The sequence below is a fragment of the Spinacia oleracea genome, chromosome 5 (genome assembly GCF_020520425.1).
Source record: "Spinacia oleracea cultivar Varoflay chromosome 5, BTI_SOV_V1, whole genome shotgun sequence".
NCBI lineage: Eukaryota > Viridiplantae > Streptophyta > Magnoliopsida > Caryophyllales > Amaranthaceae > Spinacia > Spinacia oleracea.
In genome coordinates this window covers 82379321-82451409 of record NC_079491.1, presented here as the reverse complement: position 1 = coordinate 82451409, position 72089 = coordinate 82379321, and the positions used below count along the sequence as shown (strand labels likewise).

At 36.8% G+C, this 72089-nt stretch overlaps 1 protein-coding gene and 1 long non-coding RNA gene across 4 annotated transcripts; one reads left to right on the top strand and one right to left on the bottom strand.

Moving 5' to 3' along the window:
• Positions 1-20913: 20913 nt before the first annotated feature.
• Positions 20914-45289, bottom strand: LOC130460932 (uncharacterized). 3 transcript variants are annotated; one of them, XR_008921158.1, is made up of 7 exons: positions 45152-45289; positions 39136-40539; positions 29821-29855; positions 29668-29715; positions 29104-29264; positions 28586-28644; positions 20914-21309 (listed from the first exon to the last, which is right to left on the bottom strand). It is a non-coding gene; the product is annotated as an uncharacterized lncRNA (long non-coding RNA). The 3 variants fall into 3 exon arrangements; XR_008921160.1 differs by lacking the exons at positions 39136-40539; positions 45152-45289 and adding an exon at positions 29934-39071 and having other exon boundaries at positions 20918-21309; positions 29104-29201; XR_008921159.1 differs by lacking the exons at positions 39136-40539; positions 45152-45289 and adding an exon at positions 29934-39071 and having other exon boundaries at positions 20921-21309.
• On the top strand, positions 42804-47023 carry LOC110787105 (heavy metal-associated isoprenylated plant protein 7). Its single transcript, XM_021991676.2, has 5 exons — positions 42804-42963; positions 43093-43246; positions 43404-43618; positions 45735-45825; positions 46500-47023. The coding sequence occupies exons 1-5, from the start codon at positions 42955-42957 to the stop codon at positions 46931-46933; spliced, it is 903 nt and encodes a 300-aa protein (XP_021847368.1). The 5' UTR covers positions 42804-42954; the 3' UTR covers positions 46934-47023.
• Positions 47024-72089: the final 25066 nt, after the last annotated feature.

The following is a 72089-nucleotide window of genomic DNA, read 5'->3' as shown; positions in this document are numbered from 1 at the left end:
ATATTCTAAATTTTTTTTCAAGATTCATATGATTAATTATATGTTTGTGAAACTCATTTCAAGTTCGTTATGCACGCCTATTGGTTATTTGGGTCGATATAGGTCATTTATGGCCAAAAATGGCATTTTCGATCCCAACTACCAACAAACGAACCTATTTCCATATTCTAAACGTTTTTCATGATTCATATGATTAGTTATATGATTATAAGACTCATTTCATGTTCGTTATGAACGCCTATGGGTCACCTGGGTCGATATAGGTCATTTATGGCCAAAAATGGCATTTTCGATCCCAACTACCAACAAACGAACCTATTTCCATATTCTAAACATTTTTCATGATTCATATGATTAGTTATATGCTTATGAAACTCATTTCAAGTTCGTTACGCACGCCTATGGGTCATTCGGGTCAATATAGGTCATTTATGGCCAAAAATGGCATTTTCGATCCCAACTATTAACAAACGAACTTATATCCACATTCTAAACCTTTTTCATGATTTATATGATTAGTTATATAATTTTAAGACTCATTTCAAATTTGTTATGCACGCCTATGGTTCATTTGGGTCGATATAGGTCATTTATGGCCAAAAATGGCATTTTCGATCCCAACTACCAACAAACGAACCTATGTTCAAATTCTAAAACTTTTTAATGATTCATATGATTAGTTATATGTTTATGAAACTCGTTTCAAGTTTGTTATGCACGCCTATGGGTCATTTGGGTCGATATAGGTCATTTTTAGCCAAAAATGGCATTTTCGATCCCAACTACCAACAAACGAACCTATTTCCATATTCTAAACATTTTTTCATGATTCATATGATTAATTTTGTGTTTGTGAAACTCATTTCAAGTTCGTTATGCACGCCTATGAGTCATTTGGGTCGATATAGGTTATTTATGGCCAAAATTGGCATTTTCGGTCCTAACTACCAACAAACGAACCTATTTCCATATTCTATACGGTTTTCATGATTTATATGATTAGTTATATGTTTATAAGACTCATTTTAAGTTAGTTATGTACGCATATGGGTCATTTGGGTCGATATAGGTCATTTATGGCCAAAAATGGCATTTTCGAACCCGACTACCAACAAACGAACCTATTTCCATATTCTAAACGTTTTTCATGATTCATATGATTAATTATATGATTATAAGACTCATTTCATGTTCGTTATGAACGCCTATGGGTCATTTGGGTCTATATAAGGCCAAAAATGGCATTTTCGATCCCAACTACCAACAAACGAACCTATTTCCATATTCTAAACATTTTTCATGATTCATATGATTAGTTATATGATTATAAGACTCATTTCATGTTCGTTATGAACGCCTATGGGTCATTTGGGTCGATATAAGGCCAAAAATGGCATTTTCGATTCCAACTACCAACAAACGAACCTATTTCCATATTCTAAACATTTTTCATGATTCATATGATTAGTTATATGCTTATGAAACTCATTTCAAGTTCGTTACGCACGCCTATGGGTCATTCGGGTCAATATAGGTCATTTATGGCCAAAAATGGCATTTTTGATCCCAACTATCAACAAACGAACTTATATCCACATTCTAAACCTTTTTCATGATTTATATGATTAGTTATATAATTTTAAGACTCATTTCAAATTCGTTATGCACGCCTATGGTTCATTTGGGTCGATATAGGTCACTTATGGCCAAAAATGGCATTTTCAATCCCAACTACCCACAAAAAACCTACTTCCATATTCTGAACAGTTTTTCATGATTTATATTATTAATTATATGTTTTTGAAACTGATTTCAAGTTCGTTATGCACGCATATGGGTCATTATGGTCGATATAGGTTATTTATGGCCAAAAATGGCATTTTCGATCCCAGCTACAAACAAACGAACTTATATCCACAATCTAAACCTTTTTCATGATTCATATGATTAGTTATATGATTATAAGACTCATTTAAAGTTCGTTATGCAAGCCTAAGGGTCATTTGAATTGATATAGGTCATTTATGGCCAAAAATGGCATTTTTTGATCCCAACTACCAACAAACGAACCTATTTCCATATTCTAAACGTTTTTCATGATTCATATGATTAGTTATATGATTATAGGACTCATTTCATGTTCGTTATGAACGCCTATGGGTCATTTGGGTCGATATAGGTCATTTATGGCCAAAAATGGCATTTTCGATCCCAACTACCAACAAACGAACCTATTTCCATATTCTAAATTTTTTTTCAAGATTCATATGATTAATTATATGTTTGTGAAACTCATTTCAAGTTCGTTATGCACGCCTATTGGTTATTTGGGTCGATATAGGTCATTTATGGCCAAAAATGGCATTTTCGATCCCAACTACCAACAAACGAACCTATTTCCATATTCTAAACGTTTTTCATGATTCATATGATTAGTTATATGATTATAAGACTCATTTCATGTTCGTTATGAACGCCTATGGGTCACCTGGGTCGATATAGGTCATTTATGGCCAAAAATGGCATTTTCGATCCCAACTACCAACAAACGAACCTATTTCCATATTCTAAACATTTTTCATGATTCATATGATTAGTTATATGCTTATGAAACTCATTTCAAGTTCGTTACGCACGCCTATGGGTCATTCGGGTCAATATAGGTCATTTATGGCCAAAAATGGCATTTTCGATCCCAACTATTAACAAACGAACTTATATCCACATTCTAAACCTTTTTCATGATTTATATGATTAGTTATATAATTTTAAGACTCATTTCAAATTTGTTATGCACGCGTATGGTTCATTTGGGTCGATATAGGTCATTTATGGCCAAAAATGGCATTTTCGATCCCAACTACCAACAAACGAACCTATGTTCAAATTCTAAAACTTTTTAATGATTCATATGATTAGTTATATGTTTATGAAACTCGTTTCAAGTTTGTTATGCACGCCTATGGGTCATTTGGGTCGATATAGGTCATTTTTAGCCAAAAATGGCATTTTCGATCCCAACTACCAACAAACGAACCTATTTCCATATTCTAAACATTTTTTCATGATTCATATGATTAATTTTGTGTTTGTGAAACTCATTTCAAGTTCGTTATGCACGCCTATGAGTCATTTGGGTCGATATAGGTTATTTATGGCCAAAATTGGCATTTTCGGTCCTAACTACCAACAAACGAACCTATTTCCATATTCTATACGGTTTTCATGATTTATATGATTAGTTATATGTTTATAAGACTCATTTTAAGTTAGTTATGTACGCATATGGGTCATTTGGGTCGATATAGGTCATTTATGGCCAAAAATGGCATTTTCGAACCCGACTACCAACAAACGAACCTATTTCCATATTCTAAACGTTTTTCATGATTCATATGATTAATTATATGATTATAAGACTCATTTCATGTTCGTTATGAACGCCTATGGGTCATTTGGGTCGATATAAGGCCAAAAATGGCATTTTCGATCCCAACTACCAACAAACGAACCTATTTCCATATTCTAAACATTTTTCATGATTCATATGATTAGTTATATGCTTATGAAACTCATTTTAAGTTCGTTACGCACGCCTATGGGTCATTCGGGTCAATATAGGTCATTTATGGCAAAAAATGTCATTTTTGATCCCAACTACCAACAAACGAACTTATATCCACATTCTAAACCTTTTTCATGATTTAAATGATTTGTTATATAATTTTAAGACTCATTTCAAATTGATTATGCACGCCTATGGTTCATTTGGGTCGATATAGGTCATTTATGGCCAAAAATGGCATTTTCGATCCCAACTACCAACAAACGAACTTATGTTCAAATTCTAAACCTTTTTAATGATTCATATGATTAGTTATATGTTTATGAAACTCATTTCAAGTTTGTTATGCACGCCTATGGGTCATTTGGGTCGATATAGGTCATTTTTAGCCAAAAATGGCATTTTCGATCCCAACTACCAACAAACGAACCTATTTCCATATTCTAAACATTTTTTCATGATTCATATGATTAATTATGTGTTTGTGAAACTCATTTCAAGTTCGTTATGCACGCCTATGAGTCATTTGGGTCGATATAGGTCATTTATGGCCAAAATTGGCATTTTCGGTCCTAACTTCCAACAAACGAACCTATTTCCATATTCTATACGTTTTTCATGATTCATATGATTAGTTATATGTTTATAATACTCATTTTAAGTTAGTTATGCACGCATATGGGTCATTTGGGTCGATATAGGTCATTTGTGGCCAAAAATGGCATTTTCGAACCCAACTACCAACAAAAGAACCTATTTCCATATTCTAAACGCTTTTCATGATTCATATGATTAATTATATGATTATAAGACTCATTTCATGTTCGTTATGAACGCCTATGGGTCATTTGGGTCGATATAGGTCATTTATGGCCAAAAATGGCATTTTCGATCCCAACTACCAACAAACGAACCTATTTCCATATTCTAAACATTTTTCATGATTCATATGATTAGTTATATGCTTATGAAACTCATTTCAAGTTCGTTACGCACGCCTATGGGTCATTCGGGTCAATATAGGTCATTTATGGCCAAAAATGTAATTTTTTATCCCAACTACCAACAAACGAACTTATAACCACATTCTAAACCTTTTTCATGATTTATATGATTTGTTATATAATTTTAAGACTCATTTCAAATTCTTTATGCACGCCTATGGTTCATTTGGGTCGATATAGGTCATTTATGTCCAAAAATGGCATTTTCGATCCCAACTACCAACAAACGAACTTATGTTCAAATTCTAAACCTTTTTAATGATTCATATGATTAGTTATATGTTTATGAAACTCATTTCAAGTTTGTTATGCACGCCTTTGGGTCATTTGGGTCGATATAGGTCATTTTTAGCCAAAAATGGCATTTTCGATCCCAACTACCAACAAACGAACCTATTTCCATATTCTAAACATTTTTTCATGATTCATATGATTAATTATGTGTTTGTGAAACTCATTTCAAGTTCGTTATGCACGCCTATGAGTCATTTTGGTCGATATAGGTCATTTATGGCCAAAATTGGCATTTTCGGTCCTAACTACCAACAAACGAACCTATTTCCATATTCTATACGTTTTTCATGATTCATATGATTAGTTATATGTTTATAATACTCATTTTAAGTTAGTTATGCACGCATATGGGTCATTTGGGTCGATATAGGTCATTTGTGGCCAAAAATGGCATTTTCGAACCCAACTACCAACAAAAGAACCTATTTCCATATTCTAAACGTTTTTCATGATTCATATGATTAATTATATGATTATAAGACTCATTTCATGTTCGTTATGAACGCCTATGGGTCATTTGGGTCGATATAGGTCATTTATGGCCAAAAATGGCATTTTCGATCCCAACTACCAACAAACGAACCTATTTCCATATTCTAAACATTTTTCATGATTCATATGATTAGTTATATGCTTATGAAACTCATTTCAAGTTCGTTACGCACGCCTATGGGTCATTCGGGTCAATATAGGTCATTTATGGCAAAAAATGGCATTTTCGATCCCAACTGCCAAAAAACGAACTTATATCCACATTCTAAACCTTTTTCATGATTTATATGATTAGTTATATAATTTTAAGACTCATTTCAAATTCGTTATGCACGCCTATGGTTCATTTGGGTCGATATAGGTCATTTATGGCCAAAAATGGCATTTTCGATCCCAACTACCAACAAACGAACTTATGTTCAAATTCTAAACCTTTTTAATGATTCATATGATTAGTTATATGTTTATGAAACTCATTTCAAGTTTTTTATGCACGCCTATGGGTCATTTGGGTCGATATAGGTCATTTTTAGCCAAAAATGGCATTTTCGATCCCAACTACCAACAAACGAACCTATTTCCATATTCTAAACATTTTTTCATGATTCATATGATTAATTATGTGTTTGTGAAACTCGTTTCAAGTTCGTTATGCACGCGTATGAGTCATTTGGGTCGATATAGTTCATTTATGGCCAAAATTGGCATTTTCGATCCTAACTACCAACAAACGAACCTATTTCCATATTCTATACGTTTTTCATGATTCATATGATTAGTGATATGTTCATAAGACTCATTTTAAGTTAGTTATGCACGCATATGGGTCATTTGGGTCGATATAGGTCATTTAAGGCCAAAAATGGTATTTTCGAACCCAACTACCAACAAACGAACCTATTTCCATATTCCAAACGTTTTTCATGATTCATATGATTAATTATATGATTATAAGACTCATTTCATGTTCTTTATGAACGCCTATGGGTCATTTGGGACGATATAGGTCATTTATGGCCAAAAACGGCATTTTCGATCCCAACTACCAACAAACAAACCTATTTCCATATTCTAAACATTTTTTCATGATTTATATGATTAACTATATGTTTTTGAAACTCATTTCAAGTTCGTTATGCACGCATATGGGTCATTTGGGTCGATATAGGTCATTTATGGCCAAAAATGGCATTTTCGAACCTAATTCACCAACAAACGAACCTATTTCCATATTCCAAACGATTTTCATGATTCATATGATAAATTATATGATTATAAGACTCATTTCATGTTCGTTATGAACGCATATGGGTCATTTGGGTCGATATAGGTCATTTCTGGCCAAAAATGGCATTTTCGATCCCAACTACCAACGAACAAACCTATTTCCATATTCTAAACATTTTTTCATGATTTACATGATTAATTATATGTTTTTGAAACTCATTTCAAGTTTGTTATGCACGCATATAGGTCATTTGGGTCATTTGGGTCGATATAGGTCATTTATGGCCAAAACTGGCATTTTCGATCCCAACTACCAACAAAGGAACCTATTTCCATATTCTAAACATTTTTTCATGATTCATATAATTAATTATATGTTTGTGAAACTCATTTCAAGTTCATTATGCACGCCTATTGGTCATTTGGGTCGATATAGGTCATTTATGGACAAAAATGGCATTTTCGATCCCAACTACCAATAAACGAACCTATTTCCATATTCTAAACATTTTTCATGATTCATATGATTAGTTATATGATTATAAGACTCATTTTAAGTTCGTCCTGAAAGACCTTCGCAAAAGCATCATGGACCCAAGGGGAAAATTCAAACCCAACTGGGCAGGCCCATACATAGTCAAGAAGATCCTCTCCGGGGGAGCAGTTGAACTAACAGACATCGACGGAACAGAATTCAGATCTCTTACCAACCTCGATCAACTCAAGAAGTTATATGTCTAAGTTCCATTTTCAAGTTCAAGAATCCAAATTCAGGTCTTGTAAGGTAGTCAGAACTACGTCCGGCCTGATTCCCTAACAGGACACGTAGGCAACCTCATTTCGAGGCCCGGCCACTTTAATACAAAAAAATTCAAAATTTCCTCAATTAAGGGCATCCTAAAAATCAAATCAAATCAAATTTCAAAACTCAAATGTTGTTGTCTTTATTCCAAATGTGCCAATTCAAACCAAAGCATGTTCAAGCGGAATTTAACACAATAACTTATTTGGCCCTAAGGCCTTCAAAGCTAATTCAAATACAAAGTCGGGATCAAGTGAATTAAAGTTCAAAGCCTTTTCACTTCCTAAACACACTTTCCAAACACATCTTTCTAAACACATCTTCCAAACACATTCTAAACACAATTCCTTCCAATACAATTTCAAACACATTTAGCCTACAAAGATCTAGGGTCGGGCGACTATGCTCTTGAGTCTTGGCACCTTGAGTACTATCCCTGGCTCCTCCCGCAATCAATCATCAATCTTCCCCTTGCCCAAGCGGCGGGAGAAAGAACTTGCAAGCCTTCCAAGACGGGAGGACGACGAACCTCCTTTGGATTCCGAACGGTCAAGCACCGGATGGGCCACACTCCCGTCACCTTCCTCATAGTCAGTTGATGCAGGACGTCTAGCTCTAGAACCTCGGACTCTAGCTGGTCCTGAGAAAGAAATGTCCCTCTGGCTTATGCCTCTCATCCATACAATGTACCCCGCAGACAGAGTAACTGGCTCAAGCGGAAACTGGATACTCAAGAATGGTTTGGCGATCCAATACCGCCTCCAAACTTCAAGTCGATTTGCATTCAGCGCAACAGGTCTCGGGTTCTCTTCCTTGTAGTCCAGGATCTCCTGTTTCAAGCCATATTGTCTCATCACTCGAGCAGGCGAGTAGAAGACCAGCATTGTGAGGCTTGGCACCCTCAAAGCAGTAGAACCAGGGGAATGTCTCATAGCAGCAACTCCCCACCAAGGAACTACCCACCTTATACAAGATTCAATCCCAGAGAGTGGGCATCTCCACTCATCCAATGAAAGCCGGCCATACACCATGGGCCTCACGGTGAATCCTTTTCTATTGTAGCCCGCCATGTTCTCCGGTGGTGCCACCAACATGAGCCTCTCCATAAGCCAAACCTTGGGGAGTATACAAGAAACACAATTCAACATTCAAAATTCAAATACAAGTACAAGTTCAACAATACAAAGAAGGCTCCAGATCCTTACTTGGAGTAATACCGGACTTCCCGACGGCAATGAAGAGGGGTCCGACTTCAGCATGTCAAGGCACATAAATGTTTCGCCAATCACGAGCGGCATTGGGTCCCGACCATTAGCAAACTGCTCTACAATCTCAATTAGGGAGGCATCGCCATTGCCAAACCCCTGCTTCGAAAAGAGGAAGCGAGCAAATATACAAAAACTCAAGGCTCTCAAGCGGAAAACTTTTGGAACATCAAGCCCAGCAAAGTAGGTGACAAAGAAAGACAAATCCACCCCTCTGCCATATACAACAGCACTCAAAAGTGGAGGCTTCAAGCCCAAATACCTTTCAAAACTCGAGAAAAAGTGTTCTTCAACACTAGGCATGCATGGCTCCAGCATCAAGGGCCACCCCAATATGGCACTAAATTCCTCAGGGAGGGGACATACCTCATTATTTCCAAAGCGGAAGACATGATGATTCGGGTCCAAAGCCTCCAGAGCAGCAAGAATGAAGTGCAAATCCAATTTTACAAACCGGAAAGAGACGAGCACCCCAAGATGCATGCCATCAAGCTCCCTTTTCTCCAACTTGCCTAGCGAACCAAGCCACGAGTTCAAGGCACTTTCAAAAGACACAGCCATATTTTCTCTTCGTGAGGAAGCAGTATGCAATGATAGTAGGGAAGGATTGATACAAGAAATGATCCGAAATGCTCCCTATTTATACAAGAATTGGCTTGCACGACAGCTCACAGGCGCCAGGCGCCAAGCCTACGCCAGGCGCCGGGAGCCTGCATCAAAGGACGAGGCCACCGTCCTCTCTTATGACTCCGAGTACACACTCTTTAGTGTTTCGGACAGCAGAGTACAACCTCCATTATTCAAGATTCCAAAGCCGCAAGCCGCGCAATTTCAAGCAATCCGGATCAACGCTTCGGGCAGATTTCGGATCAATTTTTTCTTTCAAAATTCAAGCATTCTAGTCCTAGATCGGCGTCCTAAGTCGAGTCTGCATGTGAAGAAGAAAGAGTTGAATATACTTTGACTTGCGCTTTTCCTAACCAAAAACCCTCAGTCAAAGTGGGGGCTTATAGTGGGTACATACACCCGAAAAAATGGGCAAATTTTTTCAAAATTTTTCGCAAAATTGTCATGCATGCATATAGCTACAAAATTTCAGGGCACACACTATGCCAATCTTCAAAAACTTCAAACCAATTCAAAGTTCAAAACCATACAAACCATACAAAAATTCAAGTTTCAATCCATACAAACACAATACAATCTAGCCTATACAAAATCAACCCAGGCAAGCTGGAACTCGCTAACATGCAGGGTCAGTCTGAGTCATCATCAGCAGTGACGTCAATCACAGGCCCCTTATCCCTACTACGTCTTCTAAGGCGCTCAAGCTCCTGATCTAGCTCCGTCCCAGGGGTACTAGGATCCTCCTCCGAGTTACGAAGTGTGCCAGTGGAGGGATGAACTCCCTGTTGAGGAGAGGAATACTGATAAGGCGGCGGCATCGGTATATACGGGTATGACCCAAACATCTGAGCCTAGCGCATCCTCTCCATCTCCGCGTAGCAAGCCCATGAACCTGCACCCCAAGGCTGAGGACCACTTCCTCCGAAGTAGTAGCCGGAAGGAGGAACAAAGGGCCGTGAACCGCTAGCACCTCCAAATGAATGCCTGGTGGGATCAACATGTACAAAAGGGGAAGCTCCCCACTCAGCATCAGAATGCCTCTGATGAGCACCAGCACCGGACCCCTGTCCCAGCTCCAAGCTTGGTCCCTCCTGTCCCAAGGACGTCTCCGCCTGAGGCTCCCTGTCAACAGAGTCTCTACGGTCTCGGCGGCGCTCCTATACAAGATACAATTTCAAGAATCAATTTCCCAGTTGGAATTTCCAGTATACAAGTTTCAAGGTCAAGTGAGGTACCTCTCTGTTCCGGCCAGAAAGCTTCCGGGCCAGCTTGGCGCACTGCCTCTTCCAAGAATCAAGCAAGAGCATCCAGCAACGCACTCTCACCCGAGGCGCCTGCATACAAAATTCAAGATCAATTTTCCCATGAAAAGTTACAAACAGTTTCAAAAATGCAACAGTACTTACAGGGGCGTAATGCTCGGGTACAGCATCATATGATTTCCGGTGCGGAGGAGAAGCCCAAGGAATGGTCTCCACCACCTCTTCCCCATCCGAGTTCTCATAGCGGAGGAACCTATCAGCATGAGGAATGTTCTAAGGATCAACCTCCTCCTCCTACATACAATCATAGAATCATACAATCATCCAATCAATACAAGAATACAAGAACACAAGAATACAAGAATACAAGAATACAAGAATACAAGATTCAAAAGCTCACCGGCAGTACAAAGCTTACTGGTGGAGCCAGCCTCCTCAGGAAGTCATCATAGCTCCCCTTCCTGTGTACAAACTCCCTCCAAGAGCGGCAAACAGCCTCGCCCCTAGCCTTCGCATAGAGTCGGGCCAGATCTTCATCCAGAGCCAACATGGACTCCGGTGGATCCTTGGGGACAAACCGATCCCCCGAATGGTGTTGAAGGGACACTCGCTCCCCCAGATACCACATATGGCGATACACCCCTGGAAGCAAAACCCGCCGCCCAGACAGGAAATGGGCACGAGCAGCTGAGGCAGGTACAACCGCGTTGGCAAAAGGACGCCATACCACCTACAAAGCAGACAGCTCAGGCAGCAGTACAAATACAAATACAAGAGAGCAAAACAGTACAAGAATATTACCCTATCAGCGGCCAAAACTCTCCAAGCTCTGCGAGAAGCCGCCAGGGACGCACCAACGCGCACCGCTCCTATCCAAGAGGCAGCATACGGGTAAGCCGCATCTCTAGTACGCTCCGGCGCCAAAGTCGGAAAGTGCTCATAGATCCAAATCTTTCAAGTAACAAACAAAACATCAGTCAAGTTCAAGATACAAGCATACAAATACAAAGTACAAGGAGTCTCGAATACCTCCAGCACGCTCCACAGAGCAGCCATGCTCGGGTCACTCCCCAGTGCAGCCCGGGAGGCCCGCCCCATTTCATACAAGAGGTGGCTATATGCCAAACCACCCCAGTTATAACTCGAGACAACTCTCAAGTCCCTCAGAGCGAACAAGAAGCTAATATGTACCCGACTGTTCCTACTCGGGGCAATCACTCTGCTAACCAAGACAAGGAGGAAGAGCCTAACCCTCTGCTCCGCGGACACACCCTCACCACGGATAGCATCCACAAGCACCGTCACAGAAGCGTGGGAGTCGTCCTCTGACAAATCAACAACAAGGCCGAGCAAGTCCCTGGCAATGGCCGAGCGCCACGTCAGCTCAGAGTCAAAGGTCACATTCCTCTTAGAAAAAGGAAGACCTGTAATCATAGCAAACTCAAGAGGGGTAACAGTGATCTCTCCCATGCCATGTGGAAAGTGTTGGTGGTATCCCACCACAGCTCTAACAAAGCCCACAAACGTTTTTTAATCCCCGTTCTCCTCGGGGAACCTCCCATGGTGCGCCAGAAATCGGCCAGGACCATCTGCGACCAAATCTCCATAGCCTCTGCATCAACACGGAGAGCTTTAAAGGCCCTCTGAACCTCCACCAAGGACCAGTAAGTACGGAACAGATTTTCGTCGGCCTACAGGTGAACGAGTTAGCTAAAGACCTATACAAGTACAAAGTACAAACCCAGAGCACAGTACAAGACTCACCATGCCAGCGCGAGGCCGCTGAGACAAGTGCCAATCCGGCCGAAACACCAGGTCCGAAGGGGTCCAACCAGCACCAGGGAAAGCAGGCGCATCTCGGGGAACCATACCCCCACCTGTCGCATTTATTGCAGCAGCTTCATCATCCGAAGCGTCTTCCTCAGCAGCTCGAACCACAGATGACTCAGCGAGCTTTCTCCGAGTGTGACGAGGCATACTAAATCAAGTAGCATACAAAGAGTCAAAATTCTAAACTGGGGGCTATCCTATACTAGCCTAAGCAAGGTCAAACGATGCAAAACAAAGTCCCCAGTGGACCTCTAATTCAAGATACAAGTTCTACACCAACGCCTAGGCTATCCACGCCGAAGCAGGTATTCAAATTTCTACACCAACGCCTAGGCTATCCACGCCGAAGCAGGTATTAAAATTCCTACACCAACGCCTAAGCTACCCACGCCGAAGCAGGTATTCAAATTTTACATCAACGCCTAAGCTATCCATGCCGAAGAAGATACGAGTTCAAAATATTTCAAAAGTACAAGTTCCAACAGTTCAAGTTCAAGTGGCTATCAAACAGTTTTCTACAAGATTCAAAGCTTAAGCATACAAGCATCATTTCAAAGTACGAGAAAATCAAAAGTACATGCAATCCTAGAGTTATTTCATAAGCAAAAAGATGAAAAACTTACATGGACAAGGCAAGAACAAGACCAAGGGAAGAGCTTAATCAACCTTTGAGAGAAAGAGCAAAAGAATTTCAAGTGAATGTGCCTCAAAATGGCACGGCAAGGGGCACTTATATAGTGCAGCCCCGCGCCAGGCACCACCCCAACGCCGTGCGCTGACCTGCTGCATGCGCAAGACTGCAGCGCGCGCGGTCTCCCGTGCTGATTGCACGTCCTTTGCTGCTACGGTCTTCCGCACCAAGCATCAAACGTCGCATCGAACCATCCATCAAAAATACGGGTATACACCTGTAGCTCCAAGTGCAAACAGATGAATATTTCAAGAGTACAAAGTCCAAAAAATACAACGACTCAGGCGCCCAACTCCCAACGGACCCAAGCTCCGGGAAAGTCAGTCGAAGTTCAAAAATTTTAAAGGCCAGTAAAAAGCTCTTATCCCCAGCAAAGCACATCCCAACGGATTAACTCCGGGTGTCAAAGTTCAAAATTCAAGATTCAAAAAATTCAAATTTTCGATGCCAAGCTCCGTCCTGAACTGAAGGCGGAAAAATACAAGTACGAATCGGAGTCATCACCAACCGCACCGAGGTAGACTCTATCCTTTTTCTAACGCCTGTTTTATGCAGGTACCGGCGTACAAAGAGTGGTCTCGATTGCAGAACATCTTGACCATTCTCCGTCCCTTTCGAAATACTTTGACTTGCGCTTTCCTAACCGAACGCTCAGTCAAAGTGGGGGCTTCTGTAGACACCTAATTTGTGTCTCCCCTTTGGGATGATGACGATACCATCAACCTTGTTAGGCGATTGGAGTAACTCCAGGCGGAAATCCCAATTGCTAAGAACACCTCAAAAAACCAAGGTCCAAAATCCAATCCCCGAGACCGTTCCCCTCCCGGAACTCGGTACAAAATACAACTTCCAAAATCCAACTTCAAGATTCGAGTTCAATCTCAATTAGTAAACCATCTCATTGGTTTTACTAGGCCTTTTCCACTCAAAATCATATAAGGCAAGTCAAATTCGGGCGCCGACCCACAAAACCGAGCATGTCGGGCCCCACCCCGTAAAACCGGAATTCAAAAACCCGAGAAAGGCTTGTTTTTAGACGCAAATTCAAGTCTTAACCTCCAAGCAAACACTACACGCCAAACATTGTACAAATCAAGGACGCCATCTTTCCGTCCTTTTTAGCGGCATTCAGGCCACCTCAGCAGCGCCCAGTGCTGGCCTGGCGCCAGGCGCTGGCGTGTGCTGCCGCTTTGCACCATTTCCCTCCTATAAATACCCCTCATTTCCATCGAAAAAAGGGAGCACAACACATACAACGTCGTAATTTCGACATTACTCCTCACAATACAAATTCCAAAACCCCTCAAAAACACATACAAAAATTACTAAATTCAAAAGCAATTGGGAGCTCGTGCCTAAGCCTAACTAGGTAAATCCGAATCCCATTTCAATCAATCATGCTATTTTGATTTCAAATGATTAGCAAGTTGGTGTTTTTTGCCATAAAAAACACCACTTGCAACAATCATACATGCTTTTTCAAAAATACAAACTTTTTCAAAATACAAAATACAAACTTTCAAGATTCAAGGATGTTCAAAGTTGCTTACATTCATCTCTTTGAACTAGAATCACATTCAAGTGTGGAGTAATCAAGATGACACCTTTTAGCATTTAAAGGTTTAGTCTTTTGAGATTCAAGACTCCATTTTTCAATATACAAGTTCAAGTTTTCAAATTTCAAAGATCCCACCATGTTTAGGGTTGTTCATAACTACCTCTCTAAACTAGGATCATTTCAAGTTCAAATTTCAATCATTTCAAGTTCAAGTTTCAATATTTTTAAGTTCAAACCTTTCAATATTCAAGCTTTCAATTTCAAGTTCAATATGCAAAATCTAGGACATTTGGGTTGAGCAACCTCTCCCAAGTTGAGATTTTTGGCTTTGAATTCGTGTCGGGCGCACTTATTTTTAAGGAGCCGCTTGGCATTCGAATCTCATGTGCCTAAGTACAAATTTCAATTATGCACCTTTCAATATCGCAATTTCAATATCGCACCTTTCAATATCGCACTTTCAATATCGCACTTTCAATATCGCACTTTCAATACCGCAATTTCAATACCGCAATTTCAATACCGCAATTTCAATTTCGCACTTTCAATTCCGCACCTTTACTTGCCTAGTCCATTTCTAGGCAATGTGGACCTACTCCCTAGTCCTTTTCTAGGAGGTCTTGTATTTACTAATTCCGCACTTTATTTAGTATTGTGATGTTGCTTTATGTGCTTTATCGCTTTCATCACCAACATGCTAAATACAACAAAATACAAAGGTTACATGACGCTTAACGAAGATATTTTTGGACAAACCGGCCTTAGGTTCCTTAAATCAATCTTTAAAGCAAAGTGACCACCGTACAATTAGAAATTCTATTTTGCTCTAAATTTCGAACCCACATAGTCAAATCTTAGGGTTTATTTTCGAAACAATGTTGTGCCAACGTACTTGAATATTTCTAAAGCTCGCCGAATAAGCATTTTCGTTCCCGAGCCCGGATCTCACCCATCCGTTTCAAGGATTCAGGGCCTTATCCAAAAATAGAGTCATTTTGCGGTCTTCCCAAACGGGACCTAAAATAAAGTTTGGTGGCGACTCCTTCGTGGTGCAAAAACAATTCAACAATTCTCTAAACGAACCGCCGCGTGCCAACCCCCCTTGTAGGAAACGGGAACAAAAAAAAACCCCTACAACGCCTATGGGTCATTTGGGTCGATATAGGTCATTTATGGCCAAAAATGGCATTTTCAATCCCAACTACCAACAAACGAACCTATTTCCACATTCTAACCCTTTTTCATGATTCATATGATTAGTTATATGTTTATGAAACTCATTTCAAGTTCGTTGTGCTTATATCTACATTACAAAAACTTATATCTTATTCCAAATTGTTATATTGAAACTTCATTTGGATAACGTTCTGGTTACTAGGCAACTGCGAAGCATATACTCCATGGCATTACAAAAGAAAAGAATTGCAATAATAAACAAATTGGAAATTCCATGGCATTAAAAAAGAAAAGAATTGCAATAATAAGAGGCATTGATGTCAACAACAATATCTAACCAATCCCTCATTTACCCAAATTCAATTAAAGAGAATTGGATTAAGTAATTGTGCAATCATGTGATTACTTGATGCTCTTTTGTTGGCACAAGAATCCAACCGCAAAACGAAACAACCAGTAATAGAATCAATTTAACAATTAAATACACCAAGTCAGAATAAACTGAAAGCATTCGACTGATCCTCATAACCAGTATCAATACGCAATTGGCTAGATAGAAAAGATTGTTAAGATAAAATGTAAACCATTCACGTAATACCTTTTTGAGTTCGCAATTTCGTGGGGTTTAAGGAGTTTAGAAAATTAAATTAGAGTTTTATAATTTGGGGAAACAAAATCACGAAATGGAAATCAAATAAATCAATTAAGAGAGGAATTTTGAGTAATTTACCGGATAGATGATGAAGCATCAACGGTTGGAACCAGAGGCCGCCGACAACGGCTGCGACGTGGCGGAGAAGAACAACACAACCGACTATAAAGAGGAAAGAGAAGAAGAAAGCAGCGACAAAAAACAAAATTGCGCGGAGGGTAACACTTTCCTAATTAAGTAAGTGCTAACCATATCAAGCACTTCAAAAACAAAGTATAACCACATTAGAATAACCACAATGGACAATTCTATGATCTGGAGAATAATTCCCTCTAATGAAAATCACAACTCGTCCCTAATTCTAGGCTCCTAGTTATCTATTGAGAATTCGAGATAAAGGATCTAACACATTTTCAATGAAACATCATCTATAATGATAGTGTCATTCATATTCTCTTTCCATCACTCAATACAAAATATCAATATCTTTGCATACTCACTCAATCATCTACTACTCTACTACTTCAGAAAACATGACAAATATTTAAGATGTTGAAAGTTGAGAACAACACTAGTCAAATATACTTCTATGAGTTAGGATTTCCACCTCCTCTACAATAATGCACTGAAGTTTCAATGTATGGAACTATGATCAACAACTGATTCAGAAAATGTTGTCACATTTCCCAAACATTTCAAAACCAGTACTGTCGACCAGTTAACTAACTGTTTCCGTTGTAATTGAAAGAAATCATTTGCACCACACAAAAAAATGATAAACAAATTAATAAATCAAGTGAAAGCCCCAAAATATAAATATTAACAATTACCTGAGTAAGCTGCTGAATTTTGGAGTCAATAGGGGAAGGAGGAGCAGGATTAGCAGGAGTGCCATCAGGAGTAACAGCAAGCAACAGGCTTATTCTGCTTTTTAAGTTCAGTAATCTCAGTTTGAATAGTTCTAATCCTGTTGTTGGGTGTATCAGTGCGGCTGTTCTTCCCTCCAACAACCCCAATTGACCCTGAACCGCCAATGCATCCTAATTTTTCAAAAATCAAATTATTAACTTCACGATTTTAAACACCATTGCAATTGAATTATCCCTCTGTCCATTTCGAATTATTGGACCACATAGCTAACTAATTCCATTGCAATTGAAAGAAATCATTTGCACCACAGAAAAAAAAAATGATAAATAAAACAATCAATCAATTGAAAGCCCAAAAATAGAAAGATGAACAATTACCTGAGTAAGCTGCTGATTTTTGGAGTCAATAGGGGAAGGAGGAGCGGGATTATCAGTAGTTCCATCAGGCGTAACAACAACAGGCGGTGTGGGAGCGGTGGTCACAGCGCGGCGACGCTGAAGAGAAGAGAGGAGAGGAGATCGGTGAAGTTGACCAGAGGCGTCGCAGGTGAAGTTGACCAGAGGCGTCGCCAGGAGAAGTTGTTTGGGTTTAGGGGAGCAGCGGGGAAGGAGGGAGCAAAGGGAGCAGCGAGGAAGGAGGGATCAACGAGGAAGGAGGGAGCAGCTTAGGTCTAAGAGTTGCGCTTCCCACGAACAAGGAGGGAAATGATTTAATTTTTGATTTTTTGTTAACAATTTTTTTGTCAAATGATGCACTTGTCAAATAAGAGCAACTTTAAAGGGGTAAATTATGATGTTTTTTCCTCTAGTGAAAGAAGCTAGAGAATAACCAGAAGAACTAAGAAATAAAATGGTTGAAGGTTGGTGACGCAAAACATAAATAAAGAGAACTTAAATAGCCATCAGAAGATGAAAGGAAGCTAAATTAAAAATGCATGCAAGCCACTTGGCCAAAGAGCTCAAATGGTTTCTCCATTCCAACAAGAAAAACCACTGCAGCCAGATCTATTAGATTCCAAGAAGCAAACCCTAAAGTCTCATTAAAAAAATAAAAAGGAGAAGAAGGAACGCCCAAAGTTAATTAACTTTCAAATTAAATTGAAAATTACTCCAAAAAACAAGAAATTGATTGGCTCAAGAAGAAGTAATGATGAAATTCAACTTTAAACTGAATAATTTTTTTGCATGAAATAGTAAACAAGAGAAGAGTATCCTAGAAGCTAAAATTTGATTGGTCAACTGCTAGAGAAGACTAAAAGATCTCTACTAAGAACAGGAAAGATGAAAACAAATCTGATAGGGAAGACGAGGAAAAGCCCAATAGATGAAATGAGGAAAGAATTGAAAAGATACAAAAAGTTTTTTGACTTAAACTGAGCAAAAACCCAGTCTTGCATGCAACAATAACAGTCAAGTTCAGGAACTTGGAGAAAGCTCACTTAGTGGGAGAAGCTCTCAAATTTAGAGAGAGAATTTGACAAAATTATTGGGAGCAATGTATAACTATCCAAAAACAATTTCCCTAATCAAATAATCTCATTGAAAATCAAACTAATTCTATGAATAAATCTAGGGTAAAAGATATAGAAGCACAACATGGGATCATATATATAAAAAGTCTTATCTTAATCTACCATAAAAGATATTGATTTAAGAGATGAACGTGTTAGAGGTAACAATTATTTTTTATTTATAAAATATATGGATTTAAGAGTTGTTTGTAGCTTTGTACCATAAATTGGTAACAAATAAATTAATTATTTTTGCCTTTTAGGAATTAGCATATGCTACTACAAATTTTAAAAACTTCAATAAACATATAACTTGTTCAACAACTTCAAATGATACCCGTATCACCCATCGCTGTTCACCATTAAGAAGCATTGAACAAAATATTTATTACCAAATAGAAACAACTTATAGACTATGAAATCATAAAATTATATCTTTAGCATTCTTAAAAAAAATAGGCACCTTAATACCCTACACTATAAACACAAATATTCAGTATGAAAAATGAACATAATATTACAGAGTAATAGTAATTCGTACTACTATGCACATCTTACGCTTAATTAGTAAAATAATTTGGAAAAAATAAACACCAGAAACGGGTATTATATGGGGAGTGGAGTTGAAGTGGTTGACAATGTGCATGGTCATATGAGTTTAAATAGATAAGTGAAAAGGAGGTTTAGTATATTATGGACTCCAATAAACACAAAATGTAATACTACGTAATCCCTCTTTTAATTCAAAAAATATTTTTATCTTGTTAGTCCATCCTTATCTTATAAACTAACTAGCTTTTGAGCCCGTTCAATGAACGGGCACTTATATAGTGGTTTTTAAGACGTCTTTTAAAGTGCTAATTTTATTAAGGGTTTGTGATTTTAGTTCGAATATATGATTTATAGAGAAGTGAAATTTGAAAGTTGAAAATTATACTTCCGTATAAAATAGATGGTGAATTATGAGTGTTAAAGCGGGAGATGGAGTGGAAGAGGTTGAATGATTGTATGAATTAAATGTTGAATTGATGTTGAATGAGCAAGATGGAGTGAAAGAGGTGTTGAAAGATGGAGGTGACACTAGTCATATAATAATTAATGGTTTTCCTTTTTAAATACTAGGTATAGATTGTTTATCTTATTCCATACTTTTTTTACCAAAGATAATTTTTAAAAAATGTTTATCTCTTTTCCTATTTTATTTTATCCTGGACTTATTTTATCATTTTTAATAATTCAAATTATAATAACAATATTTTTGTGACTGGACAATCCTATGTGGACACCCTCAGTTCCCTTGAAATACTCCCATATATATATATATATATATATATATATATATATATATATATATATATATATATATATATATATAACATGGGGTCATTAACGTAAATGACGTTTTGGCATCTTTGTAGAAGAGTCTAAAATGCCCATAATGATAACAAATTATATGGACAAATTAGACATAATTGACCGCTTAAAATTACTATTAACAAAACAAGTACAATGAAAATATGAAAATTCCTTTAATCACTCCTTGATACATCAAAATTAATAACCAATCATATTTGTTCTTTAAATAATTATTTTTTATTTGCAATCTATTTACTTTTACACGCAAAGCATGCATATAAGACTAATATGTATGAAGTACATTGTAAGAGTAAGTCTTATACGAGACCGTCATACGCATAAGACCACTGATGTAAGCATTAAAAAGATAATTATAACTATTTGATTATAAAGTATAACTATTTCATTGAAGAGTATAATTAAAAAATAGTAGAACATAACTATTTGATTAAATTAAAATTAGACAATTTAATAAAATTCAACTATTTGGTAAGAAATTGCTCTTATACATAAGATTGTCATATACCATAATTTTTGTAATATTACAATATTTTGCTTGATAAATTATACCATTCCATTATTTTATAACTCCATGTTTTTCATTTCTAAAAGTCGACCTCTACTTATATGAATACTAGTCTTATATGCACACTATGCGTGCGAGATTAGATAAAACCTAAAAATTGTGTTATAACTAATCACAGTAAATAATATGCAAGAACAATTGTTCAAAAAGTAATCTTTAGTTAAAAGCATCTAAATAGTGAAACAATGTAATGCACATGCTCTTATATGACGAAAAATCTAAATTGTAGTACCAAATTAAAGAAACTAAATATATTGAGCTATTACTATTTTTTAGGCAATGCATGTAAATACACAACTCCAATCACAAATAAACATTTTCTGTTGGTCTTAATTACAGATTTCCCCCAGCAATACTGACTCGATCCGTAGCAGGGGGTCTCTAGTTGCCTGGCAATTTTGAGAGATAGAGGAATTGTCGTCTGTCGGAGTGAAGGTAGAAGCCCCCTCCTACAGTAAGAGCTCAATTTTTCCCGTTGGTTGCTAGTATTCCTACCCATATGGTGGTGTTGCAGTTATTCACGATTATCAGTTGAACAACATCTGCAATAAATATTGTAAAAAATTGCTAGAAAAAGGATACAAAGAAAGCAGCAGCAAATAATTATGAAAGACTAACTCCGTACAAATACTTTTATGACTAATTATCAAATATCCTACCAAATAGGATACAAACGCCATGAAGGTATATATTATTAAGGCTACCAAATTTTTGCAAGGGAGGAATTTGGGTCAAGATACATATATCAAAACTCACATTAAGATTTTCGACTTTTTGCAGTGATATCTAACAGGTTATAAGCTATTTCTTGTTGATTTTTCCTTCTTAAGATTCATCTATTCTAAAAATTGAACAATCAACACCCCGCCAAATCCTGGCGTAGGAAGGATGGATGTACGATTCGACAAAGAAGCAAATCGTCGAAAATTGCTGAAATAATTTCTACTAGTCGGGCCTGGTGTCTGATTGCTTAATAGAATACATTTTCGGAAAGGAAACGGGCCCACGAGAAAAACTCACGGCAATAGGATTTTTAAGCCATCCGAGTTTGTTTAGGGCTCGAAAACTGCAGTTTAATTATTTTCGACTTTTGTTTTTATTTTCGTTTTGTATTAGGGTTTTGTGTTAACTATTTAAACAATTTATTTTCACCATTAGAAATCAACTATTCTTTTTATAATAAAGTTCTGAGAGTTTATCTCTTTTCTGGTGGATTCCGGAACTTTTACAGATTTATCGCTTGTAAATCTATTCGTTCGTTCTAAAGATTAGCGCTTGCTTTTCTTTGATAATTCCGACTGCGTCAAATCGTTATTAACATAAATTCGCGAGGCTTGTGAATGAAAAGTGATGCCATTATAGCATCCACTTTAGACTAACACACAACAAATTTCAAACTTCATATTTCATGAGAACTACATTTTATATTATTCAAATATTGATGATGGGATATTATTTCGACTACCAACATAATCAAACAACTGTTTTTAAACGGGATAATCAAACAACTTCAATACAAAGAAATGAAACACTCTTTGATTTCATAATCTTTGTTGAACATTTGATTGAACACCTAACATGCATTGGGAATCTCAATTGAATCTTGTTATTGTTCTTCATTCTTTACAACACTAAAGATTAAATTGAGTGCTTACTTTGAGACAGATGTAAAACCCATATTCTTGAGAACACTAAATGATTATATCAATGAAATGAACAACAACTCACCATTGAAGACAAAAAAGAAAATTCGAACCTCGGATAATCTAATTGTAATCAATCATCCAATTATTGAAGCTCGGCCTTAAGCTGCTCAATCTTGAGCCCCACAAACCATTAAGTTGTAGGGTTATGAATAATATAAACAATATAATTCATGCGGAAAAACCATAAAGCCAGGAATCCAAATTAATTTCCACATAGTCTATTAGCATAATTAGTATACATACAATGTGATGCGTGCCTTCCCTAGCTGCTCCCGAACCGAGCAAGAACAAGTATCGGACTCCAAATATCGCCCCTCCGTAGATAGTCCACAGCACGTTCGGATCCGCCTTAGATTCAACAACCTAGAATATTCTCTAAGGTTTTATGTGCACTCGGGAAACTCACAATAGTGATAGGCAAGTATTAAATTCTCTCTTGAATTTAATGTGTTAGAATAGTATATTGAATTGCATTATAAATTGTGATCATGAACCACATATTTATAGGGTGGAAATAAAGGAGTATCAAAACTACTAGGAATCGATTAACTAAATCCATTAGGGTTCTAGTTAATTAATAACATTAGAATTCTAGGGATAATCAAACACTAAGCATTTCAGATTTGCCCTAAACATCTAATTTTAGTAGAATTAGGAAAACACACGATTACTTGACTCGCAAGTAACTGGCCGGTCCAAGGGTTTGCACGTGTGTCCTTAAGCCCACGTTGCTTGGTGTGTAGCAAGCAGCCCGCGGCCCACGGATGGGCGATGCTGCCTTGCTCGGCCCATGCACGCTAGGCGTAGCAGCAAGCAGCACGCGGCCCACTCGTTGGGCGCTGCTGCCTTTGATCGGCCCATGCCTTGTTGCTCCGCGTGGGCTTGCTTGGCGCTGGGCCTTGCCTCTCGCAAGCTTGTTCGTCGAGCGTTTGCACGTCGCGCTTCCAATTAGTTTTCCGCTTCCGAAATTCATTTCCGATTCGAACAAATATTTACGTTTCCGTTAATATTTCCGATTCCAGAATTTATTTCCGATTCGAACAAATATTTAATATTTCCGATTCCGGAATTTATTTCTGATTCGAACAAATATTTTATATTTCCGATTCCGGAATTTATTTCCTTTTCCGACAATATTTCTTATTCTGGTAATATTTCCGTTTCCGGCAATATTTCCGATTCCGGCAATATTTCTATTTCCGATAATATTTTCCGATACAAACCATGTTTTCGTTTCCGGCAACATCTACGACTTGGATAATATTTATATTTCAGTCATGATCCATATTTTCGTTTCCGGCAATATCATCATTTCCGGAGCATCTTTATTTTTCCTTTTGACGATTTTAGCTCCCACTGGAACCGAGGTCCGTCATTTCCAAATGTTCATAAATGGAGTATTTAATGAATAATATATTCACTTAAATACTTGATCCGTTCACGTACTATTTGTGTGACCCTACGGGTTCAGTCAAGAGTAAGTTGTGGATTAATATTATTAATTCCACTTGAACTGAAGCGGCCTCTAGCTAGGCATTTAGCTCACTTGATCTAACTGAATTTTTTAACTTGTTTAATTAATTAATACTGAACCGCATTTATTAGACTTAGCATTGAATGCATACTTGGACCAAGGGCATTATTTCCTTCAGTCTCCCACTTGTCCTTAGGGACAAGTGTGCATTGCTTAATACCTTTGTCGCTTGATGCTTGCTCATGAACATAAGGTAAGAGTAGTCATCCTTATTATGTCCAGAGGTATTTCTCGGTTTTAGAGTTCAATTGATCAAATAAACAGATAATCGTAGCCTATGATTCATCTGAGCACGGCCACGCATTTTTCAGTTTCTAGATCTCCGAGTGGCCTTTACAACTTTCAGCATCTCATCCCGATTTATGGGAGGACAATCTCAATCTTGTGATCTTGAGGTTAGACTTCGTTCGATAGGTGATTATCTGAGTGTTGCCGTTATAGTCTTCTTTTACAGTGCGACGCTTGACAACGTCAAAGTAACGAGTTCTCAAACAAGTAATCTCAAATCACTCAGGTACTGAGGTTTAGTGTCTAATAATGTAATGAAATTTACTTATGACAGATTTTCATCTCTTATAGTAAAGTTGCATAAGTTCGTCTGGTACTAATCTTCTAAAGTAAGTATCTATGCAAATGATTGCGAAATTTCCATGTCCACATAGTTCAAGAAACAGAACTACTAGTCATCTTGCATTCTAGTCGTCTAGCGTTTTCTATGTGTCCACCTTTATAGAAAACTTCCGACCAGGGACAATTTTCAACTTTTGACATTCAAGTTCACTTGATAGACATTTCTTAGTCACATGACTGGTACTGACAGTCTATCTTGAATATATCGTCAAATTGAAAGGACTCATCATTTAATAAACCACAAAATTAAATGGTAAAATGAATTCTATTCATTTATATGAATGGTTAACCAAATTGTTTTACAGAGTATTAAACTCTAAAACTTTAAAACATTTATTAAGGACATCAAAGCCATTCTCCAACATGCTTGATTCCCATAGCTGCAGTTTCGTCAGTTCCAATCTTGCTTATCTCTACTTCTTTTCTTTTAACGAACTCTCGTAGAAGGTGAAATCTACGAAGTAAATGCTTGACTCTCTGGTGGTGTCTAGGCTCCTTTGCCTGTGCAATAGCTCCGTTATCGTCACAATATAGAGCTGTTGGTCCTTTAATGGAGGGGACTACACCAAGTTCACCTATGAACTTCCTTAGCCAAATAGCTTCCTTTGCTGCTTCATGTGCAGCAATGTACTCCGCTTCAGATGTAGAATCCGCAATGGTGCTCTGTTTAGCACTTTTCCAGCTTACTGCACCTTCGTTGAGGAAGAAGACAAACCCAGAATGTGATCTGAAATCGTCTTTGTCGGTTTGGAAACTTGCGTCCGTATAGCCTTTAACAATTAAATCATCATCTCCACCATAGACCAGGAAGTCATCTTTGTGCTTTTTCAGGTACATTAGAATATTCTTGGCAGCAGTCCATTGCGCCTCTCCTGGGTCTGACTGGTATCTGCTTGTAGCACTGAGTGCATACACAACATCCGGGCGTGTACATATCATAGCATACATTATTGAACCAATCAATGATGCATATGGAATCCCACTCATTTGTCTACGCTTATCTAGTGTTTTTGGGCACTGAGTCTTGCTTAGAGTCATTCCATGAGACACGGGTAGGTAGCCTCGCTTGGAGTCTGCCATCTTGAACCTTTCAAGCACCTTATTGATATAAGTTCTTTGACTTAGTCCAATCATCCTTTTATATCTATCTCTTTAGATCTTGATGCCCAGTATGTACCGTGCTTCTCCTAGATCCTTCATCGAAAAACATTTCCCAAGACAAATCTTGACAGAGTTCAACATAGGAATGTCATTTCCAATAAGTAATATGTCGTCGACATATAATACTAGAAAAGCAGTTTTGCTCCCACTGACCTTCTTGTATACACAAGATTTGTCTGCATTCTTCACGAAGCCAAGTCACTGACTGCTTCATCAAAACGTATATTCCAGCTCCTTGATGCCTGCTGCAATTCGTAAATGGATGTCTTAAGCTTGGATACCTTTTTAGAATTCTTTGGATCCTCAAAACCCTCAGGTTGTGTCATAAACACAGTTTCTGTTAAAACGCCGTTTAAGTAAGAGGTTTTGACATCCATCTGCCATATTTCGTAATCGTAATATGCAGCGATTGCTAACACTATCCAAATAGACTTTAGCATTGCAACTGGTAAAAAGGTTTCATCGTAATCCACACCGTAGACTTGCCTGTAACCTTTTGCAACCAATCTAGCTTTGAAAACTTCTAGTTTCCCATCCTTTTCCTTTTTCAGTTTGAAAACCTATTTGCTTCCTATGGCTTGGTAGCCATCTGGCAAATCGACCAAATCCCAAACTTGGTTTTCAGACATGGAGTCTAATTCAGATTGCATGGCTTCTTGCCATTGCTTGGAGCTAGGGCTCGTCATAGCTTGTTTGTAAGTCGCAGGTTCATCGCTTTCCAGCAATAGAACTTCATGGCTCTCATTCGTCAAAATACCTATGTATCTTTCCGGTTGAGACCTATATCTATGCGATCTACGCAGGGTTACATTTCTAGTTGGTTCTTGATTTTCACCAGATACTTCTAAAGATCTCTGAGTTTCAACCTGAATGTCATCTTGAGCATTCTCTAGAGTTTGTTGTTCGACTCAAATTTCTTCGAGGTCTACTTTTCTCCCACTTGTCATTTTGGAAATGTGATTTCTTTCCAAAAAGATACCATCTCAAGCAACAAACACCTTGTTCTCGGATGTATTGTAGAAGTAATACCCCTTTGTTTCCTTTGGATAGCCCACAAGGATACATTTGTCAGATTTCGGTTGAAGTTTGTCGGAAATTAATCGTTTGACGTATACTTCACAACCCCAAATCTTAAGAAAAGACACATTTGGAGGCTTTCCAAACCATAACTCATATGGAGTCTTTTCGACAACTTTAGACGGGGCTTTATTTAGTGTGAGTGCAGCTGTGTTTAGTTCATGTCCCCAAAATTCTATTGGAAGTTTGGCCTGACCCATCATTGATCGAACCATATCTAGAAAGGTCCTGTTCCTCCGTTCTGACACACCGTTCCGTTGGGGTGTTCCGGGAGGAGTCAATTCTGAAAAGATTCCACATTCTTTCAGATGGTCATCAAATTCATAGCTCAGATATTCACCGCCTCTATCTGACCGCGGTGCTTTAATCTTCTTGCCTAATTGATTCTCTACTTCACTCTGAAATTCCTTGAATTTGTCAAAGGATTCGTCGAGCGTTTGCACGTCGCGCTTCCGATTCGTTTTCCGATTCGAACAAATATTTATGTTTCCGTTAATATTTCCGATTCCGGAATTTATTTCCGATTCGAACAAATATTTAATATTTCCGATTCCGGAATTTATTTCCTTTTTTGACAATATTTCTGATTCCGGTAATATTTCTGTTTCCGGCAATATTTCTATTTCCGATAATATTTTCCGATACGAACCATGTTTCCGTTTCCGGCAACATCTACGACTTGGATAATATTTATATTTCCTTCATGATCCATATTTCCGTTTCCGGCAATAACATCATTTCCGCAGCATTCTTTATTTTTGCTTTTGACGATTTCAGCTCCCACTGGAACCGAGATCCGTCATTTCCGAATGTTCATAAATGGAGTATTCAATGAATAATATATTCACTTAAATACATGATCCGTTCACGTACTATTTGTGTGACCCTACGGGTTCAGCCAAGAGTAAGTTGTGGATTAATATTATTAATTTCACTTGAACTGAAGCGGCCTCTAGCTAGGCATTCATCTCACTTGATCTCACTGAATTTATTAACTTGTTTAATTAATTAATATTGAACCGCATTTATTAAACTTAGCATTGAATGCATACTTGGACCAAGGGAATTATTTCCTTCACAAGCACTGACATAGACCCACTTGTGTACAATCCTCGGCCATTGTTCAGAACGAGTGTTCGTTTATAATTCTAATTAGCAGTTCAAAGAACACACTGCTTGCAACATAGCTATCTAAAAAAGGGAACTATATCCTCTTCCTGGATTTCATCAAAATAATCAACCAACCTTTTTGGGAGTTCCAATCCACAATCGAGACTATTGATCAGCAAGAAGATGAACACACAAATACGTAACAACCTATTATAGTGCTAATGAACACACAAATCATTTACCGGTTACCCAAATTGTTTAATTTAGGTCCGTTTGACAGGTTTTGTGATTCGGTTTGACCAAGCAGAATCGTATAAAAGTTTCACATAATTATTTGCAGGAAGTATGCATTAGTAAATTACCAATAAAAAGGCAAATTATTTAAACAAAGATCCATGTTCATCACCATATAAATATCAGAAAAAGTAGTCTTCTTCTCAAAATAGCAAAAATCAAAGCATTTAAAATTGCATTGAATCAGATCATAAAACTTCAATAATAATCATAGTAAAGCCTGATATTTTAATAATTATCAATATTTTAAAAATAATTACACAGAAAATAAAGGAAACAAATAAAGATTATCATAAAAGAATTAACCTTTGAAAGAATAATATCAAGCAGCTCCGCCCCAGCTTTCAAATCGTTCTGAAGTGTTACTGCATAATAAAATGATCAATTAAAATCAAATTAGATCCTCAAATTTAAAACTAAAACTAAACATTAAGGGGAAAATAAAAAACAAACATGCCTCATAAATAAATTACACAAAGGCAAACATATAACAAATTTATCGCATTAAACCTTATAAACACTTCAACAATCTCTAACATTTAGTTTCTTTTTAACAAATTAGCCATCACATCCTCGAAAAAAATACAAATTAGCTTCACACATTTCCACTGTCATCAATAAAAAAATCAATACTGAAGCGAAGCAAACAAGGCTAATTGTTTCATTAAGCAACAATAACTACTAATCTAAATAATTGATTGTTGTTGAGTTCTTAAAAATGCAAAATCATTAACATCATTAACAGTTCTCCCATCATCATCATAATCATCATCTAATCATAAAATCATCAATTCACAAAGCAAAATACAGTCAATAATACTAACCCCTTCTTTCGAATCCAGACTTCACCTTGCCGTCACTCTTCCTCGAACCCTGCACCGTCGATCAAATCCTCTCTTGCTTCTGATCTGGGCTAAATTAACTACAAAGTAATTGTGATTTCTATAAACTTTTGGTCAAGGCTATTTCACACCTCTCTTGCTTCCTATTTTAGTGAAAAAATCAAAAAATCAAAATACTTTCACCAAATCAAGCTCAACTCAAATCAGTTTCTGATGTTGGCTCAACTTAAATCATACTTCCTCCATTTGTTTTTAATTGCACCATCTTAGATTTCACGCTTGCCAATGCACTATTTTAACCATTAATATCTCTTATTATACAATTGAAAAAATTATAAAAATTTGATAATTTGAAAGTATATTTCGAGACGAATCTAACAAGATCCCACATGAATATATTTTTCTTTACATATAAATCACAAAAAATTACTATATAAGAATATGTGAATAGTGCCAAAACCTAAGATGGTGCAATTATAAAAAAATGGAGGAAGTAAATAACAGTAATAACAAAATTTAACATTATAATTAATTGCATTTAAATACCTGTTAAAGTGAACTTAGTAGTATTACAACTGACTTATATTGCTGCATCTATAACAAAAACAAAAAGAACAAATCATCAATTTCTCAACAAAAATGGAAATAAATTCAATTAATTGGAATAATTGAAGAGAGATCGAAAGACAAGATACATACAATTCTTGGTAAATCTTTGACGAATTTGTTTTTCCCTATAAACAAGCATTCAATCAGAAACATAAAATTATCAACAATATTGAACAATCAAGATCATTGGACACAAAAATTACCTTCAGAATTAAGACCATAGTTATCAAACACCTTGGTTTGGTGTGTAGGAGAGAGAAGTGAATAAAAATATAATAAAAGAGGTAGAAAGATGAGTGAGAAAGTTAGAGAGAGAATGAAACCAAAAAAAATTGGTGTTCATGAACACCAAATGGAAAACAAAAATCTTACTTGGAGAGATTGACATGTGTCATATAGGGACCAAAATTATTGGTTATCCTTTTTTTTAATAATTGCAATGTGATTTATGACATATATTTGTTTTATTAAAAATACATACCCATTGCAAATTTACAATGCCCATAAAATAAATATTACAACTCAAAAAAAAAAAATTATAAATGTCTTATTTTTTTATGCTCTGTAAATAGACACCAATATTGATCCACCTTAGATCACAAAAAATTATCTTAATTTTCTCCTCTCTTGTTTAACTTTAGATCACAAATTTCTCAAGGGAGACCTTATTGAAAATGTACGGCAAAAATGTAGACAAACTAGTGATTGATTAGTTATATGTTAGTAGTATGCAATATCACTTATTTAAAGGTTGTAATGATCGAGCTTTTAGGTAACAAGTTAAGTTTTTTATTGATTTAAATTATATACTTAACAAGTGAAGTTTTACTTAGTTAATTTTTAAATATCTTTTTATTAAATATTTATTAGGCTATTATACAATTAAATTAATAAACAATTAATATGTCACTACTTAATTAATAACGATTAATTATGCCACTAATAATTTGATTATATATTATCCATAACAATGTCATGAGATATAATTGTAGATGGGGGTATAGATTATGTATGAGAGAGATGATATTTTTGGTGTTTGATAAATGTTGTTAAATATTACGGGTTTTTCATGAAATGCCTCTGAGGTTTAACGAAATGCACCGTACCAAATACACCCGCGTGTTTCAAATTACATATTATACCCCTATTTAAACTTATTGTGCACCAAATACCCTTCTTACTAACGGAAGTCTAACGACGTTAGTCATTAGTGCTAATTAACTTACTTAACCCCCCTAATTAAACTAATTAAACCTAATCGAACATGATTATTTATGGAAATTAGAATGACATTGAAGTTGATAGCTCTATCCTCTGATCCTCTCTCATTTCCCAGGAGAGGCGGCCGCACAACCACTCTGATAGATATATCCACCACCAAGCCCACAGACACACAACCATTGAAGTTGCACCACCGCCATCACAAAAATCCGCACCGGCTCCACCGTCAAAGTGCACAGCACCACCTCCATCATCAAATTCCCGCACCGCCGGCCTCCACCCTCAAAGCGCACACCGCCTCCACCACTACAACTCCTCTCTCTCCCAAGTCCGAATGAAGTCCCACATCCACCATCAAAACCACCATCGACTACCCCAATAACGAGAGTTACTCTATCCTCTCCATTCCCCCATCCTTGCTCTCCTCTCATCCTCTTCTCTCTCCTCTTAAATTCGCAACTCAAACCCCCAAATTTTTCGATTAAATTCATGCAACCCCCACTCCATTGAAGAAGCAACGTAGCTCTCACGATGAAGATGCTTTTCAGAAACCCAACTCCATTGAAGAAGCAACGAAGCTCTCGATTAAATTCATATTTTCGAACCTAGAATTTTCCTCTTTTCCTCTCCCCTTCCCTGATTTTCGAACCCAGAAGTTACATTAATCGGATCAAAACATAAAGAAATCAATTCTGAATTTAGGGTTTGGCAAATCAAATTGGGGATTTTAGCACGAATTGTGGAGCTAATTGATGAGATAATTGATTGAAGTAGAAGCATTATTGCTCGATTAATTTTATCACAAGTTTGATTTAAATTGGGCAAATTTTGAACCCAGATTTTCGAGAAGTTTGATTGAATTTTGAATGAGTTTTTTTTTTGGTTGCTAAATCTTTAGGTTTGTTATGTATTAATCAGGTTTGTTGGGAGGTTAATTGTTAATAATTATGATAAATAGGTAAATTAGCACTAATGACTAACGGCGTTAGACTTCCGTTAGTAAGAAGAGTATTTGGTGCACAATAAGTTTAAATAGGGGTATACTATGTAATTTGAAACACGCTGGTGTATTTGATGCATTTCGTTAAACCTCAAGGGTATTTCATGAAAAAACCGTAAATATTATTGGTGTTGAGTTTGGTGTTGGGGAGAGAGAAATGAAAAAGTATTGTATTTTATTAGGTTGAAGACCAAAACCAAGGTGTTTGATAAACATGTTCTAAGAGTTTTGAGTCTAACGGGGACTAAAACAAGAGGAGAAAATACAGGAAGTGAGAGAAGAAAGAGGACGAAGATCCTCTGCCATCTTCAAAACCGCTTCATCAGTCAATTTAGTCGAATAAATCAAAATCAAACCAATTAAACGAACAAAATCAGTATAATTGATTGAATAATATGAAAGAACACGATCAGACAAATTTATAATATTTGAATCACCTCAATCACTTTACTAATTTTGTAATCTTTGAATCAGAAGAGAGGAGAGAGAGAAAGGGAGAGGATAAAGGGCGATGGAGTTGAGAGAGAGTGAGAGAGTTTGCGCTTTAATGGTTAAAGAGTGGCGGAGGAAGTAGTGAAGGGAGGAGAGAGTGAACGACGAAGGGTTTGAGAGTAAAAGGTAGAGGGTGTTTTAGTCTTTTCTAAGGGGACACGAAATGTGTTATTACCGAAACGTTTTTAACTGTTCTTTTATATAATAGAGATAAAACAAATTACAAGTGGTATTACAAAAAATTATGTGGAGAAAAAAAAAGCAAAATAATTGGTTGGGCCACAAACATTTAGCCAAGTGGAATTAGTTAAAACTATGATGTCATAATTATGGCTTATGGGTGAGTATCAATTTGTGAAACTTGAGGACAGAAAAAAAATATATAGCCTTCTTTTTCTAAGCACTACTTTATCTCTGTATTTCCAAAGTTTTCATCCATCCGATAAGGTGAAGTGCCAGTTTTTGGTCCCAAAAAATAAAGTGTGATTTAAACATCCATTTATTATTCTTTCCAAAAACACCATAAATTGAGCTTTCGTGATCTTCACCCATGGTCTCCATTTTGCCTCCCGATACTTTTAGGCCTAGCGTTTCATTATTTGAACAGTAATTTAGGGGGGAAATGCGGTGCTTTATTTGTCTCACTCCGTATAACTTGATTAAACCATTAATTAACCGTTGAAGTTCTCTTGATAAAAATGTTTCTCCTGAATTTCTCTCGTAAATACTCTAACTTATGTTTTTCAAATGCATATTGTTATGATTCTCACACAATTCTATAATAATGACCAGTATTTTTGTACAACTATTTAAATTATTCATGCGAAGTTATATTGATATTCTAAAAGCAATAATTTTTTTTAGTAATGAAAAAAAGTTAGTTAAAGCCTCAATTGTTTAGGAAAGGAGAGAGTATTATTTTGACCAATTAATTAAGTGTGTATTAGTCCAATAACACTGTATAGATAAGAATCTAATCTATATAATATACTAAAAGAGAGGAAATCAATGTGGTGATGACAAATGTCACTCATTGATTTGCCTCTCTTTTATTTAAAAAATAATTAAAATTATTGATTAACATTACTTTGTTTTATTTAAGGAAAAATATGTACAAATAAAATATTATAGATTGTCATTATAAATCTTAAAGATTCCTTGGATAATAAACATCCTAAAACTATTATGAAAAAATATAAATTATTTTCATTATTACAATTTACTTCTTCCCCTACCTAGCAACTCTGAACTCTCTCGATCAATTTATGAGACATAAAACTAATTAACAATTAAATGCATTAGGTGTTTTTGTTAACTAAAAATATCCCTTAATTTCCTTCTTTAACTTAACGCACTTTTTTTTAAGGTATGTTACTTTAGTCAATGAAACGAAAAGTGAATTTTCTTTTCTATTCTTTTCTATATGCCATAATAAATCTTACATCTACATATTAATATATGATGTCACTGATAATCCTAACGTTTTCAACCAAAAAATAATATAATTCTAAAGTTTATTTGTTTTGTTCAATTCATTTTAGTGATGTAGTATATTGAAACAACCTCAAAATGAGCTCATGTCAAACAATCTTTTTCTGTTTTTTTGTTTTTTAGGGAACAAAATGATCTAATTTCGTATAGCATCATGAAAAAATAAATGAACCTCTCAAAAATCGAAAGTTGAAGTCCAACTATAATTAATCTTGAATTTTGTCATCATTTGCGGCGTATGTTAATGATATTACTTCTTTAGAATTATATTTTTGAATCTATATATCCATATAATATACTAAAAGAGATAAAATTAATGTGGTGATGACAAATGTTACTCATTGATTAACCTTTCTTTTAATTTAAAAAAAAAAATTAATTATTAGTCAAATACTTCTCCAACCAAATAAATAAGGAAAGTATCAAATACCCATTTAGGTCATAGGTTTGTATTTATAATTTACTAACTTCTCCAACCAAAGAAATAAATAATAATTTACTAACTTATATAAATTAAATACGTCTATATAGTATCTAGCTAAATAAAATTAAATATACACTATTATATTAGAATCTAAGGAATCAAACACATATTTCGTACATAATAGTCGTAGTTATATAGGAGTACTCGATCCCTTCGTAATCTGCCCCATGCATGAACCATAAATGTTTTTTGTGATGAATTGGTTCTACTATGAAATTGGGAATAAATAAAAGTGGTGGGACCAAATACATTTTATGTGAGATTAAAATTGTATATAATAAGCCAATATTTAGGAACGTGGGGAATAATTAACAGATTACACTGAGCCTTTTTGGTATACTAATTTATAAAATATGAATAACATATTAGACTAGGCCTATTTGGTATACTATTTTTTTTTAAAGTCGACGGAGGCACATACCCCTTGGGATCCTTAATAACTTCGTCATTGTTTTAGTATATTTTATTTATAGGATACTTCCTCCATTCGTTGAATATTTTAGTATACTCACACTCCTACTAACCTGCCCCAAATCCTTGAATATTTTATTATACATATTAAGTATTCTTTGAATTTTTATAACACGTGTAGTTAATATTTTAAAATATATATGTCAAAATGCTCAAAAGTATATTATGTACGTATTCCTTAATAAGTGTCAGTTTTCGAGAATTAACTTTGATCGTTCATATCAATATATTTAGAGGAAAATTAAAACTTACGGAGTACTTTGTTAAAGTTATTTCTTAATATAAATGCCCCTCTATGATTTGCAAATCTTTTAATATAAATAATTAAACAAAATAATATCTTTGACTTTATTACAAAATATACAACCAAGGCTCCGTTCTATTCGACTTATTTTGTCTGAACTGAACTAATTTAAACTTATCTAAGCTTAACTGAACTTAACTGGACTTATTTTGCCTGAAATAAGTCAAAACAAGTCGAACAGAATAAAGCCAAGAATATAACAACACAACTCATAATTGATAATCGTTATACTTTGGTCAAAAAATTCAAGCAGTATGTGCATGATCATATTCTCGACTTTCAAACGACAATATATTACTCATTCATTGAATATTCAAACTTCTTGCTTTATATCAAGTTGTCACGCTGATAGGAGTAATAAAAAAAATCATAGTTATGGATAGACGAGTGAGTGTAGAACAACTTTTTAAACGCAAGAATTTAGAGAAAAAATATGTAAAACAAGAATCATAGACTAACTAATTGAACTTTCTAGCTAGGTAGTTTAACCTAATGTAGAGTATAATTATTGAATTTGAAATATTGTAATTGATTATTGAAAGTTATTATTCCTAAAGTTTAGAGTTATAAAAGTTATACTATTAAGCAAAAAGCTTTTCTTTAGTTTTTTCCTGCTTACTAAATATCTTAAACTTGAAAATCGAATGGCATTAATTATTCAATAAGTATGAAAGGGAAAATTAATTTTTTGACTTTATTTTAAGAGTTGGCTCATATAGGGGGATTTCTCTTCAACTTATTACCTGAACTTATAGGACCTGAAACTTATTTCAATAATTAAGGTCATGTAAGTTGAAGATAAGTCCATAATAAAGATAATTGTGGTTAAGAAAATAAAAAACCGTGACCAGGAAAATGTTTATATGCTAGAAAATGTGATTTAATTTTTTTTTATTGGACCAGAAGAAAATGTTCTTACCATGAAAATAGTCATGTGTTTTTCCTAACATACAAAAAATGTATTATGAACTTTGTTTTTTGTAATTTTTTTTTAAGAGAACATATTATTATAAAAAAAGATCCTTAATTTCAACGTGATACATTGAAATCAAAACATAGATTTTTAAAAAAAAAAGTGCTTCATATATAATAAGTTGGTGGTGGAATCAAGATACATTTTTTATGTACTATGGTAAGGATGCACTTGCCTTACATTGAGATCAAAACATAGATTTTATGAACGACCTAACTAAGGTTAAAGTTGGTGCTTGGATTATGTAAACCGACTGTTATTTAAGAATGACAAAAGTGAGTTAATTCGAATAGGGCTTATTTACGGGTAAGAAGACTTCCTTTTCGGATATTCAGGTACAAGTCGAGAAGGTCAGACATTTTATCAAGTTTATTGGTAAGTTATACATACTAATTAAGGTGTTTGTTCATGTGGGTTAAAAATGAGTAGAATGAAGATGTGTGTTAGGATATGTTAGTACATAAGAGGGTGTGTGTGACAGGAATAATTTAAATATGTTCCCACCTCCTTTGATAAAAATAATAAATTTACTTCCAATGTATAGTTTCTCATTTTTAATAAACGTAATAAAATATCAAATTTTCTTATAAAATTGTAATTTTTTTTATAAGGTTTATGGGTAAGATACTAAGGTGGTACGTAATTCGAGTGGAAAAAAAAGATGAGTACAACCGGTACAGGTAAGATGAGTGTTATGACAAGAATACTTTTATATTTTATTCCCCTAGCGGATGATGAATTGAATAAAACCACTTTCATCATATAATTTACTCATTTCTATTAATGTAATAAAATATTAAATTCCTATAAAAAATTAAAATGGACATGCACAAAAATGATGGGTCAGAGCCTCAATGGTGGTCACGATTGACCTACTCTATAATCTATAAGCATTTTTCCAAATGTTTTTTAATTTTTTTTTTTAGTATTTAGTTTTTAATACCCGGAATTGAATCATTTTATTATAGGAGCTACGTATGACCATTTACTGAAAGTCAAACATTTAAATAAGGCGTTATTTTTTTAATTGAATCTTCTTCTATATTTCCCCGTTTCATAATGTATGGTCAAAGTAATGCATAAGAAACCGCACATATAATGGAAAATCGGAGAATATTATGGAACAGAAGGAGTACTTAACAACACATTTAGGGGGAAAACAAAGAAGGAGAAATGCAAATGGTAAAAATATTTTTCGAAACCTCATTGCTTGATTAATTTATTGGTTAATTTTGCCATCATATTGTAATGATTAAATTACTATGTATATTAATACAATACTGTATATTTTTTTGAAAGATAAGGATAATAAACTTAAAATCTCCGCATGAGAGTCACTCTCCTAAGTAAATACAATATTGTATTAGTGTAATAAAATCCCCTATATATTACATATTTCTACAAATTTGATATTATGATTTTCAAATCGTGTATCGCACGGGTGTTATACTAGTATGGTAGTAAAATACTAATGTTGATGTCATCCTTTTAACCGAATCAAGTCTTTGATTTTTTGAATAATTATACAATTATTTGTCACTTGTCCAATTATTTGTCACTTGTCCAATTATTGTGTTTTGGAAACTCATGTACGCACATTAATTTGATAAGTATATTTAAATCTAATCAAATGTTACAACTTTATTGTTGTCTAACATCAGTTTCGTCCCATGAGCTAAAGTTTATTTTAATGATTAACTATTACTTGATTGTTACGTTGATAAGTAAAATGACTAAAAAAGGTGCGTTATCTATTACTATATACTAAAAGAGACACGTGTCATTTCCTGGTGAAAAATTTTCCCGCCAAAAACTCTTTCCTAAAAAGACATATTTATTTTATTCTTTTTTTTTATTTTCTCTCCTTTTGTATAAATGTTTATATATGGAAAAAATATAGGATTATGGAATATGTCATTGTTAAAATTTTGGTAAAATTTTAGTCAAACTGTCATGTCAATAATAGAAAATATTCTTACTCGATATTTTGGTCAAATTAGCATATTAAATATATCAAATATTTTAGTCAGATAATCAAATTAAACATATAAAATATATAATACGTAGTAGTAAGTTAAAATATGATAAAATGAGTACATTCGAGATTATTAATTACGCAATAGATTTAAGGGATAAATAATTCAATTATATTTTTTATAAAAAAGATGATCAAACAATAATTTTTAAATATCCGTGCGTGCACGGGACCTAATCTAGTTTTTATATAAATTGAACTTATCTGAATTTAATAGATCTAATTGGAACTTAATTGGCTTGATTGCAAGAAAAAAAAATTAGATCTGATTGGATTTTATTAAATTTATTGAAACTGACATGAAATTCTCGGACCTGATAATTATTTTATAAGGTGAATAAAATGCACAGTTATAATGATAATGTGATAAATATTATTGATGGGGAAAATATTTTGTTGTTTTGTGTTGTATTATTCGTGGACATACACCTCTATTTATAATACAAACTAGATATCCTAAGCTTTGTAGCTAGGTTTCCTAAGTCATATAGACTTCTATCTTATATCATATAGTTAAGATATAACATAATTGTATCACATATGATATTCTATCCTCTAATATAACTACGTTATCCTCAATACCCTCCCGCAATCGGAACAACAGTTTCACGAACGTTGCGATTGGAGAAAAAAAATGTCATTTGATTGTCCTGTCGGGTCAAGGAGTACGTCATGTCGTTTCGTACAAGGAAAACCAATATGCTTCATGTCGTATTAAGGAGTCATATCGCTTCGTACAAGGAAAAACAAACCAATATGCTTGTCCTATCATATCAAGGAATCATGTCATTTCGTGCAAGGAAAAAATGTCACATGCATGTCCTATCTGATAGGTTATGATACATATGACAAAACATAAATCATGCGGAAAAACCATAAAGCCAGGAAAGCATATTATTTACACATAATCATTTAGCATAGTTTAGGTGCATACACTTTGTTGCGTGCCCTCCCTAGCTGCGCCCGAACCGAACAAGAACAAGTCTTTAGGACTCCAATTGTCGTCCCTCCGTAGATAGTCCACAGCACGTCCGGATCCGCCTTAAGCTTGACCAACTAGAATCGCCCTTAAGGTAGTATAGATTTTCGGCTAGGTTAGTGCAAGTGTATGGCTGAATTTTTCTTTCAAAAACTTACCTTTAGAATACTTCAATCGTGTCTCTAAATAATGACCCTAGGCACTTATTTATAGAGGTATGGAAAGGGAACTTGAATCCTACTAGGATACGAATTAATTAAACTAGAATCCTATTAGAACTCTAATTAATTAATTTATCCTTTTAAAATTAGGAATTTAATCATATATCAAATCCTAATTGTTTTAGGATTCGTGTATGTACACAAACACACATACGCACGGCAGCCCACGAGGGGCGCCTATGCGCGCGTGGCCTGCGAGCTCGCAGCCCATGCCACGAGGCCCACACGCTGCTGTGGCCTTGGCGCGCGCTGGGCCTGCCTTGCGGTGGGCCTGGGCGCTGCCTTGGCTTGGGGCGTTTGTGGCGCACTGGCTTGCTGGGCGATGGCTCGACTTCGTGCTGGGCCTTCGTCCGGCAGGCCTCGTCCGATGCTTATTCGTACGATGCGCTTCCGATTAAATTCCCGGTTCCGGAATTTATTTCCGATACGAGCAATATTTAATATTTCCGATTCCAGAATTAATTTCCGTTTCGAACAAATATTTAATATTTCCGTTTCCGGAATTATTTTTCGATTCCGATAATATTTCCGATTCTGACAATATTTCCGTTTCCGTCAATATTTCCGATTCCGGCAATATTTCCATTTCCATCAATATTTTCCGATACGTACCATGTTTCCGTTTCCGGCAACATCTACGACTTGGATAATATTTATATTTCCGATACGATCCATATTTCCGTTTCCGGCAATATCATCGTTTCCGGAGTATTCATTTCTTGCTTGTGACGATCTCAGCTCCCACTGAAACCAAGATCCGTCGATCCCGAATATCCATAGATGGAGTATTTAATGCCATTAAATACTTGATCCGTTTACGTACTATTTGTGTGACCCTACGGGTTCAGTCAAGAGTAAGCTGTGGATTAATATCATTAATTCCACTTGAACTGAAGCGGCCTCTAGCTAGGCATTCAGCTCACTTGATCTCACTGAATTATTAACTTGTTCATTAATACTGAACCGCATTTATTAGACTTAATATTAAATGCATACTTGGACCAAGGGCATTATTTCCTTCACTATCGTTGTCCTATCGTGTCAAGGAGCTTGTCGTTTCGTACAATGAAAACCAATATGCTTCTTGTCGTTTGAAGGAATCTTGTTGTTTCGTACAAGGAAAACCAATATGCTTGTCCTGTCATTTCAAGGTAATGTCTTGTCATTTCAAGGTACAAGAAAAAACAAATATGAACTTTGTCTCATGGTACAAGGAGAACCAAACCCTGTATCACGGCACAAGGAGAGTCGAACTCTATCTAGTCCATGTCTTACAACATATGGAAATCCGTCCATGTTTTACGACACATGAAAAACCATTCATGTTTTATGACACATGAAGAACCGTCCATATCTTACCACACATGAAAAACCGTCTATATCTTACGACACATGGAGAACTCAAACATCATCGCAACCTACTACTAATGATCGTTATATCCAAACACTACAAGAATTTGTATCTTTAACGACAACCTAATTACGACGGGTCAAAAATCCCGTCGCTTTGCGACGGGGCTAACAACCTAACAAAGACGGGATCAACCGTCGCAAATGTCTTTTACGACGGATTAACGACGGGATTTTCTATTAACGACAGCCCCCTTTTATATATGACGGGTTCGCGACGGGAAACCCCGTCATTAATCAACAATTATTGGCCTTTCGCGACGGAATTTCCCGTCATTAATGGTACAATTTCTTGTAGTGAAAACACCCACTTCATGCCAATCCCACATGAAGTTAATTTATTAAACAAAAAAATTACCACCTAATGAAACTCCAAAACACACGAACCAAACAGAAATCTTCATCTTTTGGTTTTTCTTTTTTTTTCTTTTTTTTTTTTGTAATTAAAAAAAATCAAACTTATCATGTCGCACAACGGAAATAATTTTAGAGGAAAAAAAATCTACAAAAGTATTGTAAATTTCGCCGGCTAGTTTAAATTTTAAAACCATCGGCCGAAATTTTCGTAAACGATTTCAAGATCTAGCCCGCTCTTGATATTATGATAAAATATTATTTAGGGACAAATATGTTGTTGTTTTGTGTTGTATTATTCGTGGGCATACACCTTTATTTAGTTCGTAAGTTTTCTAAGTCATATAGACTTTTATCTTATATCATATAGCTAAGACATAACATATATATAACTCTATCACATACGATATTCTATCATCTAGGATAAGTACCTTTTTAGAATCATTGTTAACAGTACGTATGGTAAAAGGAGAATAATGAGGAAATGTGAGTAAAATTTTGTAAATAAGCAGATTTCATAATTTTTGAAAAGTATGTAAGAAAATATAAAATATAAGGAAATATGTGGAAATCTCTTTGTTATTTTTTATTATGTTATTTTCCACAGTTTTTCTTTCAGAAGTAATGGAAAAACTATGGAAAATTGAGCGAATTGAAATTTTAAACATTTTTTACAAAATTACCTTCATTTTTCTTCCTTGTCCCACATTGTACTCAATTTTCCTTATATAGTTTCCATAGTAATACACTAAACAAGTAAAATCTGGAGATTTTCACAAATTTAAGCATATTTACTTTTCTTTAGATTTTCATAGTTTAAATTTTTCTCACATTTACAAATGAAATTGGTCCCAAACACAGTGTAACTGTACTAACTTTGACTAAGTTTAAAATATACAATATAATATATAATAGTAATTTCACCACCACACTCACTTCCAAAGTACTCTTAGATCCAGCTTTTTAAAAATTAGAGTTTTAAGATATGAGGTTGACCCACCCACCTACATTACGTAGTTAAGCCAACCCATGTTTAAGTCCAACTTGAAGGAGGATAGGAAGAGGGGAGGTAATATCAATGATGAATCCTCAAAATATCGATAATAACATGAATTGATTGCACTTAAAATCTGCAAGTCATAAAGTAGAGTTCTAAGTTCACACCACTAGGTAGAGCGATACTTGAAATTATGTCCTAAGCACAACTTGCAATCAACATTAATCCAAACATAAAACCTTTTGTAGTGTAAAAACCAACAATGGGTTTGATTCTCGTCCTGTCTAATAAGTTTATCTCCATTCTCCATAGTCCATTCTCCATATATAGTCCATTCTCCATTCTTGAAATGGTACCCTTATCTTTAAAAAGAGAAAAACAAAAAAGAGATATAGTACTTGGTGACGCAATGGATGATTTATAACAAAGAGAGAAAAAGACGTACGCCAATATTTTTGTTAAAGTGATCACCACAAATATTAAAAATAAATCTAATGCGGTAGTAGTAGAATAGTAGTAAACCACATTTTGATTTTTGAGTAGTAGTACTCTACAACCAGCTAACTATTGCATAAATATTAAATAGCTAACGTGCTTGGGCTGCCACATGAACTCTCTACCACACATTTATTTATAATAAAAAATGTTGTATATATATATAAGCAATTCAATACGGCCTTAACTCATTTTCATATTTGGAAGTTGTGATATTCGACCTACAAAAATAAAAACCTGAGCTCCTCACATTTTGGAATTTGGACTTCTCCTTGTTAATTAAGTAATTTGGATCCCATGGGAGAGGTATGTACCTAGCTACGTCCTTTAAGATTATATACATTATTCCATATTTATTTTTATTTTTATTTTTATTTTTATTTTGATTAATGTCGTTATTAATAATAAGATGAACACGTACCGATACACGTACAGGCGGAGGATAAGAAAGAGAGTAATGGTGGAGGAGGAGATGGTAGTACTGAAGAGAATAAGGAAAAGGATGAGCCAATTGTAATCAAAGTTGATATGCATTGTCATTGTGAGGCTTGTGCCAAGAAGATTTTTAGATCCATTCGCTCTTATCAAGGTATGTACGTCCGCCCTCCTTCTCTTTGCAATTAACCCTTTTATTTAATTCACTATTAATTACTCCGTCGTACGTACATAAATTTATAAAGTGTCACTTACAAAAATGAAAAATGTATTGACTCTGTTGAATTGGGTGTACATGAATCAACTTAAAGGGGTGGAAGAGGTAGCAGTGGACAGGAAGACGAACATGGTTGTGGTGAAAGGGAAGACGGCGGAGCCTTTGAAATTATGCCACCGAATTCGACACAAAACAGGCCGAAATGCACAATTACTGTCTCCCTTGCCTCCTAAGCCTGCCGAGGAGGAGAAACCCAAAGAGGATGACAACAACAAGGATATAAAGGATGAGCCACCACAGAAAGATCAAGTATGCATATGCTTCTATCCTATTAATCACGACATTCTTGTTATCTTTTTACTTTATACACTAACACTAATCTTTTCATTTTATTCGGGTTATCTTTTCGGGTTTAATAGGAGGAAATGGATGTCCTTAACTCAACGTATCTTCTTAATTAGACTACTGGTATTCACGTGTATACGGATTAGTCATTTTTCAGCTAATTGGAACTTGCATAATACGGAGTATTAACAAAATGTATCACGTGTTCTTTTTTGTAACTTTGAGAACCTTTTACAATAATTTACATATAAATTGCAACGGCCAAACAAGTACCACGGGGAAAGGTGAAGAGAGCAAACCTAATGTATTATGTATTTATGTATATGTAGTAGTTCTGATTAATTTAAGTAAGAAGCCAAGACCAACCTTAGTTAACAACCAGATCTAATCATCTTCTAACAGGCGTACAATCATGGGATTATAGAAAATGAAACATGTACAGAGTAATTAAAACGTAGTATATCCAAAATTAATTTCATAGAGTAATTAAAACGCAATGTATCCAAAATTAATTTCATAACTCCGTATAACATACAGTATTGTCGAAATGGTAGGACAGAGAAAATGGTAAGGGGAGGAGAAAGGAGTAATAGTACATATAGTGACATATATAGTGTAAAACCTGAAGCAGCAAGTGGGCGGGGCTGATTAAAAACTGACATGAAAGCAGAACCAACAATCAAAGGTGAGGGTAAAATGCCAATTTAACGGCACGTTTTACAATGAATTCAACATCCATTTGCCGACACCGCAACCTCCATCTGCACAACTTCATTGCTATACACGGAGTACGGAGTATTTGCATTTGTCGACAGTAATGCTTGTTCCTTTCGTATACTCCCTTTGTCCCTTAATACTCGCACCGTTTTGATTTTTTACACTATTCACATAATTCATTTTGACCTATTTTATTTATAGTATAAGAAAATAAATGTTAATATATAATATGTTGTTGGCTTCATCGTAATATATATTTTCAAAATATTAATATTTTTATAAGTTTTTATAATATGTAGTTAAAGATAGTAATGGTCAAAGTTGTGCATTGATAAGCGTATCAGTCAAAACGGTGTGAAAATATTCAGGGACGGAATGGAGTAGTAAACCTTGAGCCAAGAGAAAAGGAGTACTATTATTATGTAATCACTAGCTGGGTTAGCTAGGAATGCAATTATGCAAATGGGGGAAGGAAGGGCAGTCGTGGGCTATTATATATCTAATGAAGTTGGCATTACATACGGTATGGGCCCTTGGGCTTCCAAGAGTCACGTACAAGACTCACAGCTCCCATATTTGGGCTTGGATAAGTTTATATAAAAAAAGATAAATTGACTTTTATCAACCTAAAAATCAACAATTTGTTATTTTATCACCTAACAAAATAGAAATTATCACCTAAAAATAAAATAAAAATTATTTTCTTACCACATTTTAATGTCAAGATGGACAGAAACATTATATGATACCTTTTTGACATAAATCAAACATAAATCATACCTTAAAGAAACTTGATTTTCTTTTGGAAATTTGGATATGCCTCCTCTATCAATTTGAGAAACATCCCCTTAATTTTTTTTTATTTTTTTTTGAGAAATATTACGAAATTATGTGAATTAACGAGAAACAAAGGTAAATGTTAGCTTATATACATGGAAATCGTTGGAGAAGAGAAAGAAATAAGAAATATAGCCGTTGAAATGAAGCCTACTTAATGTTTTCGTCCATCTTATTATTAAGAGGTGGTAAAAATAAATTTCTTTATTTTTAGGTGGTGAAAAATAATTTTATTTTATCTTTAGATTTAGATACAATTTCTATTTGTTAGGTGATAAAACACAATCTGTCAATTTTTTATGTTATAATAAATTTAGACAATTTTATTTTCATATCTGAAAATACATTAATATCAACGAATAAGGGAAAGTGGTACACAAATTGTGCGACCGTGAGAGTGTGTTAAATTAGAGTTTAAAACAATTTAAATGAACATGATATGTTACAATCTTTAAGTGTGGTGTGTTCGTGAGTGCAGTCGTGGGCTATTATAGAGTATATTTTTAATGACTTAATATTTTTGCAGCCACCTCCCGTTGTAAGAGTGGTGCTAGGAGTTCATATGCATTGCGAAGCCTGTGCGCAGCTTCTACGGAAGCGCATTCGAAAGATCAAAGGTGCGTACCTAACTAGTCGTGCACGTATATATTTGAGGTTTTGGTCCTTTAAAGTTCTAAAATAACTCTATAAAGTAATATCAATCATTCAAGGGAAAATCAATGACTCATAATCTTTTCAACCCTTTATTTTCTCTCATCAATATCCACCCCTGATTTCCCTTTCCTACTAATATGAGCCATTGATTTTAGAATGTATGGTTTAGATATAACTCTACGTGTATAAAAAAGAAAAAGATACAACTCTACTTGTACTGTTTTATTAAAACTCTAGATGATCCATACTCATCTGGTACCCACAATTCTTATTTACAACTATTGTATAATAAATAATTCGTATTATATCTCGGGGTAAAAGTTAACTCAAAATGCTTAAAAGTTAGTGTTATATATGTAAAAATTATCTACTAATAAAAATTATCATTTTAATAAAAATTACATTTTCGAAATCACTAATAATGTATAAAATTACTCTTTAAAATATTTTTATATTAATTTTATTTATAATATAAAAGTTGAACAAAACATATTAAAACTTTAAAAGTTACAAAAATTGGGTAAAAGTTATAATGGTGTACAATATATTTATTTTACATGTGCAAGAACTTTTGTTTGATACGTGCATATTTGCAACAAATCTAGCATCTGATTTGAAATGATGAATATACGAACAGGAGTAGAGTCCGTAGAAACAGATGTAGGCAAAGGTGAAGTAATAGTGAAGGGCGTGATTGGAGACCCAGAAGTATTGGTGAAGTATGTGCACAAGAAGACAAGGAAGCAAGTGTCTATTATCAAGGAAGATCATGTTGAACAAGATAAAAAACAAGATGCCACGACCACGACTAGCAGCAGTGAACTAGAGAATGATAAGAAAGAAGAAAAAGAAAACAAGGATGACAATAACAATGATAATACAATTATTGATGAGAATGCTAAGATGATGATGATGATGACGGGTGAAATCAACAGTTCCAACGATTATTATTGGCCATCAGCAAGGATAGATTATCATCATCATCATCATAATCATGATAATAATAATCTCAATTATCAGCCTCCTCAAATGTTTAGCGATGAGAACCCAAATGCTTGCTCTATTATGTAATTGCTTTAGTTTGAAAATTCTGCCCGACAAATTATTATCTACTTGTCTAATTGCATGATTAATAGCTAGCTTGTTTAGTACTGTGATTAATATGTTTTTTTTTAATTTCCTTGTTTGTTAGTCTGTCTATATCTTGTCATTAGTTGTCAATTAGTGTCCATTTTATTCAACAAGGTTTGAAATTATTGCCGAATTAGTGAAGGGAAAACCTGAAAAGCAACCACAGCGTATTGTTTAAGTGATTGGCAGATCTTTATTCGTTTTGTTTTTGGACTCAATAGGCTAATATGACTCTTCTTTGACGACAAATATGATTCTATTATTTCACCAAAAAATTATTTAAGTAGACGCTTTTACAATAGGCCGAGTGTCCGATCATTCATTACGGAGTATATTGGTTCTTCTTCCAACATAATTAGGAGATTTTTTTTGTTGGAATTTATTATAGACCTTTATGCATGAATGATTGGAGGCCGACCTCCTTCCTTATCAGATCAATTTGAGTACGAATGCTAATTTAAAGGACCACTTTAACTTAAAATAATCGTATTGTCGTATATGTTTAATTGATGAACATGGATAATTAGTGTTTCGGGTATGAAACAATGGGATACGTATGGAAAGTCTTTTCGTAATGTGGAAGATCTAGCTTGTCCTTGAGTGTTGATTGTCCAAGAATACCTGCACACAAGTAGAACTAACTGGCATCGGGGGTGTTTCGAGGAAAGAAACTCTAATGCCTAAGTAAACACTAGGTTCGGGAGTAGAGAAACCTCTCTAGGTTAATGTGTGTGAAGGCAATAAATGAATGTACCTTGGTATGTGCACTAGAGCGACATATTTATAGTATTTGTGTAGCAAATGCGGCCGAGCTTTACCATAGATGGACCGTGGGCCGCTTATAAGAGGCGTAAAGCCTTTAGATGATGAGCTAATTGTGATGTGTTAGCCAAATGGGCTTTTGGACAGCAGACCCAATTGGTAGCCAATTAGGCACCCAAACAACATGCCCCTAGACCCATTTCATTTAGGGTTAAATGAATGGGTATCCGAATGCAACTTGACGGTTTTGAAGTCCAAAAGTCTCGCCCTTTTCGTGGATTTAATTCGAGCATTGAATGCCTTGTTGATATGTGGCCGACACGCGTCCTTCAGTTATTTTGCCTAAATCTTCCACTTCGGGTGATCATACGGTGTACGCTTTAAGTGGAAGTTGGATCATCAGGGTTGAATCCCTTATAAATATGGAGCATACCCCTTCATTCCCACCTTTACGTTTCCGCCGTATTTTACAAAAATTCTCTCAAATTCTTATGAACTTACATTCTGAATTTCTAATATTGCGACTTTGTTGTTGAGGATTTTCTTCGGGACTGCGTCACATTCATCTCATTGGCAAATTCTGCTTTGGAAGAAGGTATTCTTTATGTTGATTTCTCCTTCTTTTTTTCGCATTTCCCTTCTACCCCACCTTCTAAACCGTAGATCTAGGTTTTTCCGGTGATGGCTTGAGATAAGGGTAAAACGAAGTTCGTTGTTGAGACCTCCACTGAGAGGAAGGAAGAAAAAGTTCCTCTCGAGAGACTTAGGAAGATTTCTCGCCTAGATGGTGCTTCGAGAAGCAGTGCTGCTGCTGGGGTTCCCGAAGGCGATGTTCGTGTCGAGTCTGGAAAGGAGACTGGCACTTCGTGATGCTTGGCTCTCGGGAAGTACGCCATTCGCCGTCATTATCCTCGCTTTCACGAGGAGGCAGATCCCAGATCGAGATTTGCGTCGTACCTGCATCGTACAGACGACCTTGGTGGGCCGTTGAACAAGGCTCTCGAAGGAGTGTGGCTAAGAAATTCCACAACATTTCACTACCATCGGGTGGCCAAGAATTTGTGCGGAATCTAGTATTATCAAGGATATTGGTGTAAGCTCCCAATTTTGGAGCATTCTAGGGTGACTCATCCCTCGAGGGGTTTTATCTCGGTTTATACTCGTCATTTTGAGTATAGACTTCGATTTCCCCAAGATCCTTTCGTAGCTGATGTGCTAGTGGGGCACAATATCTCCCTGGCCTAGTTGACTCCAAAGTCGACGCGACATATCATCGACTTTCGCATGGTATGCCATTTCTTGAATTCTCTCTTTCTGTGTCGAATTTTAAAGATTCACGAGCTGCAGAAGAATGCTACCGCTTTGGGCACTAATGGACACGGGTGGGGGACCATTGTGAATAAGAGGCCAAAGAAGGGTCAGCTGTCGTATATTATCACCCATCCTTACATCTCTTTGGATAAGGAATGGAAGGGGAAGTGGCTCAACGTTTTGGTTCTAGTGGATCCGAAGCATCTGAACTTTTACATGCCCCCAAAGTGGCATGTCCAAGCCGATGTGGATATGTCTAGGGTGGAATATCCCAATTGTCGCAACAGGAATTACGCTGATCTTATTCAATGGTTCTGGCTCAAATCGTCGAGCTGGAGCATTTTCTTCAGAACATTCATTATATCTATCAGGAGATCATTCTTGCTGTTGTCGATCTGAGCAACATCTATGATAAGGGTAAGATTATATAGGCTGAGAGCATGCTTCAGCCGTTTGATTTCCGTCTTAATCCTTCTTGGATCTAACTTTGTTTTAATTTCTTTTTCAGCAGAGACTGGGCTTGCAGCTATCAAGTGGGAGAAGCTTGGCATTTCTCCCAAATTCGACGTGATTTACAGCTCTACGCCCGAGTATAAGTCTGTAACGACAACCCTCGGAACCCGAAGTTGGATCAGTATCATCTATTTATAGATCTTATTGCTCGGAAGAACGAGGTGAGAAGTGATTCTTGGAAGTCTCAGGATCCGCAAGACGCCGTGCCTTTGAGCTTGATACTCCATCCACTGTGATGGTTTCCGATCCGGTGAGCTCTATTTCTCGCAGTTCAAGTTCTTCTTTAACTGTTATTGGACTTTCGAGTCGGGGACAAAAGTTTGGCTCCCAATCCTCAGGGTCCCGAAGTTTTTGTTTCTTCGCACCAAACTCCTTCTTCCCTTCCTGCTTTATTAGAAATTCCTGTCCCGGAGCTCAGGTAACAATGATTTACTTTTCTTTTCGCTTCTTTTTCTTCTTCATTTTAGATGTGATGCTGATGTATGTCCACTCCTTACCCATGATGGAGAAGAAGAATGGGTCTAAGAGGAAGTCTCCTGAAAAAGAAAGATTTCTCATGCAGAAGAAGCAAAAGTCTCCCGATCCGAGGAAGACGTGGAAGACTAGTCCTAAGCCTTCCACGCTGAACGAAAAGGTAAGACCTAGTCCCGAGGTGCTTAGGCTTTTGAAGGAGAGACATTCAATTTCTAAGGTTTACATCAAATAGGTGGTTGCCGAGCATCCCGAGCTTGCTGAAGTTGTTGTACGCTTGCAAGAGTAGCAAATGGGCCCGAGGAAGGACCTTCCTTTGGTTTATCATGAGGTGTGAGACTAAGTTTAAGAGCAAGGTGGAGTTAGTGACTCAGGCGCTGATGGATCAACCACTTGTCGAGTCGTCTATGAAGATTCCTTATCCTTTGAAGGAGGTTGGATCCAAGGTAGCTGCCACCGAAAATCTGATCCCGAAGGATCTCATTCCACCTCTTTGTTCTCCTTTGCGAGCTACAACCGATTATCCTTCTCCCGAAGGTGGGGAGTAGATCTTTGTTGATTTAGAGAAAGGAGAATCACCTTCCAAGTGTAGGTGTTTACAATTAAATACATAACATGATAGCAAAATAACCCCAAAGCTAGGAAGCATGTATAAAGTACAGATTAAGCATAACTTACGTTTGTAGTGACATTTGGAGCTCTATACTTGTTCTTGTTCGGTTTGGGAGCACCTAGTGAAGGCAAGTATCACATTGTATGTATACAAAATTGTGCTAATTGATTATATGGCAATTAATTTGGATTCCTGGCTTTATGGTTTTTCCGCATGAATTATATTGTTCATAACCTAACACTATGTTGGTTTGATTATTTAGTGAAATCCTTAATGAAAACATACAAACAACTTCTATCACATCTACTTTTTCGATAAATAACAATTGATAACCAAATCACCACTTATCACCTAAAACGTTGTACAAAGATAAGTGTAACGACTAATTTGGTATGGAGGAAGTAATAACAAAAAAAGAACTAAAATGTAACTAGCAGAAATAGGAAGTACCAATACAAATTCCACCAGGATGGCCATTTAATGTGAATTACTCTAATATGGCCATTTAATGTGAATTACTCTAATTATAATTAAACTTCAAAATCAAAAGGAAGCCATGAGATTACAATTGGTTTCAAGATAATAAATCTCATATTAGGAGGAGGACCAGAGGAGTGATGAAAATTAAGTACAGAAAAAAAAATTCGAAGAAAATTACAAAATTTAATGGGTTGTGGGTTGATCTATCGCGAAAGAAGGTGCACGAAAATCAATTGGAGGTGGGCGCAAATTACTTGCCCCAAACCACCCAAACAAAACCCAGAACCGCCATCACCTACCAACTCGATTACCCTTCTACCTATCATCAACCCTCGTAGGGGATTCCATTTTACCCGGAAATCCAAAAATATGACCACACATCTGCTGGGCTCCTAACACACGTACTCAAATCCTCGTCACCTTGGATCAGAGTAAGAAAGACCCCATCAAAGGCGGAGGAGTGAATGACCAACCTGAAGAAGCCTGGCGGAACCAAATTCCAAGAATCCGAGCGAGAAAAAGAAAGGAGAAGCAGGGAGAGGGAGACCGAGAGCAGAGCGAGGCAGGGTATGGGAGAGAAGGGGTGGGAGAAAACAGGTCTGAAGCTGGACGGAGCTAAGGACAGGAGAGAGAGGAAGCAGGTGGCTGGAATGAAGGATTAAGGGTGAGGAAAGTAGTTGTTAAAAATGTTATTTGGATGGAAGACTACAAGAGGGGAGGTGAATTGTAATATGGATCTTGCTAGCCAATTTTGCAGAATTATAAATGTTGACCCTAAAGTTTTGATGATGACAAAGCAAACTCCTGACAATTGGTTAAGTTATGTTGCATAATAGGTTCCGAGATCCTTAGAGGGATAATGCTAAGTTAAGGAGATCCCGACTTGGATAAACTAAGCAACGTGGAATATAAGAAAGTAATTGATCCATGTCAGACACTACATTGAAGAAATAATCATTAAGCAAGTTTACAAAGGCGAGAGCCTTAGGGGAGTTCCTAAGGCAAGATCCTCATATATTATGTGGATCCTCGATGTTCCAGAGAAGGAACAAATTGGGAAGACTTCGAGTGAAGCTTCTAAAGGTGCAACATGAAGACTACAACATATGAGTTTATGTTTTAGGATTTATGTAAGTATTTAATAAAGTTTATAAGTAATTTGGAATAAAAGGGACATAAGTATTTTGGTACGTTTTAAATGAAATATATTAACTGTAATTATAAAAGAGTTAAAACTTGGAAAATCTTTTTAATAAATAAAATGAATTTAATTAAAAAATATAAACATAGGATTTTGATTTTATTCTCCTTGTTTCTGAAGCAAAAGATTTTCCATGTTCCTTAAAACTCTCCCACGTATTTCTGTTTAAACGTGCATTTAGTGTTTTGATTTGGTCTCCCCTGTTTCTCTCCAACTATGCCCATGTTACTGAGCAGTAACTGTTAGTGGGTAGTTGAGGAGAACATGGGTACCCAAACCTAGGTAAAACTCTCCTATAAAAGGAGAAAAGTTTTTGCTTTTCAAAACACACAACTAATCTTTGCAAAATATATCTTAAGAGCTTAAACGTTTTAAAAGAGAATCAGTTTTCAAAAGATTATCCCTTGAGTTCCTTATTACTTTAAGATTTATTACGTACTAGAGTTTTATATCAAATTGTATTTTGGGTTTAAAAGTTGAGTGATCCTTAATTGACTTAGAGTTAAGTCAAGGAGAAAAAGAGCGACTTAGAGTTATGTCAAAGAGAAAAGGAGCGACTTAGAGTTAAGTCAGAGAGAGAAAGAGGAGCACAGTAATCAAAGGGGATTGCCGTGGGGAACTCGTGTTCGAGAGGAACTCGAGTTAAAGAGTGTATTTGTAATAGAGTTATTGCATTAATACAAAAGAGTAGTGAGGTTCTTCTTGATTAGGGTCAAGAAGGTTCCTCCGTTTTATATCTTTCTTCGCTCATTGTTCTCAGTCTCTTTATTGTTTAAATTCCGCAAGAAACTTACCCAAGTTCCCAAGAAACAATTCACCCCCCCCCCTCTTGTCAAGTGTTCCTACTGAACTATTAGTTGGTATCAGAGCAGGATCTCACAAAAATACAGGAAACCCTGTTGAGAAAAAGTTCCTGGAAAGTATGAACGCTTACGAGAAACTCGAGGAAGGTTATTCCACTCAAAGACCTCCAATGTTCAATGGGAAATTCTACACCTACTGGAAGAACAGGATGGAGATCTATATCAAGGCAGAGAACTATCAAGTCTGGCGAGTCATAGAAGTCGGTGATTTCGAGCTAACAATGACCAATGCTCAAAATGAGGTAGTTCCTAAACCCATGTCTGAATTTACTAAGGAAGATTTTGAGAAATTTGAAATCAATGCAATGGCTGTGAAAATCTTGCATTGCAGCCTTGGACCTCACGAACATAACAGAGTTATGGGGTGCAAGAGCGCAAAGCAAATCTGGGATCTCCTTCAAATAACTCATGAAGGAACTAATGAGGTCAAACGTTCAAAAATTGATTTATTAATGTCAAAGTATGAACGTTTCGAAATGCAACCAAGAGAAACAATACAGGAAATGTTTACTCGTTTCACTAACATTACTAATGAGCTAGTTTCTCTTGGAAGAATTATTCCCTCTGATGAACAGGTTGGGAAGATCTTAAGGAGCATGCCACAGAATGATAGATGGAGAACCAAAGTCACGGCATTGTTCGAAACAAAGGATTTCATCAAATTCAACATTGAACAATTGGCAGGATGACGCACGAATTACATCTAGGAGCAGCTGTTCCTGAGAATCCCAAGAACCGAGGCCTTACTCTTAAGGCTGAGGAACAGGAGGACTCAGATCCTGATGAGAAGAAGCTGCCATGTTGGTCAGAAGAATGAAAAGATTTTACAGGACCTTTAAACCTGGAAATCTAAGAGGAAGGAACTCAATGAGAAAACCAAGCGGTTCCAAGCCTAACCAAGGCTGTTTCAAGTGCGGAGAATCTGACCATCTAATCAAAGACTGCCCTCAATGGGAAAATGAAAAAGGGAAAGGCAAGGGAAAGGATCTGTCCAAGGAAAGATTCAACAAATCAACCTTTGCCAAACCCAACTTCAAGAAGGCTATGATCGCAGCTTGGGGAGATGCTACTGACTCGGAAGATGATGAGGATCAACCAGATGAAGAAACCGCAAACCTTTGTCTTATGGCAAAGATTGATCATGATGGAACAACCCAAGATCCATCAAGAGAAGTAAGTTCCTCAACTCTTCAATCTCTGTCTAAAAATAAGTTAGTGGAATTATTGATAGAAACTCTAGATAACTGTAAAAAGCTTAGTGTAATAAAGGCTCAAAGTGACAAAGCCTTGAAACTCACCAAGGGACACATGACCTACCTTAATAATGTTAGATCTGATGTACAGGGTAGGTTCTTTGACTTGCTTGATAGAAACACTGCTCTTCAAAACTCCTTTGAGAGAGTCAAAAATGAAAACATTCTTCTCAAAGTAGAACTCAATCAATATAAACTGGTAAATTTAAGCCTAGATCCTAGCAAGTCCACTGAGATTAGTATGGGGATCTTTAATGTTGATTTGGAAAATTTAAACAGTGAGTTGGTCACAGTAAAGGAACAAAAGGAGAAATTAATCAAGGAACTAGCCTTAGCTAATGCACGGAAACAAGCTCCTAGAATCACTCCTAAGTGGATTGAGAAGGCTCAATCAAAAATAACTGAAGGGCTAGGTTTTTACTATAAAAGGGACAATGGTAAAAAGAAAAATTATGTGGAACTGCCTAGTGTCAAAGTTTGTTCTTTTTGTGGTACTGATGATCATGTTGTTGAAGGAAATAATGCCCTTGGTCCAAGTATGCATTCTATGTTAAGTCTAATAAATGCGGTTCAGTATTAATTAACAAGTTAATAATTCAGTGAGATCAAGTGAGCTGAATGCCTGGCTAGAGGCCGCTTCAGTTCAAGTGGAATTAATGATATTAATCCACAGCTTACTCTTGACTGAACCCGTAGGGTCACACAAATAGTACGTAAACGGATCAAGTATTTAATGGCATTAGATACTCCATCTATGGATATTCGGAATCGACGGATCTTGGTTTCAGTGGGAGCTGAGATCGTCACAGGCAAGAAATGAATACTCCAGAAACGATGATATTGCCGGAAACGGAAATATGGATCGTATCGGAAATATAAATATTATCCAAGTCGTAGATGTTGCCGGAAACGGAAACATGGTACGTATCGGAAAATATTATCGGAAATGGAAATATTGCCAGAATCGGAAATATTGCCGGAAACGGAAATATTGCCACAATCGGAAATATTATCGGAATCGGAAAATAATTCCGGAAACGGAAATATTAAATATTTGTTCGAAACGGAAATTGATTCCGGAATCGGAAATATTAAATATTGTTCGTATCGGAAATGAATTCCGGAACCGGGAATTTAATCGGAAGCGTATCGTACGAATTAGCATCGGACGAGCCCTGCCGGACGAAGGCCCAGCACGAAGTCGGGCCATCGCCCAGCAAGCCAAACGCGCGCCCAGCCAAGGCAGCGCCCAGGCCCACCGCAAGGCAGGCCCAGCGCGCGCCAAGGCCATGGCCTCGCTGCGTGGGCTGCTGCTCGCACGCACACGCATGGGCGGCCCTCGTGGCTGCCGTGTGTGTGTGAGTTTGTGTTCATGCATGATTCCTAAAACTATTAGAATTAGTATATGATTAAATTCCTATTCCTAAAAGGATAAATTAATTAATTAGAGTTCGTATAAGATTCTAAGTTTAATTAATTCGTATCCTACTAGGATTCCAATTCCCTTTCCATAACTCTATAAATACGTGCCTAGGGTCACATATTTTCAGAGAAAAAAATTCAAGTATTCAAAGTGAGTTTTGAGAGAAAAATTCAGTCATATTTCTTACCTAAGAGTGCCGAAAATTCTAGTACCTTAAGGGCGATTCTAGTTGGTCAATCTTAAGGCGGATCCGGACGTGCTGTGGACTATCTACGGAGGGACGACACTTGGAGTCCTAAAGACTTGTTCTTGTTCGGTTCGGGCGCAGCTAGGGAAGGCACGCAACAAAGAGTATGCATCTAAACTATGCTATATGATTATGTGTAAATAATATGTATTCCTGGCTTAATGGTTGTTTCCGCATGATTTATGAATTGTCATATGTATCATAACCTAACAGTGGTATCACGAGCCCCTTATTATTTTCATAATCTAAATTGCATGAACATGGTTAAATATTACAAATTTGCAAGAATTAAAAAGGGTGATTAATTTTCGTAATTGTTAATTAATTGCAAATTGCGTTTATTTAATTATACGTACGCAGTTTTTCGGCAGTTTCTTCGTTACTCATCCAAATCGAGTGATTTTTGTGTCAATTCCGCATGTAAAAGGCATTCTAAAATTTTGACAAAACTAGTATTTTTCTGCCGAACCCAGAATTCTCAAATTCGAAGCCTAACTATGACTTTTCGAAGGTTTTAGTTTTTCGAATGCAAAATTTCGTAAATTTAAGATGTTAAATTAAATATTTGCGGTTCTTGTTGATAAATCTTGAATTTTTGATTGACCTACTGTATATGTTTAACAAGTTTGAATGCCTAGCCTTGTTAATTATGCAATCTAATTTGTAATTATGATTAATTTGTTGAAAATTAGAATAATTTAGAATTAATTTGATTTTCATAATTAATTATAATTTAATTAGAAACCTATGATTAAAAACCACCATAAAAATTGTAAATTTATGATAAATTTTAAATTTTTATGACCTAGACTTGAATCCATAATAATCGGAAATCAATTGGATAATAAATTTTCGATTTTTCGCCCTAAAATTATGAAATTAATATTATTTATTAATTTGTCATTAATTTTAAATATAAATTTTAATTTTTATGCGATTCGTTCATATAACTTGCACGCACAAAGCAATGGACGCTTCGTGTTACCCTTAAGGGGTGTTGTATAGTGCGGGCATGCGACGACGAGCAAGGGAGCTCGTCGCCCGTGCGGCACGAATTCAATGAGCAAGGGCATGGTGCACGAGCACAAGGCAGCAGCCCTGCCTTGTGTCGTGGGCCACGAGCTATGAACAAATGGGCATGGGCGAAAGGCAAGCCAAGGCAGTCGCGTGTGGGCAGCAAGCGAGCTACGCCACGACGCGCACTGCCTCGCGCAAGCGCGCGCAGCCTCGCGCGCAGCGAGCGCAAGCTCGCGTGCCACGAGCGCTGCGCCCACCGATTGATCGCGCGCAATTGCTCGCGCGCACAGCGAGCGATGGCTCGCGCGCACAGCGAGCGATGGATCGCGCGCAGCGAGCACCACAGCGTGCGATGGCTTGCGATGGAAGATGCAGCAGCTATGCGACGAGCGCATGGGCTGCGCGCACATGGCCAGCGATGGCTGTGTGCGTGCGGCCCATGGGCGTGCGATGCGTAGGGTGTTTGCGTTGCGATTAGATCGTTTTGAATGTTTAATTTGAAAATTTTCAGTTTACGTAATTTTAATTAATTTTAAAAATTAATAATTTAAATTATTTTCTTGGATTTTAATTTTGAATATTGTAATTATAATAAATTTTATTTATTCTAATTATTTTACTAAAATTAAAATCATGAATTAATTTAAATACGACTGAAATTAAATTAAACTTTTTGGATTCAATTATAAATTTATATGAGCTTTACATTTTAATTAAATTTGTATGTTTCCGGTTAGACTTGAAATACATTTTTATGTTTAAAATTAGTAAAGCATATGAATTTATTGGTTTAAGTGGGAGCCCTTTTAGTCATAAAACTCTTGATTAGGTCTACGAATCCTTAAGGTTAAAACAACTTGATTAGAATTAATAAGGACTGAATAATTGGTAGATTATTGGTGCCCTTGATTAATTGCTGCAAATGTTTACATGATGCATAATGTGTTTTACTAACCAGCTATGTGGGCCATTCATGATAATGAATGGGTGAATGGTATATATTGTATATGTACTGTTTTGCAGGTTATGAAGTGACTAGTATGGCCCAAATAGGATAGAAAATATGGTCTGCGTACCATTAATTTGAATGTAATTGGTCTAAAGTACCAAAGTTATTTTTCAATTCAAATATGGTCTGCGTACCATCAAATAGTTGTAATTAGTTATAGCTTATCCTATTTGAAGAAAATGGTGCCTCCCACGGAGATTTTCAAGACGGACTTTGAAGTCAAAGCTTCAAGATGAAGTCAAAGCTTCAAGATGAAGTCGGGCCATACTAGATCACATTTATCTTATGCATGTTTTAAGTTATTTATTGTTTTTAAATATGTCTTAAAATGCATGAGATCAAAAGCTTGATTATGTTGCATGATTAAGGATTTTAGTTCACTTAAAATCTAACCAACATAGTAAGAGCCTTAAGTTCCAAACTTAAAAATTGAGTTAAAAGGTGCCATGCCAAAATATACACTTGCTTGGATATCCTTTACATCAATCTAGTAATAGTTTTCGCTCAGCGAGGTGTTACTTATTAGTCCTAAAGGGGCAAGGTACACAAATAATTGTGAGTACATGTTAGTTTTGGTGAAACTCAACGATATAAGTAAGGATTCCTTTTATGTCGTGGCAAAATCGATAGGTTTACCTAATAAGTTCTTAGACGTACCTATCAACCAAGAATAGTTTCTAGACTATTAGCAAAAGGCTTTTTGCTTACCTAAGATGTTCTAGGATTAAGTCGACAAACTGTGCTTAGTTCTTCAATGATTTTAGGATCTTGGAATCATTTTATTCACACCTGCCGGAACACATAACTTGAATAAAATGCTTAATAAACATTGAATTATGCATGTATGCTAGAATTTAAGTTTATTAAGAGAAACTGTTAATGGTTATTTATTTGTTTATTCTTTTCAATTGTAGTTTTTAATATGGCAAACAACAATTCATTCAACATTCGATCAATTCTCGAAAAGGAGAAGTTGAACGGGAAAAACTTCCTTGACTGGCAAAGGAACTTGCAAATAGTTCTTATGCAGGAAGAAAAGGAGTATGTCCTAGATAAGGCGATGCCCGAAGCCGCAGGCGACGGGGTCACTCAGGCAACCCTCAATCGTTGGATTGATGCCAACAAGGATGTGAAATGTCTAATGCTCGCCACCATGAGTGCGGATCTGCAGAAAACGTTCATCAACTCAGATGCTTTCACAATCATCAGTGAGTTGAAGAACATGTTCCAAGATCTGGCTCGAGTCGAAAGATTCGAGACTCATAGGCAAATTCTTGAGACCAAGCTTAAGAAAGGCGAGCCCGTAAGTCCACATGTTCTCAAAATGATTGGACTCATTGAGAATATGAGTCGGCTGGATCAGCAATTTTCTCAGGAAATGGCTATAGACACCATCCTCCATTCTCTTCATAGCGGGTATGATCAGTTCAAACTGAACTACAGTATGAATAGTCTGGAAAAAACGCTCACTGAGCTTCACGGTATGCTGAAGACCGCTGAAAAGACGCTCAAAAGTGATAAGCAGGATGTGCTTATGGTGCGTGGGGGCAAGTTCAAGAAATCTGGAAAGAAGAGGAATGCTAAGAAAGGTGGCAACAAGGCCAGCCCAACTAAGCAAACTGGCGCCAAATCTGTAAAGAGGAAGGTCAGTCAACCCACTTCTGAATCCGAATGCTTCTACTGCAAGAAGAAGGGGCATTGGAAGAGAGATTGCTTGAAGCTAAAGGAAGATCAGAAGAACGGAACAGTCGTTCCATCTTCAGGTATTTTCGTTATAGACTGTATACTTGCTAATTCAAGTTCTTGGGTATTAGATACAGGTTGTGGCTCACACTTATGTTCCAATCCACAGGGACTAAGAAGAAGTAGAAAGTTAAGCAAGGGTGAAGTCGACCTACGAGTGGGAAATGGAGCACGGATTGCTGCATTAGCTGTAGGAACTTACTATTTGTCGTTGCCCTCCGGGCTAGTTTTGGAACTGGAAGATTGTTTCCATGTTCCAAGTCTTACTAAAAACATCATTTCAGTTTCTTGCTTAGATGCTAAGGGATTTTCCTTTTTAATAAAAGACAATAGTTGTTCGTTTTATTTTAAAGAGATGTTTTATGGATCTGCTAGATTAGTCAATGGACTTTATTTATTAGATCACAACAAACAAGTTTATAACATAAATACCAAAAAGGCCAAAAAGGATGATTCAGATCTCACCTATCTGTGGCATTGTCGATTAGGCCATATAAACTTGAAACGCTTAGAAAGACTTCAAAAGGAAGGAATTCTAGAACCATTTGACTTAGAGGATTATGGTAAATGCGAATCATGTTTACTTGGCAAAATGACAAAGCAACCTTTCTCTAAAGTTGGAGAAAGAGCAAATGAACTATTGGGTTTAATCCATACAGATGTATGTGGACCAATGAGTACAAATGCTAGAGGTGGTTTCAGCTACTTTATCACTTTCACTGATGACTTCAGTAGGTATGGTTATGTCTACCTAATGAAGCATAAGTCTGAATCCTTTGACAAATTCAAGGAATTTCAGAGTGAAGTAGAGAATCAATTAGGCAAGAAGATTAAAGCACTGCGGTCTGATAGAGGCGGTGAATATCTGAGCTATGAATTTGATGACCATCTGAAAGAATGTGGAATTCTATCAGAATTGACTCCTCCTGGAACACCACAATGGAACGGTGTGTCGGAACGGAGGAACAGAACCTTGCTAGACATGGTCAGGTCAATGATGGGTCAGGCCGAACTTCCATTAGAATTTTGGGGACATGCACTAAATACAGCTGCACTCACTATAAATAGAGCTCCGTCTAAAGCTGTCGAAAAGACTCCATACGAATTATGGTTTGGAAAGCCTCCAAATGTGTCTTTTCTTAAGATTTGGGGATGTGAAGTATACGTCAAACGATTAATTTCAGACAAACTTCATCCAAAATCTGACAAATGTATCCTTGTGGGCTATCCAAAGGAAACAAAGGGGTATTACTTCTACAATACATCTGAGAACAAAGTGTTTGTTGCTCGAGATGGTGTCTTTTTGGAGAAAGATCACATTTCCAAAATGACAAGTGGGAGAAAAATAGACCTCGAAGAAATTCGAGTCGAACAACAAACTCTAGAGAATGCTCAAGATGACATTCAGGATGAAACTCAGAGATCTTTAGAAGAATCTGGTGAGAATCATGGTCAATCTAGAAATGTTACCCCGCGTAGATCGCAAAGATATACGAAGTAGATCTCAACCGGAAAGGTACTTAGGTATTTTGACGAACGAGAGCTATGACGTTCTATTACTTGAAAGTGATGAACCTGCGACTTACAAACAAGCTATGACGAGCCCTAGCTCCAAGCAATGGCAAGAAGCCATGCAATCTGAATTGGACTCCATGTCTGAAAACCAAGTATGGGATTTGGTCGATTTGCCAGATGGCTACCAAGCCATTGGAAGCAAATGGGTTTTCAAACTGAAAAAGGACAAGGATGGGAAACTTGAAGTTTTCAAAGCTAGATTGGTTGCAAAAGGTTACAGGCAAGTCCACGGTGTGGACTACGATGAAACCTTTTCACCAGTTGCAATGCTAAAGTCTATTCGGATAATGTTAGCAATCGCTGCATATTACGATTACGAAATATGGCAGATGGATGTCAAAACTGCGTTTTAACAGAAACTGTGTTTATGACACAGCCTGAAGGTTTTGAGGATCCAAAGAATGCTAAAAAGGTATGCAAGCTAAAGAAGTCAATCTACGGATTGAAGCAGGCATCCAGGAGCTGGAATATACGTTTTGATGAAGCAGTCAAGGACTTTGGTTTCATCAAGAATGCAGACGAATCTTGTGTATACAAGAAGGTCAGTGGGAGCAAAATTGCTTTCCTAGTATTATATGTCGACGACATATTGCTTATCGGAAATGACATTCCTATGTTGAACTCTGTCAAGATTTGGCTTGGGAAATGTTTTTCGATGAAGGATCTAGGAGAAGCACAGTACATATTGGGCATCAAGATTTACAGAGATAGATCTAAAAGGATGATTGGACTTAGTCAAAGCACTTATATCAATAAGGTGCTTGATAGGTTCAAGATGGCGGACTCCAAGCGAGGCTACCTACCCATGTCTCATGGAATGACTCTAAGCAAGACTCAGTGCCCAAAAACACTTGATGAGCGTAGACGAATGAATGGGATTCCATATGCATCATTGATTGGTTCAATAATGTATGCTATGATATGTACACGCCCGGATGTTGCGTACGCACTCAGTGCTACGAGCAGATACCAGTCAGACCCAGGAGAGGCGCATTGGACTGCTGCCAAGAACATTTTGAAGTACCTGAAAAGGCACAAAGATGACTTCCTGGTCTATGGTGGAGATGATGAATTAATTGTTAAAGGCTATACGGACGCAAGTTTCCAAACCGACAAAGATGATTTCAGATCACAGTCTGGGTTTGTCTTCTGCCTCAAAGGAGGAGCAGTAAGCTGGAAAAGTGCTAAGCAAAGCACCATTGCGGATTCTACAACTGAAGCGGAGTACATTGCTGCACATGAAGCAGCAAAGGAAGCTATATGGCTAAGGAAGTTCATAGGTGAACTTGGTGTAGTCCCCTCCATTAAAGGACCAATAGCCCTGTATTGTGACAATAACGGAGCTATTGCACAGGCAAAAGAGCCTAGACACCACCAGAGAGTCAAGCATGTACTTCGTAGATTTCACCTTGTACGAGAGTTCGTTGAAAGAAAAGAAGTCGAGATAAGCAAAATTGGAACTGATGACAACATATCAGATCCATTGACTAAACCTCTGCCGCAGGCGAAGCACAACTCGCACACTACAGCTATGGGAATCAAGCATATTGGAGAATGGCTTTGATGTCTCTATTTAATGTTTTAAAGTTTTAGAGTTTAAATCTTTGTAAAACATTATTGGTTAATCATTCACAATAAATGAAAAGAATTCATTTTTCCATTTAATTTGTGGTTTATTAAATGATGAGTCCCTTCAATTTGACGATATATTCAAGATAGACTGTCAGGACCAGTCCTGTGACTAAGAAATGTCTATCAAGTGAACTTGAATGTCAAAGGTTGAAAATGGTCCCTAGTCGGAGTTTTCTATAAAATTGGACGCATAGAAAACGTTAGACGATTAGAATGCAAGATGACTAGTAGTTCTGTTTCTTGAACTATGTGGACATGGCAATGTCATAATCATTTGCATAGATACTTACTTTGGGAAGACTAGTATCGGACAAGACCTATGAAACTTTACTGTAAGAGATGAAAATCTGTCATAAGTAAATTTCATTAAATTATTAGACACTAAATCCTCAATACCTGAGTGATTTGAGATTACTTGTTGAGAACTGGTTGCTTTGACGTTGACCAACCGTCGCACCGTAAAAGGAGGCTATAAAGGCAACGCTCAGGTAATCACCTATCAAACGAAGTCTAATCTCAAGATCGCAAGATAGGGATTGTCCTCCCATAAATCGGGATGAGATGCTTAAAAGTTGTACAAGGCCACTCGGAGAGCTAGAAACTGTGAAATGCATGGCCGTGCTCGGATGAATCATAGGCTATGATTATCTGTTTATTTGATCAGTTGAACTCTGAAACCGAGGAACACCTCTGGACATAATAAGGATGACGACTCTTACCTTATGTTCAAGAGCAAGCATCGAGCGACAAAGGAATTAGGAAATGCACACTTGTCCCTAAGGACAAGTGGGAGACTGAAGGAAATAATGCCCTTGGTCCAAGTATGCATTCTATGTTAAGTCTAATAAATGCGGTTCAGTATTAATTAACAAGTTAATAATTCAGTGAGATCAAGTGAGCTGAATGCCTAGCTAGAGGCCGCTTCAGTTCAAGTGGAATTAATGATATTAATCCACAGCTTACTCTTGACTGAACCCGTAGGGTCACACAAATAGTACGTAAACGGATCAAGTATTTAATGGCATTAGATACTCCATCCATGGATATTCGGAATCGACGGATCTTGGTTTCAGTGGGAGCTGAGATCGTCACAGGCAAGAAATGAATACTCCGGAAACGATGATATTGCCGGAAACGGAAATATGGATCGTATCGGAAATATAAATATTATCCAAGTCGTAGATGTTGCCGGAAACGGAAACATGGTACGTATCGGAAAATATTATCGGAAATGGAAATATTGCCAGAATCGGAAATATTGCCGGAAACGGAAATATTGCCAGAATCGGAAATATTATCGGAATCGGAAAATAATTCCGGAAACGGAAATATTAAATATTTGTTCGAAACGGAAATTGATTCCGGAATCGGAAATATTAAATATTGTTCGTATCGGAAATGAATTCCGGAACCGGGAATTTAATCGGAAGCGTATCGTACGAATTAACATCGGACGAGGCCTGCCGGACGAAGGCCCAGCACGAAGTCGGGCCATCGCCCAGCAAGCCAAACGCGCGCCCAGCCAAGGCAGCGCCCAGGCCCACCGCAAGGCAGGCCCAGCGCGCGCCAAGGCCATGGCCTCGCTGCGTGGGCTGCTGCTCGCACGCACACGCATGGGCGGCCCTCGTGGCTGCCGTGTGTGTGTGAGTTTGTGTTCATGCATGATTCCTAAAACTATTAGAATTAGTATATGATTAAATTCCTATTCCTAAAAGGATAAATTAATTAATTAGAGTTCGTATAAGATTCTAAGTTTAATTAATTCGTATCCTACTAGGATTCCAATTCCCTTTCCATAACTCTATAAATACGTGCCTAGGGTCACGTATTTTCAGAGAAAAAAATTCAAGTATTCAAAGTGAATTTTGAGAGAAAAATTCAGTCATATTTCTTACCTAAGAGTGCCGAAAATTCTAGTACCTTAAGGGCGATTCTAGTTGGTCAATCTTAAGGCGGATCCGGACGTGCTGTGGACTATCTACGGAGGGACGACACTTGGAGTCCTAAAGACTTGTTCTTGTTCGGTTCGGGCGCAGGTAGGGAAGGCACGCAACAAAGAGTATGCATCTAAACTATGCTATATGATTATGTGTAAATAATATGTATTCCTGGCTTAATGTTTGTTTCCGCATGATTTATGAATTGTCATATGTATCATAACCTAACAGTTGTGACTGAGTGTTCCAAAACGAAGGAACTGTTTAATAAAAACCAAAACAGTGTAAAGAAGATGTGGATTAAGAAAGCTGATCCTTTAGTAGAAAAGGAACTCGAGGAAACCCGAGTTCCTGTATCTAACAATTGATAATATTGCAGGTCCTAGTGAGGGGGAACAACTCGTGGTATCTTGATAGCGGGTGTTCCAAGCACATGACAGAAGATAAAACCAAATTTCTCTCACTAGAGGCCTACAACGGAGGACCTGTGACCTTTGGAGACAATAAGAAAGGTGAAATCATCGCCATTGGAAAAGTAGGAAGGTCAAGTTCCCATTCAATTGATAATGTGTTCCTGGTAGAAGGTTCAATGCACAGTTTGCTTAGTATTTCACAATTCTGTGACAAAGGAAACTCGGTAAGCTTTACTTCAGAAAATTGTCGAATTATTAACAATAACAGTAAGGAAGTTATTTTGGAAGGAACTCGCAAAGGGAACACATATACTGTGGATCTCAACAAAGTTCCAAGGAACAACTTAACTTGTCTTAGTGTTATTGAGGAGGATACACTTCTATGGCACAAGAGATTCGGACATGCTAGCTTTTCATTGCTTGACAAACTGAGATCAAAGGAACTAGTGAGAGGCCTGCCTTCCATCAAGGTCCTTAAAGACAAAGTTTGTGAAGCATGTGCCAAAGGAAAGCATGTCAGGAGCTCTTTCAAGCCTAAGAAAATGGTCAGCACAACCAAACCATTGGAACTCATCCATATGGATTTGTGTGGACCTATGAGAATTCAAAGTAGAAGTGGAAAACGTTATGTCTTGGTTATTGTTGACGATTATTCTCGTTTTACCTGGGTTATTTTTTTAGCAAGTAAAGATGAAACGTTAAATGAATTTGTTGATTTTGCTAAGAGAATACAAAGATCCACAGGACGTCAGCTAATACATATAAGGTCAGATCATGGAACTGAATTTGAGAATCACAAGTTTGATGAATACTGCAAGGAACAAGGTATGGATCACAACTTTTCTGCACCTAGCTAGGACTCCACAACAAAATTGGAGTCGTTGAACGAAAAAATAGAACCTTGGAAGACATGGCTAGAACCATGTTAATTGCCAGTTCCTTACCAAGGAACTTCTGGGCTGAAGCAGTAAACACAGCTTGTTATATTGTTAATAGAGTAATGATCAGGGCCGTTTTAAACAAGACTCCCTATGAGCTATTAAAAGGAATCAAACCCAATATCTCTTACTTTAGAGCCTTTGGGTGTAAATGTTTTGTTCACAACAATGGCAAAAGGAACTTAGGGAAATTCGATGAAAGAAGTGATGAGGCCGTGTTCATAGGATACGCCTTAAACAGTAAAGCATACAGGGGTTATAATAAAAGGTCGATGTGTATTGAAGAGAGTGTACATATAATTTTTGATGAAGCTAACAATGTTGATGAAATTTAGGAACAAGAAGATTTCGAAATTGGCTTAATTCGTTTTACAGATAAGGATGAGGAAATCTCTTCTGGAAGACAGCAAAATGGAATAGCAGATCCACAAACACAAGAAACTGCTACTAACCAAGAAGTTCCTGGAAGAAGAAATCCAAGAGCTCCTGATCCCGAGGAACCAGAAAGTGCTGATCCTGAGGAACCAGAAAATGCTGATCCTGAGGAACCAGAAAATGCTGATCCTGAGGAACCAGAAAATGCTGATTCTGAGGAACCAGAAGAAGATCAAGGAACTTGATGCAGAGGAACAAGGATCTCAGGAAACAGAAGGAACTGAGGAGACCTTAGATGTTCCAGTGGCACAATTTCAACCTAAGCCCTGGAAACATCAAAGTTCTCACCCAATGGATCTGATTATCAGTGATATTAGGAAAGGAACTCAAACAAGGTCTCAACTAAGGAACTTCTGTGCTTTTCATGCGTTCCTCTCCACAATCGAGCCAAGGAACCACACTGAAGCTTTGGAAGATGCTGATTGGATCACTGCCATGCAAGATGAGTTAAATGAGTTCTAAAGGAACAAGGTATGGCATCTGGAACCCAGACCAAAGAATCAGAAGATCATAGGATTAAAGTGGGTGTTCAGGAACAAGCTCGATGAACATACAACAATCATCAGGAACAAGGCAAGGTTAGTAGTCAAGGGCTACAATCAATAGGAAGGTATTGATTTTGAAGAAACCTTTGCTCCTGTTGCTAGATTAGAAGCTATTCGTATTCTAATTGCTTTTGCACCCTTTATGGGATTCAAGTTGTATCAGATGGACGTCAAATGTGCTTTCTTAAATGGTTTTCTTGAGGAAGACGTCTATGTGGAACAACCCCCTGGTTTTGAGAATCCCAAATTTCCGAACCACATCTATAAGCTTGACAAAGCTCTTTATGGGTTAAAGCAAGCTCCTAGATCGTGGTACGAGAGATTATCAAAGTTTCTTTTACAAAATGATTTTAAACGAGGAAGAATTGATAAAAATCTATTTTTAAATCAAATGGATATGACTTATTAGTTGTACAAATTTATGTCGATGATATATTATTTGGTGCTACTAACGAAAATTTGTGCAAGGATTTTGCTAATTTAATGTGCAGTGAGTGGGAAATGAGTATGATGGGGGAACTCAATTTCTTTCTTGGTTTGCGAATCAAACAAACTAAGGAAGGAATTATGATCCACCAACAAAAGTATGTGAAGGAACTCCTCAAAAAGTACGAGCTAGATTTAGTGAAAACAAATCACACTCCCATGGGAACAACCACAAGACTAGATGAGGATCCCACAGGAAAAAGTGTGAATCAAACGACGTACAGGGGAATGATTGGATCTCTGCTATACCTAACTGCAAGCAGACCAGACATATCATTCAGTGTAGGGTTGTGTGCTAGATTTCAATCAAACCCAAAGGAATCCCACATGACTGCAGTGAAGAGGATATTCAGATACTTCAACGGAACAGACGATCTATATCTGTTTTATCCAAGAAGTGGAACTTTCGATTTAAAAGGATATGCGGATGCAGATTATGCAGGTGATTTAGTAAACAGTAAGAGCACTTCAGGTATGGTTCAATTCCTAGGATCTTGCATGGTTTCTTGGGGTTCCAAGAAACAGAATATCGTTGCCTTATCCACAGCAGAAGCTGAATATGTAGCAGCTGCTGCATGTTGCTCTCAAGTACTGTGGATAAAGCAACAGTTACGGGATTTTGGCATCATATATGATTGTGTTCCTATTTATTGTGATAACACTAGTGCAATCTGCATTTCTAAGGATCCGGTACATCATTCCCGGGTTAAGCATATTCATATTAGGCATCACTTTCTTAAGGATAATGTTGAAAAAGGTTTAATCAAGGTTGACTTTTGTCAAACTGAGAATCAAATTGCAGATATTATGATTAAACCTTTAAGCAGAGAAAAGGATGAGAAAATGAGAATGGAACTCGGGATGATCAAAATAAGATAAGTGAGCTGGACAGTTCCTCATGAGGTATGACTTTTATAGATTTATGCATTACTACTGTATACCATTATAAATACATGTGCGTAAAGCATAACTGAAGTTTACCATCGTTAAGGAATAACAAAAAATTTAGAATTAAAATGTGTATTTAATTAGTCAGTAATATGAGATACGTAATTCAAACAGTTCCACTAAAATAGGAGGATCATGCTTATATTTTTCTGTTACAAATTTTATTTATTTATTTATTTTATTTTTTCCACAAATTAATTTTTTTTTCTTCTCTTATAAATGTATCCTTAAATTTTTATTATTCAACCAAATTTTAAAGCTAATGGAACTCACACCCACTCCTATGGATCTATCATACCCTAGTCCACCTCAAATACATCATACACCAAAGGAACAAGCCTTAATAATCTATACACCTCCTCTCCATCCTCCTTTATCTTCTCTACCATCTCCAACAATGGTGAGAACAAGCTTGAATACAAATCTGAAAAGGAAAAGAAAATCTCCATCCCCTACTCCTATGGATATCTCACCCATTCCACAACAAATCCTACAACTAAAAAATCCCCAAATTCCATCACCAAAAACCCTAGAAATTCAAAATTCAAATTCTGAAACCCTAGCCACCATGATCGGCGGCCAGCCTCAAGCAGCCACCGTCGGCAGCGGCTCGGCGACCGGACCCAACCCGGCCAACCGACCAACCACCGACCAACCGGCAGCCGCACTCGCCCGAAATCCCAGCCGCGACCTTCTCCAATCCAACACAACCAACGATGGCTCTCCTCTTCTCCAATCCAAAACAACCACCGACGACACCCAGCCGTCCGACTCCACCGTTGACGACACCCTCACCCTTGCTTCAGACAAACCGAACACCCCCCACCAGCGCCCGTTCGCGACCCTCCCTAATCAACCAAACCCGCTCACGACAACCCACCCCACAACTGCCCAAATCGCGTCAGATCCTCACCCAAAACCCGACCCACTCGCGACCTCGCCACCCAAACCCGACACCAATACCCTCCCTCCGCCCAGCCCAGCACCGTCCTCCCCCTCTGTTCGGTTGACCGAGGAGACCCACCACCGACCCGCGAAGAGGCAGCGGCGGTCGGGTGGTGGGGTGGTTGTCCAAACCCGAAAAAAGGTGGATTGTTCTAAGGGGGAAATTACTCCAACCCGGGTTCTTTTAGCGAATGAGGCGAATTTGGTTAAGGCTTTTGCTATAAATCAGACTTGGTGCGAAACAATTCTAGAGGAATTCATGGTAATTCTTAAACATCAGGGATGGGTAAACTTATTTTGTGATCATTCGAAAACCTCCATATTTCCGGATGCTATGAAAGAATTTCGCGCGAATTTTAAATATGTGGATGGTGTTTGTTCTAGTTGTGTGAATGGAACTTCGTTTGAGTTTAATGCTGCTTATATTGCGAAGTTGTTGGATGTTCCTAATGAGGGATTTGATTTGTATGTGAAAGGAGCAACTGCTCAAATTAAGATTGGTGTGATGACTAATGAACAACTTGTGAAAGCAATAGGTGGAGATCTTAAAATTTTCTCTTTAACTAACCAAAGCTTGTTCCCCACCCCTCTTCAAAAACTCCTTTTCAACCTTGTTCGTAGAGGTATTGTTCGTCGCACTCAAAAGCAAACCTTGGCCAACCTCTATGATGCTTCATTGATGTACTGCCTTGAACACAAAATACCAATCAACTTTCCTGCCTTAATGATTAAACACTTGTCCCACTTTGTTCCTTCAGATTATAAAGTTGGTTATGCTTCGTTGTTGACTTTGGTGTTACGAAGTTTCCCTGTGGATTTGCGTGACTATGGAGAGTTGACAGTCACTAGTCAACAAATTGTGCAAAGTGATCTATTGAGAAGCATTAATGTAGCGGTAGCTAATGGGTGATTATGTTGGGCCATGGCTAAAGTGAAGGAGTCTCAAAGTAAGGGGGAAAAAGAAGTTGTTCCTAAGGTGGTTCCTAAGAAGGTAGAAAAGGCTCCTAAGGTGGTTCCTAAGGTGTCAAAGGATGTTCCTTGTGGTAAACGTAGGAGCATAAGGGTAGCTACTAGAGTTGCTAAGGTCATTGTTCCTCCGGTGTTTGTTGATATATCATGTGACAATGAGGATGATGATGAGAACGTAGAAGTCTTGGGGGACACTGTTGAATTTGATAAGGAGGAAAAGGAACTTGGTATGATTGAAAAAATATCCACCCCTGTTCCTACACCAAAGGTGGATAACCCTGTTCCTCAACCAAGGTACATCCCTGTTCCTCCCACTCCTACTGTTCCTTCTTCCTTTACTGGCTTTGGTGGGTATGCTGCTTTTGGTTCTTCAAGTTCCTTAGGATCTCATGATCCCAATAAGGAGGAACTCAAGGAACAAGTTATCAAGTTGAGAAAGGATATGGATAGAATGATAATGCTTCAAGAGTCCACAAATGCTAAGATACTACAATTCCAGGATCAAGTTAAAGCATTATTGTCTGGAGTTCAACCGATGGATTCAAGTCCTTCCCATGCTTGAGGATCTCATTGCCAAATTCTCACCTTGTTCCTCCCCATCTTCCCAGATCCCAAATATGTGTGTGTGTGTGTGTGTGCTACATTACGCTTTATGTTTATTTTGGAACTTTTTCTTTATTTTTTGGTTTGTACTCCTCTACTGGGATACAATTATATCTTTTTATTTTCTTTCCTTTATTCTTAGTGGAACTCATAAATGAACGTATCTCTAAAATCATGACTAGTTCTTTATTACGTTTTCTATTCAAATCTAGTAAGTTGGAACTTAACTTTGAGGCTAACTTAGTTTGCCAACCGTTGATCGGAGGGCGCTCTAATCGGTATATATTAGTATTGTGTATTTCTACTTTTTGTTAATGCCAACAGGGGGAAATGAATACAAACTTAAATTAAATTGATCTCTTGAGTCCGTTTCACTACTTTTTTCTCGATGTAAGTTTTAAAATTTTTTTTTTCGTTTTAATTTAATTTCGTTTATTAAAATTAATTTTAATTTTCCCTTAAATGTATTTCGGAAGTCTAGATTAATTTTTAATAAAATACTTTAATTTTTTATTCCTTAATATTTATGCTAATTGATTATTGTTGCATTTAGTGAAAGTGTGCTTTTGTTGTCATCACCAAAAAGGGGGAATATTGTTGAGCCTAAAGTTTTGATGATGACAAAGCAAACTCCTGACAATTGGTTAAGTTATGTTGCATAATAGGTTCCGAGATCCTTAGAGGGATAATGCTAAGTTAAGGATAAACTAAGCAACGTGGAATATAAGCAAGTTTACAAAGGCGAGATCCTTAAACGAGTTCCT

What these genes read in the sequence shown, in the direction of transcription:
- LOC110787105 (XM_021991676.2), top strand. An exon ending in ATCCATTCGCTCTTATCAAG is followed by an intron (nt 43,247 to 43,403) that starts GTATGTACGTCC and finishes ATCAACTTAAAG; the next exon opens with GGGTGGAAGAGGTAGCAGTG. An exon ending in GCGCATTCGAAAGATCAAAG is followed by an intron (nt 45,826 to 46,499) that starts GTGCGTACCTAA and finishes ATATACGAACAG; the next exon opens with GAGTAGAGTCCGTAGAAACA.